Here is a 72,089-nt window from a genome sequence, read left to right on the forward strand (position 1 = left end):
TTTAAGCAATAATAAAGCCTTCGTTTTGTTATCTGATGTGTTAAACTGTTATGTGATCTTCTTGTATGGTGACTTGGGGACTGCGAGACAATACTTGGGACGAGTATGAGTAGGTGTGAAAGGTAGTAGATGCATATACTACCGGAAGCACATGACTCACGCTTGGATCAGGGAAAGTCACAAAGTTACCAAGAAGTTAGTAATTGATTCTGTTTTATTCAAGCATGTCGTTACCCTCGTTTCAGTAATGACTAAGAAGATTGTTGTTATTCTGACCCTAGTGGTCATATCAAATTGAGTCTGACTACGATAAGTATGTTACGTGGTTCAGAGAACCAAGTTAGATGTAGCATATGACTTAAGCCGGAAGACTGGAATAAGAGATAATCAAAGCGACCAGTAAAGGTATCGCGATAGTTGCTTGTAGCTAGAAATGTTACCTTTTAATATGTGATTATATCACATTAGAATATGAAGGAAGGTATAGTCTATTTTGGAATTTGACTCTAAGAGACCCGAGTCTAAGTGTTGCAACATACGATGAAATATCACCTAAAATGTATGAGTAAATATGACGATATCAAATACCCCACACTTATCTTTTGATTGTCCTCAAGCAAAACTAATTAATATTATGATTCTACTTCAAGACCACACATCAAAACCTTGCTCACAAACTTTACACTGAATAACCCAATTTAAATTCACAAATTATATCTCGCGTTAATGTATATGGCCATTAAATCTGAAAAGTTCGTTTCTTATAATTGACTTCCATTCTTTTTGAAAAGCCTCATCCCATAAATTCAACAATATTTATGAAGAAATCAATAGGTAAACAATAAGAAATCAGGAATCAAATCATCTTTAAATCTGAATCAGATAGAGTATGGATTCATTTGAATTGACATATACCTCGAAGGAACCTTATAAGGTCTCTTCCTTCTCCACCTCTTTCCCAGGTTAAGTTTTTATCTTTAAGTGTAGGATTTTCCAAAGATGAAGATAACGATTTCCTACTTTTGCTACTTTGAATACATCATATAGTTATTAAACCTGTGCTTTCTAACTTCTGGATGTCGTCAGTGGACATTCACCACCATCAAAGACGTTTCAGGGTCCTTTCTTCTTCTTCCATCTCTGATACAAATCTATTTTCTCTGTTTTTTTCTCTCTCTCCTTTTCCCTATTTTTCTCTATCTAACACTTAGAAATCAATGACGACTCCTCTTTGTTTCCTGTTTTAACCCTATTCTAGAAATAACTGACTTCTTATTTATTCATCTTTTATTTTTCATTTTATGATTTATGTTGTTGTGGATCTTGAAATAATTAATCAAAGTTTTAGTTCTGATTGTTATGTAGTAACATGGAGTATTGATTCAGACTCTTTCCTCAAGAAGTCATCATGGAAATTATGAGTTAATAAGAAGTAAGGATCGACGAAAAAGGTACTCAATTTCCTAGAGTCCTATAGAAGCTGATACCTTTTAATTTCATATATAGATTTTGGTGTTACAATCATTGTTTTTTGTAAGTTTTTTCTTCCCTACTGGTATTGTGAATGAAGAAAACTTTTATTTGATATGTTCACTAGAAGGCTACATAGTCAATAGATGGACCTGACAATCGAATTAGATCCCCTTGAGACTTTAACAGGTGATGTACTACTACTTTTCCTGCTCCATGGAGGGACGGAATCGTCATTTCCCATCAAAGGATGCAACGATTATCAATGTAATTCTCTCTGTTTATGCAAAAATCTTTATTAGAACCTAACAATATTTGTCAATCTCTCGGTGGTGGAAAAGAAAATCAACTATTTCTCATTTTTTTTTGTGACGGTCATAGTTTTATCATGACCAAATGACTTTGTTACCCTTTTGTACTATATGATTGATACAAAAAACAAGTACAAGAGCTTGATTACATTCTGATAAGAAGTGAAAAGGTAAAATTTTCCTTACCATCATTCCATTTTGCTTTTCATTGTAACATCCGATTCAAGGTACTTTTCATTTTTTGACCCTTGGTGTGTAAATATTTTGTAGATTTGGTCCCTAGGGGGCAGTTTTGCCATTTGTGGAAATTTAGGAGTACGCTGGGCATCTTCTTGTACGTTGGGTGTATGCACCTAGGGGACAAACCCTAAATTTTAGGGTTTGGACCCTATTTAAACAACATTATGACCCATAATCCTCTCATTTCTTATCCTCCATTGCCCTTTGATTCCCATTTCAAAACCCTTGCCCTCTTGGGGAGATTTGATCCTCTTGTGTGTGTTTTTAGTGTGTGTTGGTGAGATATGAGGAAACTTGGAAGAAAGAGCCTTGATCAAAGGTGAACTTGTAGATCTAGATTTCACACATCATATCCAGCTTCATTGAGGTATTAAGCTTGGAACTTGCTCCTTGTATGCTTAGATCTAGTCTTTATGAAGTTTTGGTCCCTTTTTGGTCCTATGATGCGACGTAGTGGGTTTCTTCCAGTCTAGAAGTTAGGAGTTGCTTCTCTTGATGTTTCTGAGGTCCCTAGTCCATAAAGTTAGCATCTTGATGGTTGTGGATTCACAATGAATGTGTTTATGTCCATTTGGTGAAAGTAGAATGCCAAATGTAGGGTTTGGGTTTCTTTGAGCCATGCAAAGGCTCCAAGTTCATGAATTAAAACATTTCACAAGGCGTAAATATGAAGTTTGGACATTTGGTTTCAAGAACTAAGCACTTAATGGAAAAAGTATTTAATGGGCGCGTACGCTGGGCATACGTAAGTGTACGTTGCACATATGCTGCCGAGTCCTGATCCAGCACACGACCTAGTACGTCGGGCGTATGTCTGGTACGCGTAGCGTACTAGGCCTCGTCTTTGGGCTTTGTGGTTTAGGCCATTTTTAGGCTATTGAGGGTTGTGGGCCTTGTTGGACCACTAGCCTTTCTGACTTTGGGCCATTGTTAGGCTTTGGGCCTTTCTGGATTTGGGCCCATAATGGGTTTTGGTCATCATTTAGGATTTTGGGCCATATTAGGATTTTGGAGCCATTAGATTGGGGCTCAGTTATTGGGCGCAAGTAAGGAAGGGGTAAAATGGTCTTTTACCCTAGGATCTGGAAAAATGAAATAAATTCCTAGTTATAGTATGGCCTAATTATTAATTGGGGTTTTATTTGATTAATTAGAACAGAGAATTTTTGGATCAGCAGGCCGAGCATTTATCTGATTTTCAGTAGTTGTGAGTCTCCTCATTATGCTTGGTGGTCGAAGGCACCAATGATGGCCCATGATTTATTATGATTAGGATGCTAGTTGTCTGTCTGACTCTTAGATGAATAATATGTGATATGTATACCAGGCAGGGTCAGATACCAGGAGGGGCTTGATGAGTGTATTGTATGCTATTTATCTTAGTGATTCTTGCATGTATTTTATGTATCTGTATGCATGTCGGGCGGGGCCTGATGATTGTGATGGGGCTGGGCCATCTCATGTTACTGACAAATTTATTCCGAGCAGGGCCCGGTGGTTGTTGGGCATGGCCCATTGTATGTTTGAGATGTATGGTATGAGGTATTTTAGGGAACTCACTAAGCATCGTGCTTACGATTTTCAGTTTATGCTTCAGGTACTTCCGGATTGAAGGGGGAAGAGCTCTGGATGATCACATCGCACACACCACGACTATCATTTATTTGACTCTAATGTATTGAGATGATTGATTGATATACTATGATTTTCTTTTATGGTTTAGGAAAACGTTTTGGATGATCGTTTTATTATTATCAAAATGAAATTTTAGGTCTTAAATTTTGGGACGTTACAAGTTGGTATCAGAGCCTTGGTTTGAGGGATCAGACACACTCTCGGGTGTGTCTGAACTCAAACTGAGGATTTTGTCAATTTTCATAAAAGGAGTGTTTTATAAGAAGAGTTTTCTAACAAAAGAAAGAGGTGTGGTACATGCAATCGACCAAACTCAAGTAAGTTTTCCCAAAATACCCTTACATGTTTTATGTGTTACATTGAATTGTGAATATGTGAATCACATGCTAGATTAGGGCTAAGGATCTACTCAGGATTGTACGATAGAATACTTGGAGGGATGTATTTGTATGCCTGCTTTATGAGCTTGTAGACTTGCATGCTAGTAGTAATCAGTTAGTGATAGGATGTCCTGATTAGGTAATGCTTGATTCCGATTACTTGATGCTCGAATGCTGCTTGCTTTATGCTTTTAGGAGTTCCCATTAACATCAACTAACTAGTGAGCGAATATGCTAAGTTACATATTATTGAGACTAGCTAATTTTAGAAGGTTAGGTTTTAACTCTATTACACAACTCTTGTTTGAGTCCAGCCGTTGTAGTGTGAGACCTTTCATTCGAAGAATCAAGGGGAGTTCTTTTTGCAGCTGATGGTGGAGAGTGGTGAGGTGGTTGCCCTAGGAAGACCTAGGAGGAGATTCAGTGATGAGAGTCTTGTCATATTGAGAATTTTTGGTTTTATAAGGAATTGACTTGGAGGACTCAGGGTGATCAATGAGGAAAGTACGAATATATGGGGAAGGTAGTATATGTCACACCCCTAAACCTAAATGGCGGAAACATTTGGGGGTGGGTGACTTCACGTAGTACCATAACAATTGAATATTGTAAAGAAAGTAACACAACCACCATAAATATAATAAAAACTTACATTGTTGCGTGTATTACAAGTTTCAAAAGAATATTACAAATATGATGATTCAAAATGTTTTAATAATAGACGCCTTAGCGTTCCTTCTCCAAAAGTTGATGGTTACATGTATTACTGATTCCCTGAGAAAATACAAGTAGTTTCGAAAAACTGTCAACAATTAAGTTGGTGAGTTCATAATGCGTTTTTGGTAATGAAATTTGTATTTCCTTTAGTAAAAGAATAACCGAACGTGTTTTCCAGAAAATCCAACATTTTCCACATATAGTTTAAAAAGTGTCAAAGGCTGACGTGTAATAGTATTTTTCGTGCTAAAATGGTGAAAGTGTAGCTATATCCAAATAACGTATTTACTGAATGCATTCAAGAGTCTCGTAAATCAAACTTATTTTAATACTTTCGTGTGAGTTTTATAACCATGCTATTGACCCAGACTGCCTGCAACAACGTTCTTCAGGCGTTGTAGTGTTATGACGTTTGTCACCCTAGACCTGCCGGTCTAACTGTAGCTAACAGTTTAGGTGCGGGATTGTCAATTCTGTATAGATCTATACACAAGTATCACGCTCTCCCTCCAAGAGATTATGGTTTATAATACAGGACTTGAAATGCGTACTTGTGAGTACGTTGAATTTGAATGTCTCACAACTCTTAGTATTAATAGATTTACGAAAAAGAAAGTCTTTATTTCATGTAGATGAAAATATTTCATTTTCACAATGTTACGTAAAGATGTAATGAATAATTGGCAAACTATACCTATTATAGTTTTCCCGAAGTGTGTTCCATTTGATGATAAAAACTCAACGTAATACTAACTTTGCATGTAAAGTATAATGTTGATTTCGAGTAACAATAATATAGAAGTTGTATTTAAATCTATGCAAAGCGATATGTTTTCTTGTATTGCACTTGTATTTCCCCCCTAAAACATGAAAAGACGTGAAAAGTAGGGGTATGAACTCACTTGTTTGGTTTGGAGAGAGTGAGACTAGAATCGAGCAGAACTTCAACTGCGGAAAGTTGCGTCTTCGAACTTCTCGGGGATCTCGGTAGCGTAGAACCTTCGTTGGGGCTTGGGTATGGAACCGAGGGTGTCGGGATGTCCTCTGGAGCTCACAAGTGAGTGAAAGTGAGAGAGAGTTTGAGAAAAGTGTGCCAAAACCCGGAGCCCATGCCCTCTATTTATAGGGTTGAAAGTGGGAGTACGTTAGGCGTAATATCGGAGTACGCTGGGCGTACGCGTTACGCTGGGCGTACTTCGGTTACGCTGGGCGTTCATATGCGTCATGGCTTACGACTTGAGTCTAGCTAAACGTAGAGTCTGCTAGTCGATGGGACTCAACACTGCACCTGAGTACGCTGGACATACTCTTAATTTACGTTGGGCGTAATTCGGGTTTCAAACTTCTAAATTCCATAACTTTCGCGTACGGGCTCCGTTTTTCGCGTTCTTTATATCCACGCGTAGGTGAGACTATACTATACGACTTTCATTTAGACTCTGTCGGCTAGCTTTGACTTTATTTTTAATATTATGTTTTTAGTAGGCCGGGACTGCTAAAGTTCATTAAAAATTCATAACTTCTTTATCTGACGTCTGTTTTTGTCTGTCTTTTTACCCTCTTACTCCTGTTGTGGAGACCTTAAATTCTCGTTTAGGTTGTGTTAGCTAAAAAACGATCGATCTTTAATTCGAGTTTTTAGCTCTCTACTGCTGTTACGAAACTTAGAAAATTCGTAACTTCTTCATACGAGGTCCAATTTGGCCGATCCTTTTATGCACGTTCACGGTTTAATGTAGTCTATGACTTTTTTTTAGATACCTAAGGCTAAAATGAATTTTATTGGAATTTTACTTTTTACGTTTAATAATGTTTTACTGGGTGTGTCGTGGATTTTCGATTGGTCATAACTCATTCTTTACAACTCGGATTTGAGTGTTCTTTATGTTTTTGGAAACCTTGGCACGATATCTAGCACTTTATGCATACTAATTAAGATTTTTGAACACTTCATTTTTGACGCTAATTTCGTTGATTTCAAATAGTTCGTTATATTTGACTTTGTGAACATTACATTGATTTGAAAAATATCGGATTGTCACAGTATAGGCCCATACTATCGGAAGCAGAGGATCCGTAATCGAGTCAAGGAAAGCGGCGATGATACCAAAAAGCTTGTAGAGTATGGGATATCTTGATGTGTGTGTGTGTGTATATATATATATATATATATATATATATATATATATATATATATATATATATATATATATATATATATATGTGTGTGTGTGTGTGTGTGTGTGTGTGTGTGTGTTCTGATGGTTTGAATGGTCTATTTTTGGTATGGTGGTCACTTGAGGAGGATTTGGTAGTGGTTTTGGTGTCAGTGAGGTTGAGGGTCCGGGCTCTGGGTTCGGGCATTTGGATGATTAGATACGAGAGTTCATTTCATCAGAGATTACCCACAACATTCTAGAGCAGACTCCTATGCTCTTTGGTACGATCAAGGAGGGTATCATGAAGATTCTAGATGATTGCATGGGTGCTTTTCGTTCTGAGATGGTGGCGATGATGGGAGATCACACTTTGACTTTTCGTGAGTTCCGGGCATATGGAGCCCCGAAGTTCTTTATGATGGGTTTTATACAAACAATCCTATGTGTGCATGCAACCCTAAAATTTGGATATATGTTTTCACTATTAGACATACAACAAATGAACACAAAAGAAAACCCTATCATGCATCTAAAATTTCGAAATACACAAACAAAAGATTAGAATACATACCTTTGTTACGTTTCTATATAGTAATAACAACTAGTTCCTTGAATTTCCTTTGCTCTTGAGAACAAGTACCACAAATGTAGTAGCTCTAATGGCTCACAAACACACTAGGTGAAAGGTTGAATATGAGAGAAAGGATAGAGATTGGCTTGCTCCAGAAACCGGAACTCTTAGGGTTTCTCCAAGGGTTGGCCGAAAATCCAATGCTTAGGGGATCTATTTATACTTGAGGCTAGTTAGGGTTTCAGGGTGGAAACCCTAATTCCTTAACTTAAGGCCTAAGCAAGTCCATGGACCTCCTACCCTTTAGCCTTGGAGGAAAATTGCTAGATCCTTATAGGGATTTTCGAACCTTGCTTAATAAGGTTGTCCATTGGCCCAAAGCCTCAACTATCAAATAAATACAAAACATCCCCTATACTTTTAATCAGTTTCTTTAATCCCAAAATTAATTCTAAATTAATTTCTGATTAAATAATAATTAATAATATGATTTCTAATTAACATATTATTCTTATAATATATTAATAAATCATATTTATGCCCCAATTTATTATTCTTAACTATAAATCAACCTCTCTCCTTAACAGTCGTCCTGTCTAGTCACCATTGTGAAGGTAACCAAAAAGGACCATGCTACTATCGGGTCAAGTACATCCCAATTATAGTTATGGGCTTAGACACCTAACCCAAAAATCTCCCACTTGGATAAGTCTAATAACTATAAATGCTAATTTAACTTCAAGATCCGATTAGCAATCGTATCTCTCAATAGCCGCTGTCGAACTCTAACCTAGTCAATGACACGTCCTATAGATAATAGATCATACAGTCCTCTGTTCTTCAAGATATCATGTGGACAAAGACATGGAATGGATTCATACTAATTGTCTAACTGTTTGATTCCCGATTTTTGATTAGTTTGACATAAAACTGAATTGAACACATCAATTTAGTCCTGACCGCCACCCCGACACATACGTCAACCCAAAATCATCGAGGGGCCCAAGATATTGTTTTTAATCCTCTTAGGATAAAAGGAACAGATAAACTTTGACTTATATGCTTGTACTATTTACTCATTAAATCATACACAACAACACATTTTATAACATCAAGTTATTAATGTGTTTACGCATTATCAATGCACAACCAACTCGTAAACAACAACTCCTATATCTCGGTTTGAAAACTATACAATATTATCGTCTCACAATAACTTATGATAAATTCCATGAAGTGGTTCATGTGAGTGTGGGTTTAATCCAATACTCAAATCTTATTTCAGGAGCACTCATGAACGTTGCATCACACTTTTTCTATGTCTAAACGCTTAGACAATCTACACGCCAATTCATGATAGTCTCGCCTCAATACCTACTTCCAAAGTATGATCGACTGTGGATAGTTTGAATAATATTATTATTCTGGAAGTCAAAACATGCAAAAGTGAAACAATAATAAACAATTGGCACAAGATAGTAAGATTACTAATAAATAAAACTCCTTTATTTAATCATCAAATGTCAATTACATTTTATATATTACAAATTTCTAAATAGCTATCTAATCACTAAAACTAATATCATCATTCAACCCAATACTTCTAGCATGCTGCAAGTGCTTAACCCTACTCAATCCCTTCGTAAGTGGATCTGCTGGGTTATCCTCTGACGATACCCTCTTCACTACGAGGAGTCCCTCTTCTACTCGATGTCTAATGGTTTGATATTTTCTGTCGGTATGCATGGATCTGCCATGATCCCTTGGTTCCTTGGTTAAGGTGATCGTACCCTCGTTATCACAGAAAATCTCCATAGGCTCCTTTATGGCAGGTACAACTCCAGGGTCTCCAATGAAGTGAAGGGTTTTGAGCATCCTAACAACCTTAAGGCGCACATACAACCCTGAATGCTTTGGATCTATGCTTTCTCTAATTATACATGCAAAATGATTTTCCAAAGCATTTCCCTAACTAGCGTACAAACATGGGTACTAGTATAACAAAATATAGTTAGAAAACATACCTTTTCTTGTAGCTTGATTTCTTGGACCTTTAAGAGCCTAGCACCCCAAATGTGATGCCTCAAATGCTTCACACAACACCACCAACAATGGAAGACTTGAGAGAGGATTACTTGCTTCAAAAATTCGGCTAGCACTCTTCTAAGCTCACTTAGGTGCCGATTTTGGTAGCATTAGGGTCTCTTATATAGTGTGGCAAAACTAGGGTTACACCATGTAAACCCTAATGTGCATGAACTTCCATATTCCTCATGCTTCATGGGTTTAAACCTCCATGGATCATTCATAGGTTGTCACATTGGTTTAGCCCAACATAAGGAATCATGGATCATTGGCCCACACCATAAGAATGAATTATTTACCAAATCAACCCCTTATATTTAATTAGTCTCTTTTGATCACAAAATTAATTCCAAACTAATTCTTGATCAATACTAATTAAATAATATGATTTCATATTAATATATTAGAACTTATAATATATTAATAAATCATGTATATCCTCTTCTCAAAAGTCCATCCTTACAAATTGTTCCGGTGCCATGCAACCCAAATAGACCATGCTACTCTCGGGTTAAGTATATACCAATTATAGTTATGGGCTTAGACACTAAATCCAACAGTCTCCCACTTGGATAAGTCTAATAACTATAGCTACAAATACGACTTAAAACACCGACAAGCAATCGTAGCTCTTAAAAGCCTATGTCGAATTGAGACGCTCCATTTTAGATAATTAATCATATAATCCTCTATTCTTAAGATATCAGCCAGAAAAATACATGGTACAACGTCATACTTATTGTCTAGCAGTTTGTTTCACGATCTCCGATTTGTTTAACATAGAACTTAATCGAACACTTCAATTTAGTTCTGACCAATCCCCAAAACATAAGTCAAAACAAAATCATCGAGGGGCCCAAGATGTCGCTTTCAATCCTCCAAGGACTAAAAGGAACAGATAAACTTCGACTCATATGTTTGTACTAACTACTCATCAAATTGTATACAATAGCACGTTTTATAGCATCAAGTTACTGAAGCAATTTCATACTATCAATGCACAACCAACTCATAGTCAAAAACTCATATCTATTGGTTTGAAGACTTATATGATATTATCTTCTCATGATCACTTGAGATAAATTCCATGAAGTGATACAAGTGAGCATGGGTTTAATCCAATACTCAGACCTTATGAGCACTCATGAATGTTGTAGCAAACTTTGCTATGTCTAATACAATTCAGACAAATCTACAAACCAAATTCATGACAGTCTTGATTCAATACCTACTTCCAATGTATGATCGACTATGGATAGTATGAATAATATAATTATTCTGGAAGTCAAAACATGCAAAGTGAAACAATAGTAAATGATTGACATAAGACAGTACCATACTAGTAAATAAAAATCACCTTTTATTTAAGCATCAAATGTCAATTACATTTCAACTATTACAAGTTTCGAAAGCTATCTAATCATTAAAACTAATATCGTCCTTCAGCCTGATGCGCCTCACATGCTGTAAGTGCTTAACCCTACTCGGTCCCTTCATGAGGGGATCAGTCGGGTTCTCGTCAGACAATACCCTCTTTGCCATGAGGAGTCCTTCTTCTATTTGATGTCTAATGAAGTGGTATTTTCTGTTGATGTGCCTGCATCTGCCATGATCCATTGGTTCCTTCGCTAAGGCAACTGCACTCTCGCGTTCACAGAAAATCTCCATAGGCTCCTTTATAGCTGGTACAACTCCAAGGTCTCCGATGAAGTTCTTCAGCCATATTGCCTCCTTTTCCGCCTCGCTTGCTGCTTTGTACTCTGATTCGCAAGTTGAATCAGCTATTGTCTCCTTCTTGGAACTTTTACAAGTTATTGCTCCTCCATTCAGGGTAAAGATCCAGCCTGACTGAGAGCGGAAATTATCCTTATCGGTCTAAAAGCTGGCGTCGCTATACCCCACCACTCTCAAGTCATCAGTCCTACCGAGGGTAAGGAGCTAGTCCTTAGTCCTTCGCAGGTACTTAAGAATGTTCTTTACCGCAATCCAGTGAGCCTTGCCCGGATTCCCTTGATATCTGCTAACCATGCTCAAGGCAAAGGCCACATCAGGGCGAGTACAAGTCATATCATACATGATCGAGCCAACAGCGGAAGCATATGGTATTCAACTCATCTCAGCTATCTCAACCTTTGTACTCGGACTCTGAGATTTACTTAGTTTGGCATTGCTTTGCATCGGTAAGTCACCTATCTTGGAATCCTGCATGCTGAATCTTTTCAACAACTTATCCAAGTAGGTACTTTGACGAAGTCCAATTAGTCTCTTACTCCTGTCTCTTAATATCCTTATCCCAATAATATAGGCAGCTTCTCCGAGGTCCTTCATAGTGAAACACTTCCCAAGCCAGGACTTAACCTCCAGCAAGTTTGGGATGTCATTTCCTATGAGTAGTATGTCATCCACATACAATATCAGAAAGATAACTATGCTCCCACTTGCTTTGACATATACACATGACTCATCCTCGCTTCTCGAAAAGCCAAACTCTTTGACTTTCTCATCGAAACAAAGATTCCATTAGCGAGATTCTTGTTTCAATCCATAAATGGATTTCTCAAGCTTACACACTCTATTAGGGTACTTTGCATCGACAAAACCCTCTAGCTGACTCATGTAAACATCCTCAACAAACTTTCCATTAAAGAAAGTAGTTTTGACATCCATTTGCCATATTTCATAATCATGAAATGCAAATATGGCTAGCATAACCCAAATAGACTTAATCATCGTTACTGGTGAGAAGGTCTCATCATAGTCAACTCACGGAGTTTGAGTAAAACCCTTCGTAACAAGTCACGCCTTATAAGTGTGTACTTTCCCATCCATGTCGGTCTTCTTCTTGAAGATCCATTTGCACCCGACTGTCTTACGATTCGGTACATTGTCAACCAAGTTCCAAACTTGATTGTATTACATGGACAGAATCTCACTGTCCATCGCCTCTTTCCATTTAGCAAACTCGGGGCCTGCCATGGCTTCCTTGTAGTTGTTAGGTTCATCTAGATTTACCAGTGTGCTATCACTGATAAATGCATCACCCTCTGCAATAATATGGAAACCATAAAACTCAGGTGGAACTCTAACTCTACTGGAACGCCTCAGAGGTACAAACTCGTCAATCGGCTCAACATGAGTTTCTTCCTCAGGTTGATCGCTTGTGTTTGAGGTTCTTTCACTGCTTGACTCTTGAAATTCTTCAAGGTCAATTTTCCTCCCACTGTCTCCTTGGCCTATGAGCTATCTCTCGTGAAAGACTCCTCTCCTCGCAACGAAGACAACATTGTCACGCAGTCTGTAGAAAAGATAACCAAAGGATTTCTGTGGGTAGCAAATGAAAATACATTGCTCACCACGAGGTTCGAGCTTGTCGTGAGTCTCGTGTCTCACGAATGCCTCGCAACCCCAAACCTTGATGTGGTCTAATGTGGGAACCTTCCCAATCTACATCTCGTGAGGTGTTTTGGTAACCTTCTTGGTAGGGACTAGATTAAGGATATGAGCGACAGTCTCTAAGGCATACCCATAAAATGAGATAGGTAATGAAGCTCGACTCATCATGGAACGAACCATGTCCAACAAGGTTCGATTGCGCCTCTTAGCCACACCATTAAGCTGTGGTGTCCTAGGTGGTGTCAACTGTGAAACAATTCCACATTACTTAAGATACTCAAGGAAATCGATACTAAGATACTCACTACCCCGATCGGATCGGGGCATCTTTATCTTCCTGCCCAGCTGATTCTCCACTTCCTGTTTAATCTCTTTGAATTTTTTATAGGTTTCTGACATATGCTTGGTTAAGTAGACATAGCCATATCTATTGTAATCATCAGTAAAAGTCACATAGAAGCGGTTAGCATCCCTTGTGACGGTTCTGAAGGGCCCACACACATCGGTGTGTATGAGATCCAACAAACCTTCAACCCTCTCATAAGTACCAGTGAAGGGTGATTTAGTTATCTTTTTGCAAGCAAACAAGATTCTCAAGTGTCATTCGACCTTAAGTTGAATGACTCCAAAACATAAGCCTTTTGGAGTTGGCCTATGCGCTCCATGCTGACATGTCCAAGACGACAATGCCACAAGCATGCATTATCCAATTCATTGGAAGAATCGATATGCAACACATTACTTCCTAAGTTGTCTACAACATTCACAGTTTCATATACACCATTACAAGGTAATGCTTTAAAATAAAATACACCATTGTAAAAAGCGTTAATAGCACCAATTTTATTATCAAATGAAAAACTATAGCCTTGTTTGTACAAACCATGGAAGGAAATAATATTTCTCGCCATTTCAGACGAGTAGAAACAACTATTCAAATCTATTTCTAACCCACTACTAAGCAATAAAGAGTAAACTCCAATATTGGTGACAGGTGAAACCTTCCTATCCCCCATGATCAATTTTATCTTCCCGTGCTCCACATCCTTACTTGTTTTTAGGCCCTGCACATCAGAACAAATGTGAAATCCACAACCTGTGTAAAGAACCCAAGAGTTAGAATGTGATCAGTTTTTAGATAAAATAGTATAAATACTTTCGTGGGTGGGTTTAACCTTCCCATCCTTGACATCCTGCAAGTATTTGGGGAAGCTTCGCTTCCAGTGCCCTTTCTCGTAACAGTAGAAACACTCAGCTTCCTTAGGAATGGAAGAGGGAGCACATGAACCAGCCTTGGTCCTACTTGAAGAGGATCCATCAAGAGACATTCCCTTGCGGCTCTTTGAGGGAGCCTTCCTCTTCTTCCCTATCCCTTGTCCAATTGCCAGAACAGGGGCAGTTGCGGTAGGATTAGAAACAACATTTTTACCTTTGAGACCACTTTCAACAGTCATCAAAATCCCTTGAAGTTTGCTAAGTCTGACCTCCTCCTTGTTCATATGATAGGTCATGCGGAACTGATCATAACATGGAGGTAAGGAGTGTATAATGATATCTATAGCCAGCTCCTCAGGGAAGTTCACATTCAACTTTAGCAACCGGTCCACAAACCTTTGCATTTTATGCAAGTGGCTCGTGATGGGTTTACCATCCTTCATCAGGGTTCTTATCATGGAAGAGATGATTTCATACCACTCTTGACGAGCACTCTTAATGGTATCTTTCCATCAGGTCCTGGTGCATCTTAAAAGGGTAGAAGTCCTCATAGGACTTTTGGAGTTCAACTGTCATGGTGGCCAACATGATACAAGACACCTTAGTGGCATCCTTCTCATGAGTCCTAAACTCAGCGATCTCCTCAGGAGTAGCACAAGACTCATCAATTTCCATAAGCTCCTTGTCTAGGACATATTCCTAGTCCTCATAGCGAGTGACCATCCTGATGTTCCTCATCCAGTCATTGAAGTTGGACCCATCAAAGATGACTCTCCCATAAAGGTTCATGAGAGAGAAGGAGCCAGTAGGGTTTGAGCCAAAAGCAGTGTTGGAAGACATCTGAAAAGAAAGAAAGAAAAAGTTTAGATTAGATGAAGAGTCCTTAATATAACACCCAAATGAAATATTAAGGCTAGGACCCAACACAATATCTTACAAATTGGAAGAGGGATGCCGTAATCCAACTTGCAAAATATTTGAAGGTAGGTAAATGACAATTTACCAATTTCCACCATGAAAAATGAAATTGATTATTAAGTTTTAATTGGATTGAAAATCCTAGATCCTTTGAGATTCATTGAACAATTCAATGACATGTTTAGATCTCGATTATGCCCTTCAGGTTTGTGACTGGGATACCGAGGATCACAAACAAGGTGTGAATAACTTTGCAAAATGTGCTTGGTACTCTCGATGTTATTTATCACCCAATCAATGTACCGGTTAACCACACACGCTCCATTGATCTTATGATAAACATCAAGCCACCCTTTGCCACCCTTCCTAGTCCAAGTTAATGTGTCGGTTAACCACACACACTCCATTAACAACTTGGCATGGTGCAAAGTGCAATTTTCATGGATTAGCATCAATTTCACATTTTCCTAAAGAAACTAAGATTAAGAATTTAATAAAACATTTAGATACTTTATTATTGTCATTATACTTTTAATGAGAATTATAGTCCTATCCTATCCGTTTAGCTAACGACCCTCCACCAGTCAAGTAAGCGGTGGGTGAGAGTGGACACCCATTAAACATCCATTTTATAGGCAGTAACCTTATACCCCCTTATATATCGTCTTCGTGAACAAGGCCTACTAACGATAAGACTGACTTGCTCTTATATATATATATATATATATATATATATATATATATATATATATATATATATATATATAATTAAACTTATAATACTATAAAGTATAAGGGTTGAATTTTAAACTTTAAAATTCTAGGGTTTGGAATTAATGTATCTTAAATGTGACTTTACAAATTCCAAAACTTGAGGACAAGTTTTGAAACTATTCAAAACTTTTCATTTTCTATAACTTATGAGTTTTAATGGCTTTTATGAAAATACTTTTGGAGTTCCATAACTTGAGAACAAGTTATGGATTCCATTAAAAGACATGCATTTAGATCAACAATTAAACTAACAAGAAATGTCAAATAATATCTATGATCTAGCAAAACTCATAAGCAAAGATAATTCACATCAACAATTTTCAAGAAATCATATAAACTAATATAAATTTTGAAACTTTAAAAATTATCTTCTAATTGGATAAGCATGATCATTACCCTATTGAAAAACAGGTTTCAATGGTTCAAAACCAGTTTGGGGCAATGGTCATAATCCAATTTCTGGCCAAAAGTTGAAAATCTGCCCCCAGGAGCACCAACTCGGCGACTACATGAACTGGACTCGTCGAGTTGGTCATTTAACAAAGGGACTTGGCGAGTCACCCAGTGGACTCGGCGAGTTCACTAGGCAGAAGGCAGAAATTCAATTTTTTACACTTTGAAAATCAATATAACATCAAGTATAATAGAAAACAAGTCTAGGCTCTGATACCACTGAAGGGTTTTGAGCATCCTAACAACCTTAAGGTGCACGTACAACCCTAAATGCTTTGGATCTATGTTTTCTCTAATTATACATGCAAAATGATTTTCCAAAGCATTTCCCTAACTAGCATACAAACATGGGTACTAGTATAACAAAATATAGTTTAAACACATTCCTTTTCTTGTACCTTGATTCCTTGGGCCTTTAAGAGCCTAGCACCCCAAATGTAACGCCTCAAATGCTTAACACAACACCACCAACAATGGTGGACTTGAGAGAGGATTACTCGCTTCAAAAATTTGGCTAGCACTCTTCTAAGCTCACTTAGGTGCCGATTTTGGTAGCCATAGAGTCTCTTATATAGTGTGGCAAAACTAGGGTTACACCATGTAAACCTTAATGTGCATGACCTTCCATATTCCTCATGCTCCATGGGTTTAAACCTCCATGGATCATCCATGGGTTGTCACATGGGTTTAACCTAACATAAGGAATCATGGATCATTGGCCCACACCATAAGAATGAATGATTTACCAAATCAACCCCTTATATTTAATTAGTCCCTTTTGTTCACAAAATTAATTCCAAATTAATTCTTGATCAATACTAATTAAATAATATGATTTCATATTAATATATTAGAACTTATAATATATTAATAAATTATGTATATCCACTTCTTAAAAGTCCAACCTTATAAATTGTTCCGGTGCCATGCAACCCACATGGACCATGCTACTCTCGGGTCAAGTATATACCAATTATAGTTATGGGCTTAGATACTAAATCCAACATGAAGTTCTTTAGCCATATTGCCTCATTTGATGCTTCGCTCGCTGCTATATACTCTGATTCGCATGTTCAATCAACTATGGTCTCCTTCTTGGAACTTTTCCAAGTCACTGCTCCTTCATTCAAGAAAACTACCCAGCCCGACTAAGAGCAGAAATTATCTCGGTTTGTCTGAAAACTGGCATCACTATACCCTATCACTCTCAAGTCATCGCTCCCACCGAGGGTAAGGACCCAGTCCTTAGTCCTTCGTAGGTACTTAAGAATGTTCTTTACTACTATCCAGTGAGCTCTACCAGGATTCCCTTGATATCGACTAACCATGCTCAAAGCAAAAGCCACATCAGGGCAAGTACATGTCATGGCATACATAATTGAGCCAATTGCGGAAGCATATGATACTTGACTCATTTATGCCATTTTGGCATTAGTACTCGGACTTTGAGTCTTACTCATTTTGGTATTGCTCTGGATAGGCAATTCTCATTTCCTGGAATTCTCAATATTGAAACGTTTCATCACTTTGTCCAAGTAGGTACTTTGACTAAGTCCTATTAGTCTTTTACTCCTATTTCTCAATATCCTTATCCCGAGAATATAAGCAGACTCTCCGAGTTCCTTCACAACGAAACACTTCCCAAGCCAGGACTTAACCTCCTGTAAAGTTGAGACATCATTTCCTATGAGTAGTATGTCATCCACATACAATACCAAGAAGCTAACTATACTCCCACTAGCTTTGACATATACGCAGGACTCATCCTCGCTTCTTGAAAAACCAAACTCTTTGACTTTCTCATCGAAACAAAGATTCCATCTACGAGACGCTTGCTTCAATCCATAAATGGATTTCTCAAGCTTACACACTCTATTATGGTACTTTGCATCTACAAAACCCTCTGTCCGACTCATGTAAACATCCTCAACCAACTTCCCATTTAGGAAATCGGTTTTGACATCCATCTGCCGTATTTCATAATCATGAAATGCAGCTATGGCTAGCATAACCCTTATAGACTTGATCTTCGCTACAGGTGAGAAGGTCTCGTCATAGTCAACTCCAGGAGTTTGAGTAAATCTCTTCGCAACCAATCGTGCCTTATAAGTGTGTACTTTCTCATCCATGTCGGTCTTCTTCTTGAAGATCCATTTGCACCGGACCATCTTACGACTTGGTACATTGTCAACCAGGTTCTAATCTTGATTGTCATACATGGACTGAATCTCGCTGTCCATCACCTCTTTCCAGTTTGTAGACTCTTGGCCTGCCATGGATTCCTTGTAGTTGTTAGGTTCATCCAAATTTATTAGTGTACTATCACTAATGAACGTATAACCTTTAGTAGTAATATGGAAACCGTAGAACTCAGGTGGAATGCTAACTCTACTGGAACGTCTTAGTGGTAAGGACTCGTCAATTGGTTCAACATGAGTTTCCTCCTCGGGTTGAGCGCTTGTGTTTGATGTTCCTTCATCACTTGATTTTTGAAGCTCTTCAAGATCAATTTGCCTCCCACTGTCCTCTTGGCATATGAGTTCTCTCTCTTGAAAAACCCCTCTCCTCGTAACGAATACAACATTGTCACTCGGTTTATAGAAGAGATATACAAATGACTTATGTGGGTAGCCGATGAAAATACAACTCTCACTACGAGGTTCGAGCTTGTCATGAGTCTCTCGTCTTACGCAAGCCTCGTAACCACAACCTTGATATGTGCTAACAAGGGAACCTTCCCTGTCCACATCTCGTGAGGTGTTTTGGCAACCTTCTTAGTGTTGGATTTGATGTCTAAGCCCATAACTATAACTGGTATGTACTTAACCCGATAGTAGCATGGTCCTTTTAGGTTGCCTTCACCAGTGCAATTTGATAGGATGGTTTTTTGAGAATAAGGTTATTTACAATTTATTAATATATTATAAGTACGATATATTAATATGGTTATTTAATTAGTATTGTCCAAGAATTAATTTGGAGTTAATTTTGTGGTCAAAAGAGACTAATTAAATATGGAGGGATTGATTATGTAAATCAATGATACTTATAGTTTGGGCTAAGTGATCCATGATTATGTAAGTGGGTTAAACCAATAATATAACCAATGGATAGTCCATGGAGGTTAAACTCATGGATCATAGGAATGTGGAAAGTCATGGTTCATTAGGGTTTGCAAAGTGTAACCCTAACACTTGTCACAACTATAAATAGCCCCCTCCATGCACCAAAATTGGCTGCATCTTTAAGAGAGACAAGTAAGTTATTCTCTTAGAACCTCCTTTGCATATTGGTGTTTGTGAACCATTAGAGGCATCACACTAGAGGTGCTTAAGTTTCCAAAGGTCAAGAACTCTACCTTACTCAAGAGGTATGCATCCTAACTATGTTTTAATTATGTATAGCTTCAATTGTATGCAAGATATGGTGAATTCTTTGGAAAAACAAAATGCATGTATAATTAGAGAAAACATAGATCCAAATCATTTAGGGTTGCATGTACACTTAGGAAGTGTTATAGTGCTCAAAACCCAAAACTTAGTTGGGACTAGATTAAGGATATGGGTGGAAGTCTCTAAGGCATACCCCCAAAATGAGATAGGTAATGATGCTCAACTCATCATGGAACGAACCCTGTCCAACAAGGTTCGATTATGCCTCTCAGCTACACCATTCGGATGCGGTGTCCTAGGCGGCGTCAATTGTGAAACAATTCCACATTCCTTAAGATAGTCATGGAACTCGATACTAAGATACTCACCACCTCGATCGAATCAGAGCATCTTTGTCTTCCTGCTCAATTGATTCTCCATTTCTTGCTTAAACTCTTTGAACTTTTCAAAAGTTTCCGACTTATACTTAATTAAGTAAATATACCCATATCTGCTATAATCATCGGTAAAAGTCACATAGAAGTGGTTTGCATCTCTTATGGTAGATCTAACGGGCCAACACATCAATGTGTATGAGATCCAATAATCCTTCACCCCTTTCACAAGTACCGATGAAGGGTGAGTTAGTCATCTTTCCAAGCAAACAAGACTCACACGTGTCATCAGCCCTAAGGTCAAATGACTCCAACACTCCATCCTTTTAGAGTTGGGCTATGTGTTTCTTGTTGATATGTCCAAGACGACAATGCCACAAGCATGCTTTGTCTAAACCACTGGATGAATCAATATGAAACACATTATATCCTAAGTTATCTACAACCATCACAGTTTGATATACTCCATTACAAGGCAATGATTGAAAATAAAAAGTACCATTATAGAAAGCATTTATAGAACCAATTTCATTCTTAAATAAAAATCTAAAACCTTATCTGTCAAACCATGAAAAGAAATAATGTTTTTTGCCATTTCCGACGAGTAGCAACAATCATTTAAATCTAACCCTAACCCACTACTAAGCAATAAAGAATGAAATCTAATCTTTGTGATAGGCGACACTTTCCAATTCCCCATGATCAAGCTCATATTCTCGTGCTCCACATCCCAACTTCTTCTTAGACCCTGCAAATCATAACAAATGTGAAAACCACATCCTGTATCAAGGACCCAAGAATTAACATGTGATGAGTTGTTAGATTGAATAGTGCAAATACTTGCGAAGGTGGGATTTATCTTCCCATCCTTGATGTCCTGTAAGTATTTAGGGCAGCTTCATTAACAATGCCCTTTATCGTGACAGTGGAACCACTTTGCATCGTTTGGATTTGAAGAAGGAGCAGCAGAACCACCTTTGGTCCTACTAGAAGAGGATCAATCATGGGACTTTCCCTTGTGGTTCTTAGAAGGAGCTTTCCTCTTCTTTCCTTTCCCTTGTCTAATTTCCAAGACAGGGGAAGCAGCGGTAGGAGTAAGTATAAATAGACTTGCCTTTTAAACTACTTTCAGCAGTTCTTAGTAGGCCTTAAAGCTTGCTTGGAGTGACTTCCTCCTTGTTCATATGATAAGTCATTTTGAACTGATCATAACAGGGAGGCAAAAAGTGTAGGATAATGTCAATAGCCAACTCTTCGTCGAAGTTAACATTTAACTTCAGCAAGCGGTCTACAAACCTTTGCATCTTTTGCAAGTGGGCCGTGATAGACTCTCCATCCTTCATCTTTGTTGTTATCATGGAGGAAATGATTTCGTACCTTTCCTGTCGAGCACTTTGATGGTACTTTTCCATCAAGTCTTAGTGTATTTCTAAAGGATAGTAGTCCTCATAGGACTTTTGGAGTTCAACAGTCATATTGACAAGCATGATACACGACACTTTTATCGCGTCCTTCTCATGCGCCCTATACTCGACGATTTCTTTAGGAGTAGCAGTTTCTTCATTAATCTCCTTTAGCTCTTTGTCGAGGACATACTTTGGTTTTCTATTATTTATCTAAACAAATTGATGTATAAAAATGTCATTTTATTAATTTTTAATTTTTACATGACATATAGTAAACAATATAAATTTTTGATATTAAATTTTTAATTTTTACACGACACCTTTGTCGTGTCCTTCTCATGTGTTATTTATGTATAGTAAATAATATAAATTTTTGATATTAAAATTTAAAAACTTGTTTAGTTTGATTAAATTTTGAATATATTCCTTAATAAAGACATAAACTTTTCAATGCAAAATTAAAAAAAAAAAACTTGTTAGCTAATATTTAACTACGCTGCCATACCTGCTATAATAATTAATTATATAAATAATAGGATAAATTACATCAATCGTTGCTTGTGCATATTCCAAAACGTATATTTAGTTCATATTTTCAAACATTAATTTGGAGTGTCCTTTGTTTAAAAGTTGTGTGTTCAGTTCATATTTTCAAACATTAATTTGGAGTGTCATTTGTTTAAAAGTTGTGTGTTCCATTCCTAATACTATTAGCCGTTTGTTTTCCTTTCCCTTGTTTAAAAGTTGTGTGTTACGTTCCTTATTAGTCGTTTGTTTTTCCGTCCCTTGTTTAAAAGTTATGTGTTTCGTTCCTAATACTATCAGCCGTTTCTTTTTCCGTAAAGGGACACATGTGCCTTGGATATTTTAGTTTTTAACTTAAAAAGAAACAAAACAAAAAAAACCTAAAACCTACCTCTATTTACTATGTTCCCCCTCTCATGTTGACCTCTCTCTCATCAAAAACGATGCCCTCGTTCTTCTTCCCGTTTTCTCACGTCAGCAACCCTCCGTAGATGTAATCTTTCTATCAAATAGTTACATAGCAAGAGGTGCACCGCAACGACCTTAATTCGTAGAGTCCCATCTGGTAATCTCGCTAAAAATTAGAAGGGAGGAAGTGGTGGGGGCAAGTCGAAGAACACTAGTAAGAATGTCGAAGAAGAGGCCCGGGGGGGGGGGGGACCAAAAAGTATCTCGGTTTTTAACTGATTGCCACCCATTTTTGGCCTACCGTTAATTGTCTCCTCTGCCCATTTCTCAACTACCACAACCTTGGCTATTTCCGATAAACGAAACTCTAATCCATATTCATTCTTAAATTGGGGTTCAATTTCTATTTTGAAAATGAAATTGGGGTCAAATTGTATTTGCTTTGATATGAAGTAGGGTGAGTGTTTGTGTGTATGTGTGTGTGTGAAAGTTATGTGTTTGTGTGTGTGTGTATGTGAAGGTTATGAAGTGGTGCTTCCATTGAAGTTGATGGTGCAACCTTGACACTCACACACATTCACATGTTAGGGATATGATGATTCTCTCAAAATCAAACCCCCAAATACTCTCAAAATCAAACCCCCTAATTCTCTATGTCTTATTACACATAAACAGCACCACTTTTACTCCTTGGTTTCAGTTTAAGCTTCAATGGTGGAATCTGGGTTTTTAGTTTTAGTTGGGTGGTTTTCGAAAATCAAAACCTACTCGTGTTTTTCTTTATGAACCTGTGTTTTCTTCCAACAATTTATGGCTATTGAACTTTATTAGGATTTTGATATCATTTGGTTTCTTGTAGGTATTAATCAAATCTAGAAAATTTCTTATTTTCTTATTAGACATCGAATAAAATTGATGGTTTGTTAGGAATGAAAATTGAGTAAAATCTGAATTTCGTCAAAAACCAAACATGAAGAAATAGAAATTAAACGAGCTGGGTTTGTAAGAAGATTTGTTGCTTTGGGCTGTGGGGTGAGGGTTAAGGTTTATATTAGTCAATATTTTAAAAACTGGTTTTTTAATTGAACCGGTATGGTGACCGGTTTCTGGTTCGACCGGTAGGTAAATCGGTTTCTATAATTTTCATTTTTTTCCTATTTTCCTACTCATATATACATACATATATAAATCATGAATTTGACGTTTACAAGTTAAAACATTAAAAATATACATAAAAATAAGTAATAGATCAATCGAAATACATTAAAATAACATATAACAATAAGTTTTAATATTTTATATCAATTCATATACATCAAAAAGAAAAATAAAATATAATATCGAAATAAAATATAGTTTTAGATGGATACAAACACATCAAAAAACTTTATAACATTTACCATATGTTTTTATTTTGAAAAAATTAAATAGTTTTGAAAAAAATCACCAAAGTTTATTATGCAAATAATTCTTGTCCATATGTTTTTATTTGGTTTAACCGGTTCAATCAGTTTTTTTTTTTTTTTTTTTTTTTTTTTTTTTTTTTTTTTTTTTTTTTCTGAAAACCAGTGATAAATGAAACGCTCCCTCCCCTGGTTTCCGGTACAACCGGTTCGACCGACCGGTTTTTTTAACATTGAAATTAGTTTGTATTTTTAAATAATTATAATTGTAAAAATAAGTGTAAACATGTCATGGTTTAAAAGCCAAAACTTAACACCATTAAGAGCAGTGACCAAATGTGCAACTTTTAAATATATGAGGGATGATTTGAGTTAATTTTTTAAAATAGAGACTGAACGTACATTTTGATATATACACATGAGACGATTGCATTTTGATATATACACATGAGACGATTGCCGTAATTTACCCTCAATAATATGACAATTACTCCATTTTATTCATTTTCTTCAAAGTTATATAAAAATATTTTATATGTTTAGAAGGTTTGTGATAGTGGCTAAGGGTTTCCGATTTAATTTGAATTTTTACAAACGACTTCTATTCCAGATGATTTCGAGTTCTTGCATCGGAAACATCAACAACGAACGTTTGATTTTGATTGTTTTGGTTCTTGTTACCTGTATCTAATCCTTTTATCTTTGAAATCAAGTTCAAGAAACAAACACAAAATTTGATTGTTCTCAGATGATACTTATATATAACCGAACGACATAGAATTCAAACCCAAAAAAATTTCATCATCTTTCATCTTTAATTTAGGCTTACATGTATGGCTCATCAACACCACATAAAGGGTATATAACCCATTGCATGGGATATATTAGGTCATAATGACCAATTTTCAAATTTCAATTTATGCCTGCTACAGTGACAATACATACTTTTTTTTTAATTACCTTGACATGCATGGACCAACATCAATACCATAAACAGTTTGTAGTGATAGCAAGAGAAACATATCTGTTTCTACCAAAAGTAACATTTGAGTTAGTATGGAAATAACACGGAAACAAAGGTGGTGGAATTTTCATGAATAGATATTGGACCATACATATCAACCTATATATGGCTCCTTCTAACTTTGGTTATTGAATGCACGGCAATTCTAATCTTTATTTTACAACCAAAAAAAAAAAAGATATAAAATTCACAATTTGCCAAGTTTGAAAAGAGAGATTACAATAATATATTAAAAACACTCGAAACTATAACTTAGGATGATCGATCATACCTATATATCTATTGACCATCTCTACATCACATATAAACATACACATTCACACCACAACACATACCAGTAAACACGTAACTTGTTCAAGCATCACGTTATTATAATATTAAACCATACATAGATTGCTTGACAGAAAGCTGCAGCCACTTTAATTATCCATGGCCGGCGGGGACACTTCCTCCACCACCACCATGCCCTCCTCCATGAGCTCCACCACCACTAGACCCATAGCCATAACCAGACCCTCCGGCATGAGCTCCACCACTACCAGACCCATAGCCATAACCAGAGCCTGAACCACTCCCACTCCCACTACCAGAACCATAACCAAACCCGTAACCCTTACCAAACCCATTAGCAGACCGGCCTGACCCTGACCCGTAACCCCAACCGCTCCCAGGGCTTGACCCATAGCCCCAGCTATAGTCCCAGTTCGGACCATGGGCTGAACCAGAAGCCCCGGTTGGGTTCGAATTGGACACTTGGTTCACAAGGGTCTTTCTTCCACCTTTAGGATCGTATGCTAAAGTAGCACTAGACATGCCGATGAAGAGAACAATGACAGCGATATGATATGTTTTCAAGTGCATCTTGATCATAATTTCTAAAGTTTTTTTTTAGTGATTTATAAAATGTGGACTTTGTTGGATTATATAATGATGATCGGTGATGATTATGGTGCATGAGGGGGGTATTTTGTAACTTGACATACGGTGTTCATGAGTACCCGTGAATGGCTCTAAGATCCTCACTGTACACTTGTTGGAATCTTGAAGGTGGATGTGAGATAGGGAAAGTCATCTGCCACTTGTATTTTGCACCACCGGCCAGGCATCCCCCAACTATGGTAATAAAGTAATTTCATACAAAAAATCATATCCAAACAAAATTTAGGTCGACAATTATATATAAATATTTCATAGATATGGTTTTTCAAAACACAATGATACAGAATAGCTATTAAATTGTTCATGTGTTGGTCTTTGTGGTTTTATTTTTTACGTGATTCATCTTTATGCATATAAAATGATTTATATATATATTTTTTATATATTATTTATTTTTTTCAATTAAAAAAATTAAAAATAAAAGAACATAATATGTCTCTCCCTCTCCCTCTCTCCCAAGCTTCACCACCTATCTCTGATAAACAAACACACACTAAAAACATCTATATGAAGACACGCACCACTCTCTGTTACCAGTGTTCGCCACCACCACATATGAATATCGGCACATACAATAGATCTGAAAATCCACACATACAACATGAAAATCAACACAGACACACACCAGTAAATCTCGAAATTTACAACGGTGGCAACTAGGGTTTGCATCAGTGACAGTTCATCGGAGAAGATAAGGTCGTAGGCTTTCAATGGTTTGATCTAGAAAGGAGTCGAGCTTCATGATGGTTCAATTTGAAGAGAACACAGTGGGTGAGCTTTAGTTATGGTTTGATGGAGAGAACACATGAATCAAGCTAGCGATTGGGGTTATAAGGTATAGATGGTGGTGGTTCTGGTAAATCCTTTGGGTCTCCGAAGAGGACAAGAGACAGAAGATTCTTATGGGGATAAGAGTATGGTTCCTACGGTAACAAGAGTGTGATTCTTCTGGGAATAAGAGTATGGTTCCCACTGGGACGAGAGTATGGTTCTTATGGGGACAATAATATAGTTCCTTCGAGGACAAAGAGTATGACTCCTTCACGAATAAGATTATGTTCGAACAGGGAAATATATGATGATCCATTTTGGGATGTAGATAGATGATTCCTATGGAAATCCAGATTGTTTATGTTTAGAGAAGATAAAGAAAGGTTCTTTGAGAGGAACAATATAAAAGAGTTCTTTTGAGAACTTAGATGTAATCTACAAGGGATTAAAAGTATGGAATCTACGAGGGATTCAAAAGTAAGAAGAAAGAATAAGGATCTATGAGGGATAATAAGAGAGAGAGAGAGAGAGAGAGAGAGAGACAAAGAGAAAGAGAAAGAGAAATAGAGGTAAGATCGGATGAGAGTATTAGAGTATGAGACGTGACCATTAGGTATAGATGAGAGCATAATGTTGAGACACTAGAGAAAGACTAGAGAATAGATAGAATAATGAACAGAGTAAGAGTTACAGCAGAGAAGAGACAAAGTTAAAGACGATAGAGATAGCGTATGAGCAGAGTATGAGAAGAGGCTAAGAGAAGAGTATGAGAAACAGAGTAGATGACAGAGAAAGAGATAGAAGAGATGAGTAGACAAGATAAATGAAAGAATAGAAAAGAATAATAATGTATGCTATTAGAAAAAGAGTTAGATGATGGAGTATGAAAAAGAGGAGGAAAGATAGACAAGAAAAGTTAGAAGAATAACTCACCATACACGTTGTATCTGATGATGCAGATGTTTATGTTTTACATGTTCAAGTAGTAGCAGTCGTGGTACTATAAGAGAAGACAAGAGCAAGAGGAATATATAGATAGTAAGATGTTATTTGTGTATTTCATTGTTGTTTCATTTATGTACTAGTTTTTTATTGTAAACTCATGATTTGTCATAGGAAGTGAAGTGTTTTAATTTGTTTAGAAATCTGCATTGTAAGAAAAAGTCTGATATTTTCCCAAATATTAGATGTATAGAAAATCTGGGTCGTTACAATTTGGTTACCTTTTTCTAGTTCCTTATCTATTGTTTCTAGTGCATTTGACATTATTCACTATGATTTATAGCAATCTCATATTCCAAGTACTAGTGTCATTCAGTATTGCAAAATTTTACATTTTCGTGTGTTTGTTCAAAATCAGTTTAAAACTAATATAAAAATATTTTAATGTGATCACATGGACGATTTGACAATCACCAATTCCACAACCCTTTGTTTTTTTATCAAAACAACATTATATATCATTTCTCTTGTCCCCAAACTTCCCAACAAAATGGGAAATCGTAATAAATTATTCGTACCATCAACAATATCATCCATACTCTTCTCTTTTAATCCCATCTTTTGGGTCAAAGTTTTACACATAGCCACTCGTCTCCTAAATCCCACACCTTCCATTTCCATTAAAAATAAAATGCGCTTCACAAAACTTTATAAAAAACAACCAACATTCACACATCCTTGAGTATTCGGTTTCCTATGTTACCCCCTTATTCCCACTCAACATAAATTTGCTCCTTATTCCACACCTTGTTTGTTCTTTGGTTACCCCTCAAACCACCGAGGCATTTGTTTCTTCGATCTTGCTACTGACAAAAACATCATCTCCCTCCACGTGCATTTTGATAAAACCATTTTTCCTATCCGCTAATGACACTAAACGAATCACCTTCTTATACCTTCCTTGACTCCTTCCCCAAAATGTCACCCATCTATTTAGATTTTTTACAATCTCCCATTCCCAACACCGCGGCCGATCAAATTCATACTCCATCCTCTCTTATCACTTAAGCCAAGGTTAATTAAGAGCACCCAACCCTTATCGGTTCTCCTCATATTCCTCCTCAAGCCCCTCTAAACACCTTCACATACCCAATGACAACACGTGCCAAACATTGCATCTCAAAACCCAACCAACGCCTCAATCTACACACCACCATTGAATCCCCATTACCCCGTTCTCATATTCAAGCCTTTCAAGACCCTAACTGGACTAACGCCATGAAAGATGAATATAATGCTCTTGATTTTAATAGAATTTGGGTCTATGTTGTTATTTAGAAGCAAGTATAAGGTGGTGGATCACTTGATCACTACAAGGCTTGTTTAGTAACAAATAGATAAAACCAAAGACCCAGAATTAACTATGACGAGACCTTTAGCCAAGTTGTCAAATCGGCCACCATATATATTGTCCTTAGCCTTGCGACATATCGCAACTTTACCATTCATTAGCTTGACATAAAGAACACATTCTTGCACGGTAAAATGAATGAAATAATCTACATACATTAGCCTCCCAGTTTTCATGATACTCAACATCCGAGTTATATTTGCCATCTGCATAAGTCTCTTTATGGCCTAAAACAGGACACCTAAGCATGCTTCCATCGTTTTGTGGTGTTCATAACCTTTGTTGGTTTTGTACATAATTGCTCTGATTCCTCACCTTTTATTTTTCATTAGAGTAGGATTTAGTGTGCTTACTCTTATTTGTTGATGACATCATCTTGACAGCTTTATCATCATAACTCCTTAGGTGCACCATTTCTCTACTGGATACCAAGTTTTTTGTGACTGAATTAGGTGACTTATCATATTTTTTGGGCATTGTCGTAACTCGGGATACTAATAGCCAATTAATCTCCCAACGAACATATGAGATAGAACTACTTAAGCATGCAATTATGACTATCTGAAATCCTTGTTTTACTCCTGCAGACACATGGTCTAAACTCGATATCTTAGGTGCTCCCATTGTCGATCCCATGTTATACAGAAGCCTTGTTGGTGGTCTTCAGTATCTCACCTTCATGGTACCAAATCTTTTACATTCCGTTGAAAAAAAATTTACTTATTTATGCATATGATCATCGTGACTCGCATATAAATGCCCTCAAATGATTTTTATGATATGTTAATGACACACAGGATCATAGGCTTCAGTTACACGACTTCTCAACTACGGACCTCATTGCTTATTCTGATGTAGATTAAGGAGGGTATCCATCTACATGTCCCTCCATTAGTGGTTACTGTGTATTTTTGGGTAACAACCTTCTTTCATGGTCATCAAAGCGACCACCCACAATAGCGAGATCAAATACCAATGTAGAATACAGAGGCATAGCTAATATGGTTGTAGAAACTTGGTGGATTCAGAATATTTTGCAGGGACTTCTCTCACCACTTGGCAAACTACTATAGTGTATTATGATAATGTCAGTGCGGTTTATTTGTCTACTAATCCAGTGCAACATCAACACACTAAGCATATTGAGATTGACATTCATTTTATTTGAGATAAAGTTGCAACTGAACATACCAGAGTTCTTCATGTTCCCTCCTCACTTCAATATGCATATATCTTCACAAAAGAGCTACTGACTTCTCTTGTCACCGATTTTTGTTCCGGTTTGAATGTGTGCTCTCAACCTCCCGCTCAAACTATGGGGGCGTATTAGTATATGTATTGTATACTATAATATTAGTTTGTTATATATTACCCATTGTATAGCTCGTCTAATGATGATAGCGCATTATAATTATAGATATTGTTGATTAATGAAATATTATGTTATGTATAAATTATCTCAAACAAATAGTAATATCTTAAAACTAAGAACAGAGGTGCGAAGATAACCAATCAAAACGAGGTGATTAGCAAAACATGAGTTGTGTATGTGATTTATTTGTTTTTGCCCAATAATATTCCATTTTATCAATATTGTGGACGCGATATTAAACTTTCTTTTTTTACATGGAGGATTATGGGGTCTAGTACTATTATCATGATATTGATTGTAAAGTCGTGTTTCCCCCAGTTGGTATCGACTATATCACTTTTATCTTTCCAAAGGTGTTCCCTACAAAGCGAGTTTTGAAAAGTTACTTAACATGCACATCCCAATGATAAGTGCTTGGATGTCGATTTGATGAGCCAACACTGAAGAGTTCAATAAACGAGGGACTTCTAATAGTTATAATCTATAGCGGTTATATTAACTTGTTAATGATTTATTTTTAGAACAACTCCCCTATATCTAAGGTGTATTCATCTTTCACTTTTTTTTTTTACTAAACTACACAAATGGTCACTGTGGTTTATTTCAAATTGCAACTTTGGTCAAAAAAATTTGGACTAGTCATTTTGTTGTGTTTTTAGTCCACTACATTAATATGATTTTTTTTTCTTATTCTCAAATTAAAAAAAAAATCTACAACTAATAACCCACCAAACCTCTCTTTCTCTCTCTCTCTCTCCCTCTCTCTCTCTCTCTCTCTCTCTCTCTATATATATATATATATATATATATATATATATATATATATATATATATATATATATATATATCTTTGGGTGTTTGGGATTGCTTTTCAGGTTAAAAAGTTCTTTTGACAAAAGTCCTTTTTGATTTTTTGGCTTTTTACAAAAAAATAGTTTTAAAATGTATTTGGTTTATCTTTTGATTTTTCAAAAGCTAAAAACCCAAAAGTTACAAAAAGTCACAACTTCATGACTTTTCAAACACCTTATTTTTGTTCTTGTCAAAAAATTATTCTAAAAGAACTTCTTAAAATGCTAAACATCTTTTTTGACCTTTAGCTTTTTGAAAAAACTAAAGTCCTAAAAGTCATGTTAAAAGGATTCGCAAACACCCTCTTTCTCTCTCTCTTCTCTCTCTCTCTCTCTCTCTCTCTCTCTCTCTCTCTCTCTCTCTCTCTCTCTCTCTCTCTCTTCTTTGGAAACCATCTCCATATCGGTGCCTCTTCTCCGATCTCTGATCTCCGCTTTAGACCTCTGATCCACAATACCGGCTACTGCTCCTTCTCTGATCTACTAAGTCCCATTTTCTTTATCGGGTTACACCTCCTGGATCAATACATGAATTTTAATTTATGGAATCGATGAATCACATGGTTTTCTTCTTCTGTTTTGAATCTAATGATCTATTCGTGTTTGATTTTTGGCTTGGTGTTAAACCTGTTTTCTTTTTCTGGTTTAGTAAGCTGATGATTTTTTAATGAAATATATGAAGCATATTTTGGAATCGAGGAAGCTGATCATTTTGAAAGCAGTTGGAAGGAGATGAAATTTGAGGCAAAATAAATAGATGTAAAGAACCTTTAAGCCACATTAAATATACTTTCAAAATGAATTCATTTTCTCCATTCCAGTGAAGAAAACTGTGACTCCGGAAAAATGAAGTCCAAAAAAGAGAGAGAGAAAAAAAGGGGGGGGGGGGAGAAAGACCATTTTTCAGGTGAGGTGATGAAGAAGAACATCGGGTAATGGAAGGTAGGTTTTCTTCTTTAGTATTGTTTATTGTGTATGTATGTGTGTGTGTGTGTGTGAGAGAGAGAGAGAGAGAGATAAGGAGGATACTTGTGGGGAAAATGGAACACAAGTTGAACCCATAAGTTCCATCTTTGTTATTCACCTTCTTCTATAAAAAGGAATCAAAGCTCATATGTTACTAGATTTCATTTGATCTCTTTGAAAATGTTGAGGTTTTGAAGGTATGTAGGTTTTTGTGAAGTGTTTATGTGCATGTGTTTTAATTTCTAGGAAAAAGTTTGAGTGAAAGAAGGAAGATGATTGGAATCGTGTGTGTGTCTTAGAGAAAAAGAGAGAGAGAGAGAGAGAGAGAGAGAGATTAGTTTTCAATTTGCTTTTTATTTATTTTAATAAAAAAACTAATAAAATTTAATAAAAAAATTGAAAAAGAAAAAAGTAAGGGCAAAATTGTCATTTTAAAAAAGTTCAAAGCAAATTTGACCAAACTCGCAACAAAATGAAAATTTTGGACCTGTGGTGCTAGTCCAAACCTTTTTGGACCAAAAGTTGCAATTTTCAACTAACCATAGGGACTATTTGTGCAATTTTGTCTTTTTTTTTTCTATGCCATCTCAATGTTATTTTATTACTCCATTGTTCTTCAAAATCCAAGAAATTATCACCTTTCATTTCTACATACTTTTTATTATTTAAATATATATTTTATATCAATATTATATTTTTATAGAAATAAAAAACTACATATTTTAATATACTTTTTTATAATTTTTTAGTATATATAATTTAATTGTTACAGCCCGGATTTCCAGGTATCTTTATTGATTTGATTATTTTGTGTTTTGAGAGGGGACTCGGCGAGTTGGAGCCCAGACTCGCCGAGTAGGGTCGCGATTTTTGGACGCGGGATTCGTCGGGACTCGGCGAGTCCAGGATATGGACTCGGCGAGTCTGCGCTGTTTAATGAAACCCTAATTTCCCGGTCCTAAGCCCTATTTAAAGGACCTTATGGCCCTCATTTGCGGCCACCTTGAACCCTAAGAGCCCCCATTCGTCTGTGAGCCCTTGTGAGTGTATTTGGAGGCCATTTGTTCACCATTTTGTGTGTTATTGCAAGAAAGGAGGGAGAGGATCAAACTTGAGGAGTTGGGGAGCGTGGATCTGTTGCTAATTCGTCAAGGGAGCCTTCTTGAGGTAACTTTCAGAGCCAAACTTCGTGTTTTGTGTTGATGTGTCAAATCTAGGGTTTCTTCTTGTATTTCTTGGCTTAAATTGGAAGTATGAAAGGTTCCATGGAGATATGGAACCTAGATCTGGGCTTTAGCAGGTCCAGGAGACCCCATATGACTAGCTTTATGTCCATCCTTTTGAGTTAGAAGCTAGGGTGGTCATATTAGAGGTTGTTTCCCCAAAATAAGCCTTGTACGCATTGCATGGCAACCAAGACTGAGACTTTACGTGACAAATAAGCTTGGGAAGGCCAGATCTATGAATGGATGGAACGGATCTGACCGCTAAGGCCAGTTTTAGCTGGTGCATGGCATGGACTCGCCGAGTCTGATGAACAGACTCGACGAGTCGCTTGAAGATTGTCCTTGAGGACACCCAGTGTGTAGTCCTGATCGAGTTGTGGGCGACTCAGTGAGTCGCAGAGAGTTGGAAAGGTTTTGGCAGGTGGTCGAGTCAAGCTGGGACTCGCCGAGTTGTTCTTGAAACTCGGCGAGTTGAGTCGGGGTGGCCCCGCGACTCTCCCAGGTGGAACTCGTCGAGTCCGGGGAAGCACTCGACGAGTAAGAAGGGAATCCTATGGAGTCGGCGAATACGTCCAGACTCGCCGAGTTGCCCTTGTGGACTCGCCGAGTCCGGTCAAGTTGACCGTTGACCGTTGACCAGAGTTGACCTATGTTTGACTTCTTAGGGATAGTCAAACTTAGAAGATAAAGTGTTAATAAGAGATGTACGATGTTATAGGGAGATTCTAGCTCGGCGGATCGAGCACGAGTGACTTCGGGATTTGCTAGCTTTTGATATTCGCGAGGTGAGTCTTCTCACTATACTTTACCTTGAGTAGGTAATCAGAGTTATGTGTTAGTGTATGTATGCTATGTGTATGCTACGTGTTATACTGCATTATTTCTATGAGAATTATGCTGTGCATGATTACAGAGTTGGAACCGGAAGGTTCCTAGAGTCAGAACCTGAGGGTTCACAGAGTTGGGTGCACGGACCCATAGAGTTATAGCCTCGAGTGGCTAATATGTGTTTTATGTGTGGTATTTTGGGGAACTCACTAAGCTTCATGCTTACAGTGTTATTGTTGTGGTTTCAGGTACTAGCGATGACCGTGGGAAGGCGCCGGCTTGATCTGTACACATGCAGGGGACTATTGCTATGTTTATGTGATCTTGGGATTTGTATGATACAGATTGGAATTTGAAACTTAATGTTTTTATGAAATTAAAGGGGAGATGTTCTTTTTATATTGCGAAAAATTATTTTGAAATTCACGGTGTTACATTAATTAAATATTATAAAAACTGAAAAAGAAAGAAATAACATTTTCTAGTGTGGCTAATGTGACATCCCCTAATTTCACGGCCAAAAAAGACCGATTTAATTTATGTTTTTTAAAATAAAATCAGAGAAATCTTTTTAAAAGATGTTGCGGAATTGGTCCCCAAACAACATATGATAAAAGTTTATCAAAACCCTTCATTGAGAAGGTATATGTTTTCCATATATATATCAAAACCTCGGGAATGTCATGTTCCGATACAGATCAAAAGCATAAACAAGACATTATAAGCCTTTCAACGGTTATTTACAACTACTGGCCTATAATCCAAAAATCTCTCGTCGTCCTCCGACTATGCTCGGGGTCCACTACCTGTAACATAAAAAGTTGAGTGGGTCAGGCTTGGGAGCCTGGTGAGTATATAGGGTTTTCAACCCACAATAATAATAAACTTACTAAGTTCATCAATCAACAATAACCCTGATTACCCGTTCCAGTTATCCTCACTTTACGTCCCTAAACACTTATCACAAGGGACCTAGCTTAAAGAATATCATCGGGATGGACACTACTGCCAAGGGGTTTCCTCAGCCATACATGTTTTAAAGGCAACCATGAGGGGGATGGAGTACATCGAATGAACACTCTCAATTCATTAACACCTACAGGTTGCGGACCTGCTAATGTTTCCCACTGGACTGTCTAGAAAGTCCGTGGTCGTCATCCAAACTCCGCTAGATGACTGGATCTCAAAACACATCGAGGCCTCTCATCAATTTTTATTTTATCACACATCACTATCTACCATGTTCTACCCAACATATTTGTAGACAAAAATACTTATACAGTTTAAAACTTGTATAAAACATCAACTCAATAGTCACCTCAAATAAACAATTAATATATTTACACATATCATGTATTATATGGTAAATACTTCATATCTATGTGTAAAATGAAAGTGACTATACACTCACTTGCTATGATGATAATCGGGCAACAATTCGTTTCTTAAAACGATCATTTCTAATAAATTCAGGAGTTTTATTGAGAAACCGGGCTTTGCAAAAGTCGGGCTTCGAAACCGAAAAGAAAAATTTTCTGGGCTTCTCGGGCACTTCGTGGAGTATTCCGGGCTTTTGAATAAGTACCGGGGCTTCGGGGGATGTGAAAATAGCCAAAATAGTGAAAAAGGGGTTAAAAGTGGCAATTTCTAAATTCTAGCTGGGAGGATTCGCACCCTTCTATTTATAGGGGGAAGCTTCTGATCGGACGGTTGAGAAGAAGCCACACCTCGCAAATCCGAGGGCTCGCAGGGAAGGCTCGCATGAGGGTAGCATGTGCGAAGGGGCTGCTGGCTTCTTGTGATTGCTCCGAAGCGTGTGTCCGAAGTCGGCTCCGGTGCGCAAGTGGTCAGCACATGCGAGGGCCTCAGTGGCACTCGCTGATTGGACCGCGGAGTCGTAACCCATGTGCGAGGCTCGGAGCTAGGGGTGTGAGGTTTGGTCCATATGTGAGCCTCGGATTGGACCTCCCTTCGGTCAAATCAGAATCTAACACGTGGCTTCGCATGACTCAGCAGCTTCGGTGACTCAGCAGGACACGTGGCACTCTTTCAGCGAAGGTGACGTGGCAAAATGTGACTACGCGAATTTTCTCGGTTTTTGCGCCAAAACTTCTAAAATCCATAACTTTCACATACGAGCTCCAGTTTTTACGTTCTTTATATGCACGCGTAGCTAAAATTACGCTCTACAACATCCGTTTAGACTTCGTCGGCTAATTTTGAATTTAAATTTTATATTGTTATTTTTAACAGACCGGGACAGGAAATCCGTTAAAAATTCATAACTTCTTCATCCGACGTCCTTTGTCAGACTTTTTACCATTGTGCTACTAATGACGAGACCTTCAATTCTCGTTTAGGTTGTGCCGGCTAAAAATTGCTCGATCTAAAATTCGAGTTTTTAGCTGTCTACTGCTAAGCTGAAACTTCGAAAAATCATAACTTCCTCATACGAAGTTAGATTTGGGCGTTCTTTTTATCGAACTTCTCGGTTTGATGAATACTACGACTTTTGCTTAGATTACTAAGGCTAAAAAGTAGTTTATCAAAAACTCACTTTTTACGACATTCAACACCGTGCCGGTTTTGTCGCGAAACTTCGACAGGTCATAACTTCTTCGTTATAACTCGGATTTTGGTATTCTTTATATCCCCGAAATCCTTGTTTCGACCACTAAAACTTTATGTAAAGATATCGGGCTTATCTCACACTTTAATTTTGACGCTTATTTTTATTCTTAATTAATTAAGCCCTAATAATTAAGCATAAAACACATAATTCACATAATATTCACATAATTCCTTTTTATTTCTTCAAAATGAGTTACAAAGGTTAACCTAGACTATCAACTCAATATAAATGCCTAGGCTAGAAACACGAGTGTTACAGCAAATGAGAGAGAGGAGGAGGGAGAGAGAGAGAGAGAGAGAGAGAGAGAGAGAGAGAGAGAGAGTTTAGGGAGGCTATCCTGAGGAAACTCATCACCTAAACTGCACCTAGGGTGTAGTATTCCCTTGTGGGTTTTAGTCCATCTCACCAAACTGATGTGTGATGTTCAAGCACACCGTCTATCAAGCTTTGAAAACGTAATTGCAAAACAATATTTAATCAAAGCAACTCTTTGATTAATTGGAAAATATTTCAAAACCAATATTGGATACAATCTGATTTCTATAATACTATACTCAATCTAGACATGTATATATATAAATTCTAATTATCGACTTGTACTAGAATATGATTAGGAAACTATGTCCAACCTGCCATAATTCCAAGTTTACTTGGTTTCCAAGTCCTACTTGACTTAGGATTCCAACAATCACCCACCAAATCTCTAAGTCCTTCTAGAGACATCTTCGATCCCAATCAAGCTCCGCATTTCGTTGAACTTGGTTAGAGCTAGCGGTTTTGTAAGAATATTCACCCTTTGCTCTTCAACGGGAATGTATACCACCCCCACTTGATTGTTTTCAACACAATTACGAATAAAGTGAAACCTCATGTGAATGTGTTTACTCCTTCCATGAAAAACGGGATTCTTCGTTAGTTCGATAGCCGACTTGTTATCAAATCTAAGAACCGCTTTCTTTTAAGCTTACTTCATGATTTCTTCAATCAAATCTTGAATCCATATTGCTTAACATGCGGTTGTTGTGGCTGCCATGAACTCCGACTCGCAAGATAACAAAGCAACGGTATCTTGTTTTTGTGAAAACCATGTAATTGGAGATGACCCATAGTAGAAAATGTGACCGGTTGTGCTTTTTCTGTCATCTGGGTCAACATTGTGACTACTATCACTATAACCAATGATTCGGTTTTGTCCCATCCTCTCGTACTTGATACCGTATCCCGTTGTTCCTCGTAAGTACCGTAGGATATGCTTTGATCGCAACACCATGTGAATCTCTTGGACTTTGTATGTATCGGCTAACAACTCCAACCGCATATGCCATATCGGTTCTTGTTTGCAAGAGATATCTAAGGCATCCAACCACCTTTCGATATTGTGTCGGTTCGATTTCAGTTTCATCTTTATCCTTTGATAATTTATTTACCGATTCCATTGGAATGTGGGTCGGATTGCAATCATGTAAACCGGATTCTTTTAAAATGTGTTGAGCATACGCTTCTTGGTTTATAGTAATCCCCGATTCCTCTTGCTTAAATTCAATTCCAAGGTAATAAGTTAATCTTCCAAGGTCTAACATCTCAAAGTTCTTGGACATCTCTAATTTGAACCTCTTGATCATGCTCAAATCTATACCTGTTACAACTAAATCATCAACATAAATTGCTATAATTAGTAAGTTTGATGATGGATTTTGAGCATAACAACAATCCTATGGTACACATGCAAACCCTAAAGCTTTGGATCTAGTTTTTCTAATTATACATGCAACAATCATCCAAAGCTTGTAAACCCTAATCTAGCATACACAAAATCGAAAATCATAACTAAAAACAAAGTTAGGATGCTACCTTTCAATTGTAGCTTGATCTTTAACCTTTGAGAGCTTTAGTATCACAAGTGTAATACCTATAATCGATCACAAACACCAAGAAACAATTTTGAGAATATGAGAGAGAGGGGGAGGCTCAAAATCGGCTCTAAGATCCTTCTAGGGTTTCATGTAGCCGAAAATATGATGCCCCAAGGATTCCTTATATAGCTGAATGTAACATCCGGAATTGCGGGTATGCTATTTTGATTATTTAATCATTTAATTTTTTTGGAGTTATTGGATGGACTCAACGAGTTGGTGCCTCAACTTGTTGAGTAGAGTCGTGAATTTTGACGTGTTTTAGCGATTGGACTCGCCGAGTCGGGTATCTGACTCGACGAGTCGGTGCTGACGAGGAAAACCCTAATTTATCGGGTTTGGGACCCATTTAAAGGTCCTTATGGCCTTCATTTGTGCCCACTTACTCCCCTGAGAAACCCTAGAGAGCTTAGTGAGCAAGGAAAAGGCTAATTCATCATCCTTTTGGTGTGATCTTGCAAGAAGGAGTGGGACAGTCCAGGCTAGATCGATTGCGGAGCTTGGATCTGTGTTGTTCCTACGGAGATTCGTGTTTCGAGGTACAAATCCTTTCTTATTTCGTGTATTTGATAGATTTCTTAAATCTAGGGTTTCTTTGCATCATTTTGAGTTGGATCTTGAAGCATGAGATGTCCCAAGGTGGTGTAAATGTTAGATCTGGACCATGAGAGGTCCAAAAGGTCCCACCTTCCAGTTTTTTGCTGTTTCATGAGAGTTTTGAGAGTAGGTTGCCATTTTAAAGGTTATTTATCCATTTATGGCCTTATATGCGTTGCATGAACGTAAAGTTTGAACCTTTACGTGACTTTTGGGTGCTAGAAGGTTAGATCTACTAGTTAGAGAAACAGAACTAACCTCAGAAGGTCTTTTGAGTGTTGCCATGGAAGGAACTCGCCGAGTCCATAAGGGGACTCGACGAGTCGAGTCGGGTTGCCCCACGATTCGCATCCATTGGTAACCTGTTGAGTGAAAGGTTAACTCAACGAGTCGAGTGAGGTTCATGAGGACAAAGAGGACACGAATTGGACTCACCGAGTCACACGGGTGTACCGGACGAGTCTGGTCAAAGTTTGACCGTTGACTTTCATTGACTTTTAGGGTTTGGTCAACACTTGGACTTTTGGACCATTTGAAAGGTAAAATGGTCTTTTAGCCTTCTAAGAGGACATTAAAGAGACTAGTCTAGCCTGGAGGGCCGTTATTGATTTAATATAATTGTTTATGTGTTTAGGCGTAGGCTAGATCAGTATATACGTGTGCGAGATTATCCAAGATATCTGAGGTGAGTCTTCTCACTATACATTACCTAGAGTGGTATCTATGTGTAGACCGGAGGGTCTTGTGTGCTATGTGTATGTATGAGATTGTGTGCATTTTGATATATGTATGATATGAGTTGTATTGACCGGACCGAAGGGTCCAACGATACAGATCAGACTGAAGGGTCCAACGAGCTATGACCGGACCAGAGGGTCCAATAAGCTACGGGGTTAGAGGGTCCCACTGAGACACATCGACCGGATGGTCGTACTATAGCCTCGAGTGGCGTATGTGTTGTATTTGGTATTTTGGGGAACTCACTAAGCATTTATGCTTACAGTTGTTGTGTTATGTGTTTCAAGTTCTAGCGAGGATCGTAGGAAGGCGCCGACATGATCCGTACACACTCATGGAGTTTATGTTTTGAGATTCTGGGATATGTTTTATCATGATAACATTGGATACATTATGTTTTGATATTATCTTATGAATAAATGTATGTTTTAAAAATGAAAAATTGTTTTGAAAATTCACGTTGTTACACTGAAAAATTAGGGTTTTAGTCAAATACCTAAACTGGTTGCTTAAGCCCTAAGCAGCCCATAGGATGCTTCTATAACACCATATGGACGAATTCTATGTGAGCTTCCACTAGAATTTCGTCCATCCCTTAACTTAGGGATCCACAGTCCATTTTGAATTCATCTTATAACTACAATATCATTCCCCTTAATTTAATTAATCTCTTTTGACCACAAAATTAATTCTAAATTAGTTCTTGACCAATATCAATTAAATAATATGATTTCTCTTTTAAAATATTATTCACATAATATATTAATAAATCATAATCTACCTCTTTCTCCATAATTCATCCAGTCAAGTTGCTTTGGTGAAGGAAACCCAAAAGGACCATGCTACTATTGGTTCAAGTACATACCAATTATAGTTATGGGCTTAGACACCTAATCCAACAGTCTCCCACTTGGATAATTCTAATAACTATAAGTGCTTGTATGTCTTTAAAATCCGAATAGCAATCGTAGCTCTCAAAATCCGATGTCGAACTCTGACACATCCTTTAGATAAAGGATCGTATAGTCCTCCGTTCTCAAGATATCGTGTGGAAATTACATGGAACATAGTCATACTTATTGTCCAACAGTTTGTTTCCTGATTTCCGATTTGTCTGACATAGAACTTAATTGAACATATCAACTTAGTCCTTACCGGGCCCAGCACATAAGTCAAACCATATCATCGAGGGGCCCAATATATCGCTTTTAACCTCTTAGGATAAAAGGAACAGATAAATTTAGACTTATATGCTTGTACTATTAACTCATCAAATCATACATAACAATGCGTTTTATAACATCAAGTTACTGATGCGTTTACGCATTATCAATGCACAACCAACTCGTAAACAACAACTCGTATATCTAGGTTTAAAGACTATATCATATTATCGTCTCACAATCACTCGTGATTAAATTCCATGAAGTGATTCATTTGAGTGTGGGTTTAATCCAATACTCAAATCTTATTTCAAGAGCACTCATGAACGTTGCAGCAAACCATTGCTATGTCTAAACGCTTTAATCAGTCCACAAGCTAATTCATGACAATCTTCTTTCATACTTACTTCCAACGTATGATCGACTGTGGATAATTTAAATAATATTATTATTTAGGAAGTCAAAACATGCAAGGTGAAACAATAGTAAATAATTAACACAAGACAATAACTTTTCTTATAAAGAATACTCATTTATTTAATCATCAAATGTTGATTACAATTTATCTATTAAAAGTTTCTAAAAGCTATCTAATCACTAAAACTAATATCCTCCTTCAGCCCAATGCTCCTAGCATGCAGCAAGTGCTTAACCCTACTCAGTCCCTTCGTAAGGGGATATGTTGGGTTATCGTCCGACGATACCCTCTTCACTATGAGGAGTCCCTCTTCTACACGATGTCTAATAAAGTGATATTTTTTGTCGATGTGCCTGGATCTACCATGATCCCTCGGTTCCTTGGCTAAGGCAACTGCACCCTCGTTGTCGTAGAAAATTTCCATAGGCTCCTTTATGGTCGGTACAACTCCAAGGTCTCTGATGAAGTTCTTTAGCCATATTGCCTCCTTTGATGCTTCGCTCGCTGCAATGTACTCTGATTTGTACGTTGAATCAGTTACGGTCTCTTGCTTGGAACCTTTTCAAGTCACTGTTCCTCCATACAAGGTAAAGACACAACCCAAATGAGAGCGGAAATTATCTCAGTCGGTCTGAAAACTGGCATCACTATATCCTTGTACTCTCAAGTCATCACTCCCACTGAGGATAAGGAACCATGTAACATTCCCAAAATTCGAGACCAAAAATTTTGTTTTGATTAATTAAAAACCGCTTAATAAATTTTGCTTTATCATTTACGAACATTCTTAATATCACAATTATCAGAGTTTTAAATCACAAAGATCATCTAGTGCGGAAAACATGGTGTGATGCGCTGCGATCGCCCCGAGCTCCTTCCTTGGAAAAACATTAGTACCTAAAACAAATAGCAGAAAATTGTAAGCATGAAGCTTAGTGAGTTCCCCAGATACCACATACCATACATATCAACCGATCTAAACATGCCATACATAATCATGAGCCATACATAACAAACATATCCATAATCAAGTAAGGTGCTATGTGCCATATATAGTCTTGTTGTTATGCCACGGGCCACACGTGGTCTTCCTTGCCAAGCCTGCGGCCACTCCCTGGGTCTTACAGACAAGTGACAAGGGCCACCCCCTGGTCTTCCATGCAAGCATCACAAAGACAACTATACATACTACTCTACTAGGCTTCTCAACATATAGTATGTCAGGAGCCACCTCCTGGTCTTTCATACATAATAGCATACAGTGCTCTAGGAGTCTCCTCCTAGTCTTTCATACATATTGCCTAGGTTTAACCCCTGGGTCTTCCTAACATACATAATAACATATTGTGTGCCAGGATTCATCTCCTGGTCTTTCATGCATAATGCCTAGGGCTAACCCCTGGGCCTTCCTATCATACATAAACAAAATGGGTCGGCATTGTGGCCATAGACCCATAAAAACAGTGAGGAGACTCACCTCACACTGCCGAAGATTCATTGAACACTTTTGAATGCTAACTGGCACTTCTGAACTATTGACCCTTCGGTTTCCCGAACTATCAATACCCAAAACAACATTTCGACCATAATAATCCAAAAGTCAACCCTGGTCAAACTAGGTCAAAGTCGACATCTAGTTGACCTGACTCGCTGAGTTGGTCTACCAACTCGTTGAGTTCATACTCCTCCAACCCCATACAACCCCGAATCCACTCTTCAAGTCTAGCAATAACTCAACGGGTTCTCCTTCAACCACACAATCGAGACCAACTTCATCCGACTCGCCGAGTTCATCCTTGAACTCGTCGAGTTCATCATCCACATATGAATGTGTCTAGTCTGTGACTCGTCGAGTTATATGAACAACTCGTCGAGTCCATCTTCATAAGTAAGGAGATCGCCTTAGACTCGCCGAGTTCTTCCTTGAACTCATCGAGTGCGATGAACTTCATGTCCATTATGGACTCGGGCCGACTGAGTCCCTTTCCAAGCTCATTCATACCCTTAACACAAGGGTTTTGGGGCAAGAACTGGCCTGACTCGCCGAGTCCCACAACTGAATCGCCGAGTCTCTCTATGTCCAACATTATTCAGTCGATTTCCAACTAGCGTAAGGCATCAAAGACCCAGATCTGGCCTCCTAGGGTCGTGATATCACACAAAGCCTCTACCTTTGCACCCATGCATGGCCCTTTTTGCTCAAAAGGCCAAAACAACTCCTTAAACTTTGCATGGAGAGGTATAATGGCATAAAGCTTCCACCTTTATGCCTCTACTACTCTGAACACCTCTAAATCTGGAAGGATCTAGCTTAGGGACATCCAAATCCCACAAGACATCCTTCTTGGACCATAAACTCCATAAAAAGGGACATAAAGAGATCTATCAAACTAGAAGTCAATGTGATAACTTGATTACCAAAAAATGAAGATGATGAAGCAAACTTCCTGGATCTACAACCTTTTCCTTGGACCTTCAACCTCCTTCTTCTTCTTCTAGACTTCAAGAATCACTCTAAATCCTTCATTAAGGCTCACACACTCAATGAGAACACTAGGGTTTCGTGGGACAGGTTCTGGACAATGGATGCTACAAATGAGGCTGATAGAAAGAGAATAAGATGCTTAAATAGGGCACCAACTCCCAATTTAGGGTTTTCCCAAAACCTGGCTAACTCGCCGAGTCAGTCCCTTATCTTGAGGTTTTCTTTCCTTTCTAGGTCTTCTAAATTCAGGATGTTACAACCCATTCCTTCGTCCTTCGTGGGTACTTAAGAATGTTCTTTACCGCGGTCTGATGTACTCTACCAGGGTTCCCTTGATATCTGTTGACCATGCTTAAAGTGAAAGTCACATCAGGGTAGGTACACGTCATAGCATACATGATCAAGCCAACAGCGGAAGTATAAGGTACTCGACTCATTTCTTCTATCTCAGCTTCGGTACTTAGGCTTTGAGTCTTACTCAACTTGGTATTGCTTTGGATTGGTAACTCCCTTTTCTAGGAATTTTCCATGATGAAACGTTTCAACACTTTATCCAAGTAAGTACTTTGACTAAGTCCTATTAGTCTCTTACTCCTATTTCTCAATATCCTTATCCCTAAAATATAAGCAGCTTCTCTGAGGTCCTTCATCACGAAGCACTTCCCAAGCCAGGACTTAACCTCCTGCACGGTTGGGATGTTGTTTCCTATGAGTAGTATGTCATCCACATACAATACGAGAAAGCTAATTATAATCCTACTGGCTTTGACATATACACACGACTTATCCTTTCTTCTCGAAAAACCGAACAATTTGACTTTCTCATCGAAAAAAATATTCTATCTGCGAGACGCTTGCTTCAATCCATAGATGGATTTCTCAAGCTTACACACTCTATTAGGGTACTTCGCATCGACAAAACCCTCTGGCTGACTCATGTAAACATCTTTAGCCAACTTCCCATTTAGGAAAGCGGTTTTGACATCCACTTGCCATATTTCATAATCATGAAACGCAACTATGGCTAGCATAACCCTTATTGTTACACCCCCAAACTGAAATGGCGGAAACGTTCGGGGGTAGAGGACCTCATGTATAGTATCACAACAATTGCATCATAGTAATCAAAGTAAACAAAACCATTACATTGAATATATATGGTATATATATATATATATATATATATATATATATATATATATTTGATACATAGTTTGTATACAACAAAATATAACAAAAGAGTAAAAGACGTGACTCTATGTGCCCCGTCTTCTCAAAAGCTCGCGGGAGTACATGTCTACTGATTTCCTGAGAATACGAGCGATTTTGAAAGTGCATCAACATTTAAATAGGTTAGTTCATAAGAATGTTTTTGTAATGAAAACCTGCCATTGAATCTGTGAAAATGTTTGTATGTTTCTCAAGAAAATCCAATATTTTCTTTAGTAATAAAAAGTAGTCTTAAACCCTAAGACCAAACTGTAATGTTTATTGTGCTCTGTAATAGTATATGAAAGTGATTGTTTGTATGCCTGGCTACCACCAGTTGTATTGTATAACGTTGTTTTGTATGAAAAACTCTTGTATGAAAACCCTGGTTGCCACCAGTAATGTATAGTAGTCTTATTACTTAAAATAAAACCATGTATTGTATCCCCTGGAATCCTCCTGTGTGGTGTATAGTAGTTTTATTAATTAAAATAAAACTAATAAAGAATGAAATCCCGTATACAAAGGTTATTATACTGTTGTGATTTTGGTATAACCATGCTTGATATGGCTAGTGACCTCTGCGACGTTTTTCAGGCGTCGGAATGGTATGATATTTGGCACCCTAGGCATGACTGCCTAACTGTAGCTAGCAGTTTAGGTGTGGGATTGTCAGTCTCGAATAGATCTATTCATAAATCTCACGCTCTCCCTCCAGGAGACTCTGGTCATACTATGGTAGGAATTAGCCCGTACCCGAAAGGGTACAATTGAAATAGTGTCTCACAACCCTGTATTAACTAGTTTACATGTAGTGTTGTATTGTTCTCTTGTACTTAAAACCGTATGTATACTTGTAGAGTATAAATAATTATACTTAAATAATTATTTAGTGTTGTACTCTTGTGTTCAGAAAGTAGTAATATATATACCATAAACTATATCTAGCATAGTTTATATGTTTGTTAATATATAAGCTCCGAATTGGTAAAACAGTGTATTGAAATCCCAAACTATACCTATTATAGTTTGCATGTATGTTATGTACTCGGTTCATGTGTTGTTCTGAAAAACTTTGCAATTATTGTTGTAAGTTGAAAACTTCCCTTATGTTCAGCACGTTACAAAAGGGATAAATATCTAAATATTTTATAAAATGTAGTGATCTCTTGGTTGTATTAATTGCATAAGTTTTAATTCTGTTGAAATCCTTTGTATAAGAACAAAAAAAATATTTGAATTTGTCTTGTATTTCCCCTAAAAACATTAAAAACAATAAAAGCGTAGGGGTATGAACTCACAATTGATTATGTGCACATGGTCGATAGCAAAATCGGAAAGATGACCCTCGAGTTGTAGTACGCGGTATTAACGGTTTCCTAATGATAAATAAACACATAATTGTATCTTAATTAGCGAAACCATTCATTATAGTGTTGGAAAACACTTGCTTTTGGTTTAGGAATGTTACCGAGACTTGTTTGAAATGGGAAAATTAGGTTTTCAGCCAAGGTTCACGGTTGAAAGCTGTATGTGGTTGGAATCTCGGGTTTACGGTCGTGAACGAGTTGGCAGCCACGGTTTGCGGCTGTGAACAGTTTGCAGCCCTTGAAGATTTGAAGGCTGTTCTTGGTGTTCTTGGTGAGAAACATGAAGATTTGAAGGTTTGATCTTGATGATATGAATGTTCTTGACAGGTCCTTGGGAGCAGTTGAGAGAGTTTTTGGGTGAAAAAGATGAAAAATGAGAAATCTTTCCGGGAAGAACCTTTATACCGGTTGGGTTTATGGTCGGAGCTTGGTTCTTGGCTATAAACAGGTTTACCGCCCAGGGTTTACGGCCGTAAATGCAAGGCTAATGGAATTTTTGTTGATTTTTGAAGGAAAACTCGGTTTTTTGCGTGTTTTTGGTTCCGACTCTTATATAAATTTTATTTATATAATTTAAATGATTTTCTGACCCACAAGAACCCACAAGAATTTAACGAAACTAATAAAATTCAAAATTTTATTTAACGGGATTTGACTTTCGTTGACTGAAAAAGGTTGGGGTTGTCACACTTAGAGATTTAATCTTCACTATGGTGAGTAGGTCTCATCATAATCAACTCCTGGAGTTTGAGTAAATCCCTTCGCAACCAATCGCGCCGTATATGTGTATACTTTCCCATCCATGTCGGTCTTCTTCTTGAAGATCCATTTGCACCCGACCGTCTTACGACCTGGTACATTGTCAACCAAGTTCCAAACTTGATTGTCATACATGGACTAAATCTCGTTGTCCATAGCCTCTTTCCATTTCGCAGACTCCAGGCCTACTATGGTTTCCTTGTAGGTGTTAGGTTCATCCAAATTTATTAGTATACTATCACTAATTAACATATCACCCTCAGCGGTTATATGGAAACCATATAATACTGGTGGAACACTAACTCTACTGGAACGTCTAAGAGGTAAGGACTCGTCAATCGGTTCAACAGGAATTTCCCCTTCGGGTTGAGTGCAAGTGTTAGAGGTTCCTTCATCGCTTGATTCTTGAATCTCTTCAAGATAAAATTGCCTCCCACTGTCCTATTGGTATATGAGTTCTCTCTCACGGAAAACCCCTCTCCTCGCAACGAAGACAACATTATCACTCGGTCTATACAAGAGATATCCAAAGGACTTCTGCGGGTAGCCGATGAGAGTTTCTTGTCTTATGAAAACCTCACAACCACAAATCTTGATATGTGCCAACGAGGGAACCTTCCCTGTACACATCTCGTGAGGTGTTTTGGAAACCTTCTTAGTTGTGACTAGATTAAGGATATGAGCGACAGTCTCTGAGGCATACCCCCAGAATGAGATAGGTAACAAAGCTCGACTCATCATGGAACGAACCATGTCCAACAAGGTTTGATTACGCCTCTCAGCCATAGCATTCAACTGCGGTGTCCTAGGTGGCATCAATTGCGAAATAATTCTGCATTCCTTGAGGAAGTGGTGAAATTCAGTACTAAGGTACTCACCACCTCGATCGGATCGGAGCATCTTACTTTTCCTGCCCAGCTGATTCTCTACTTCTTGTTTAAACTCTTTGAACTTTTCAAAAGTTTCTGACTTGTGCTTAATTAAGTAGATATAGCCAGATCTGCTATACGCGTCGGTAAAAGTCACATAGAAGCGGTTTGCATCCCTTGTCGTGGATCTAAAAGGTCCACATACATTTGTATGTATGAGATCTAGTAAACCCTCATCCCTTTCATGAGTACCAGTGAAAGGTAGCTTGGTCATCTTTCCAAGTAAACAAGACTCACACGCATCATCGTCCCTAAGGTCGAATGACTCCAACACTCCATCCTTTTGGATTTGGGCTATGCGCTTCTTGTTGACATGTCCAAGACGACAATGCCACAAGCATGCTTTTTCCAAACCATTGGACAAATCGATATGCAATACATTATTTCCTAAGTTGTCTACAACCATCACAGTTTCATATATACCATTACAAGGCAATGCTTCAAAATAGAAAGTACCATTCAAGAAAGCATTAATAGAACCAATTTCATTGTTAAACGAAAATCTAAAACCTTGTTTATATAAACCATGAAAAGAAATAATGTTTCATGTTATTTCTGACGAGTAGCAACAATTATTCAAATCTAAGCCTAACTCACTACTAAGAACTAAATAATAAACTCCAATCTTGGTGACAGGCAATGCTTTCCTATTCCCCATGATCTAGTTTATCTTCCCATGCTCCACATCCCTACTTCTTCTAAGGCCCTACATATCAAAACAAATGTGAAAACCACATCCTATATCGAGGACCCAAGACATAATATGTGATGAGTTATTAGATTGAATAGTTTAAATACCTACGAAGGTGGGATTTATCTTCCCATCCTTGATGTCTTGCATATACTTTGGGCAGATTCGTTTCCAATACCATTTGTCGTGGCAGTGGAAGCACTCTACATCCTTCAGGTTGGAAGAGGGAGCAGCAGGACCACCTTTGGTTCCACTAGAAGAGGATCCATTGTGGGACTTTCCCTTGTAGATCTTTGAAGGAGCCTTCCTCTTCTTTCCTTTTCCCTGCCCAATAGCCAAGAAAGGGGAAACAACAGTAGGAGTAGATGCAACAGATTTGCCTTTTAGATTCCTATCAGCAGTCCTTAGCAAGCCTTGAAGCTTGCTCAGAGTGACCTCATCCTTGTTCATATGATAGGTCATACGAAACCGGTCGTAACAAGGAGGCAACGAGTGTAGAATGATATCTATGGCCAGCTCCTCATCAAAGTTGACATTCAACTTCAGCAAGCGGTCCACAAATCTTTGCATTCTCTACAAGTAGGTCGTGATTGACTCTCTATCCTTCATTTTAGTAGTGATCATCGCAGCGATGATCTCGTACCTTTCCTGCCTAGCACTTTGATGTCATGTTTAAATCTCGATTATGCCCCTCAAGTTTGTGACTGGGATACCGAGGATCACAAACAAGGTGTGAATAACCATGCAAATGTGCTTGGTATTCTCGATGTCATTTATCATCTAATCAATGTGCTAGTTAACCACACATACTCCATTGATCTATGATAAACATCGAGCTACCCTTTTCCACTTTTGCTAGTCCTGAATTAGTGTGTCAGTTAACCACACACACTCCACTAACGACTTGGCAAGGTGCAAAGTGCATTTTTATGGAATAGCATACATTTTCACATTTTTCCTAAAGTAACTAAGATTGGCATCAAACCCCGCTACTTATTAATTAGGAATTAGTTTGTCCTATTTGCTGACCGAGCTCTGCCAATTATTATCCGCAGAATAGCTCGTAATGTTGAGCAAGGTCGAGCAGCCATCGACCGGGTCATGGAGATTGATGCCAACTCTGGTGTCAACACAGTCCGCATCCGCCGTCTTGAAGAAGACATGGAACGGACCCGAAGAATCAATGAAACCCTGTAGCAACAGCTAGCTTCCTCCCGAGCTGAAGTCTTGGAACTTCGAGCCCGTCAGAGAGCTCAGGAGCGACACCTTCAAGAGGTGTTTCGTCAAGTTTCAGACCTCAGGGCTCGCCCGAGGAATTCCCATCGCCGTTAGATGATGTCTAGTACATCTCTGTCTTTTGGTTAAGGAATAGCCTTTAACATCTGTGCTCTAAGTAGCACTTGTCTGTAAACATTCCTAACTTTCAGTACTCTATTTAGGAATCTAAGAACTGTCAAACTTTTCTGTATGGTATGATGTAAGACCTACTGTTAGGTCGATTTTCCCTGAACTTATTACATCGGTAATACCAGTATTATTGACGTCTATCTAATCTGTGGGAAAAATCTGTACACTTGTGTTTTCCTACTAATATTATTTGTTGTGATCTCAAACACCCATTCAAATTGTGGGGCAATGGTTAGTTAGTCCATGTGTCACTCTCACCTTACTTACAAATTGATTCTTACCACTTTGCTTATCTTTATAAACTTATAGCTGAAAGATGCCTCCTCGCAAATCTCCCCGGAATAACCCTGCACCTCCACCGCCTCCTCCGCCTCCGGTCATCGATACTGCTGCCCTGAATGCTGCCGTAGCTGCAGCAGTGGCAACTGCCATGGCTCAGTATCACTCTTCTGATGCCAGTAGAGGTGGAACCCATATTGAATCAATTCCGGTTGAAACCCCTGTGCGCTCGAGAGAGTGCTCCTACAAAGATTTCACCAACTGCAAGCCGAAGTCCTTTCATGGGACCGACGGAGTCATTGCCCTCTCGCAATGGTTCGAGAAGACTGAATCAGTCTTCGAAATCTGTTCATGCCCTGCTGCGAGCAAAGTCAAATATGTCGCATGCACCTTTGAGGGAAAGGCCCTGACGTGGTGGAACGGCCACGTTAAAAGACCTCATGATTGAGGAATACTGCCCGAGGGGCAAAATCCAGAAATTGGAGCAGGAACTTTGGAACTTGACTATGAAGGGCACCAACGTGGTCGCTTATACCGCCAGATTCAGCGAACTGGTGGCCCTCTGCCCCAATATGGTTCCCACTGAGGGGAAAAAGATCGAAAGGTACATATGGGGGCTAGTGCCTCCGTATCAGGGGAATGTCCTATCATCAAACCCCGCTACTTATTAATTAGGAATTAGTTTGTCCTATCCTATCCGTTCGGCTAACGACCCTCCACCAATCAAGGAAGCTGTAGGTGAGAGTGGAAACCCATTCAACCACTATTTTATAGGCAGTTTTCTTATACCCCCCTTATAGATCGGCTTCGTGAATGAGGCCTACTAATGGTAAGACTGACTCGTATTATATATATATATATATATATATATATATATATATATATAATCCTTTAATATTATAATAGTTTAAGGGTAGAATTTTAAACTTTTAAAACTATAGGATATAGACTTTAAATCTTTCAAAATTAAATCTTTTTAATTAAAATTTAAATTCCAATACTTGAGGACAAATTTTGAAACTTTTCAAAATATATATTAGATCAAATATGAAAAACAATTAAATAGTCATATAATTAATATTTATCACAAATTTTGACCTAATCTTTCTTTATGGCAAGATAATTCAAATAAAAAATAAAAATAATTAACTTTATCATATAAACTTGTGATTATCTTATGTATTAACAATTATCTTCTAATTTGATTACGATATCAATTACCATAAAGAATCGGATTTTTATTAGCAAAATAACATATGGTAACTGTCTAAATCAAATTAGGGCAAAAACCCCGAAAATGCATTCTGACCCGCTACCACGTCATGGCAAGATATGTCATGTTGTGGTCATCATGCAGATGCAAAATCGAAAAACTTATGCTTCAAATAATTAAGCATAGCATCAAATACAACATAAAAACAGTCTAGGCTCTGATACCACTGATGAGTTTTGAGCATAACAACAATCCTATGGTGCACATGTAAACCCTAAAGCTTTGGATCTAATTTTTCTAATTGTACATGAAATAATATTCCAAATCTTGTAAACCCTAATCTAGCGTACACAAAATCGAAAATCATAACTAAAAACAAAGTTAGGATGTTACCTTTCAATAGTAGCTTGAGCTTTCACCTTTGAGAGCTTTAGTATCACAAGTGTAATACCTCTAATCGATCACAAACACCAAGAAGCAAGTTGGAGAATATAAGAGAGAGGGGGAGGCTCAAAATCGGCTCTAAGATCCTTCTAGGGTTTCATGTAGCCAAAAATATGATGCCCCAAGGGTTCCTTATATAGCTGAAGAACTAGGGTTTCAATCAAATACATAATTTGGTTTCTTAAGCCCTAAGCAGCCTATAGGATCCTTGTAGAACACCCTCTGGACGAATTCTATATGGGATTCCACAAGAATTTTGTCCATCCTTTAACTTAGGGATCCACATCCCATTTTTCAATTATCTTATAATTACAATATCAGTCCACTTAATTTAATTAATCTCTTTTGACCATAAAATTAATTCTTGACCAATATCAATTAATTAATATGATTTCTCTTTTAATATATTATTCAAATAATATATTAATAAATCATAATCAAACTCTTTCTCCGCAATTCCAGTCAAGTTGCTTTGGTGAAGGCAACGCAAAAGGACCATGCTACTATCGGGTTAAGTACATACCAATTATAGTTATGGGCTTAGACATCTAATCCAACATTTGATCCTTGACATTTTCGGTACACTGATAGTTCTTTCATGCACTTTTGAAAATTTCATACTCTTCAAAATCCCATTAAGCTTCGTATTCCATGCTTGAGGTGCTTGTCTTAGACCATATATTGCTTTTGTAAGACAATATACTTTATGCTCGTTGCCTTTCTTTATATAACCTTCTGGTTGTGATACATAAACGATTTCTTTCAATTCTCCATGTTACAACGTTGTTTTAACATTTAAGTGGTGAAGCTCCCACCCATGAGTAGCAGCTAAGGCTATAAGAAATCAAATAGTTTCGATTCAAGCTACTGGAGAAAATAATTCTTGAAAATCAATACCTGTTGTTACACGTAACCTTTAGCAACCAACCTTGCCTTATATTTATTAATGGTGTCGTCTGCATTTTTCTTCAATTTGAACACCCACTTGAGTCCAATTGGCTTCACCCCCATAGGCTTGTTCTCGAGAGTCCAAGTATTATTCTCTTTTATCGAATTAATTTCCGCTTCCATGGATTTGACCCACTCTGGTTCTTTATTTGCTTCTTCAACGGCCTTTGGTTTGCAGCTCCTTGTTGAACATTATTATTGACCAGACTTGGTTGTTCATTATCTTGTACTTCCCTTCTGTCTCCAATCTCATGATTTGATTCAATCGGTTCCATTGGATCACTGTTTACATCATTTCCTTGATTGTTGTTCGCCTCGTCTTCTGGGTAGTCCCATGGTATTATGAATGAGCTCGGTTCTTCATTGTTGTGCCTTCTTCTTTAATCCAATCCCACCCTTTGGTTTCATTAAAAATAACGTCTCAACTCATGATTATTTTTTGTGTTACCGGGTTAAATAACCGATAAGCTTTCGTACCCGGTTCGGAACCAACATGCAATAGTTGTCTTGATCTTACATCCAACTTCTTTAGGTTCACCGGTTCAACTTTTGCATGTGCTAGACACCCAAATATATGACCATTTTCTAAATTCGGTTTTCTTTTATACAACTTTATGGAGTTGTATCACCAAGGACTCTTGTTTAAACACGATTGATTAGATTTGTATAGTACCGATTCTCCCCATAAGTAGTTTACAATATGCATTACCTTCATTATACTTCGTGTCATGTCCATAAGTGTTTGGTTTCTTCCTTCCACAATTTCGTTTTGTTGTGGAGAGTATGGAGTGGTAAGATGGCATTTAACTCCGTTTTGATCATAAAAAGAATTAAATTCGAAAGAAGAAACTCACCTCCTCGATCACTTCTAAGCACCTTCAAAGGCTTTCCAATTTCATTCTCCACCAAAGCTTTGAATTTTTTGAAGTGTGTAAACGCCTTACTCTTTTCTTTCATGAAATAAATCCACATAAATCGTGAAAAATCATCAATTAGTTTAAAAATATAACAATTTTGACCCTTGGTTGCCGGTGTGATCGGACGGCATAAATCACCGTGTACTAATTCCAATGGTTGTTTTGCTTTGTATGTTGTCATAGTCGGGAATGACATTCTTGTTTGCTTGCCCACCAAGAAAGATTCACACAACTGATTCTCATGATCAAATTGAGGTAACCCTTTGACTAGACCCTTCTTAGACATCTTTTTCATTGACTCGAAATTGATGTGCCCAAGTCTTGCATGCCATCGCCACGTGTCTTCACTTAATCTCGAATGAAGGAAAATAGGTACTCCAATTTATAATTTTATTTTATAAAGGCGGTTTGGAGTTCTTTGTACTTTCATTAATAAGTAATTATCGAAATCATGCATGGTCAAATAGTTGTCTTTCATTCGAATATCACACCCGAGTTCGATTTCTTGTCCAAGACTTGTAATATTGTTCTTGAGATCCGGTATGTACTAAATCTTCGTCATCAGTCTTTGTTGACCCCTCTTGCCTTGGAAAAGTATAACACATTTTCCCTTGATTTTTACACACAAATTATCTCCGAATTTAACCCTCCCGGTTATGCCTTTATCAAGTTCGGAGAAAAACGACCGGTTTCCTGTCATGTGATTGCTCACCCTGTTATCCAAATACCACACATCATTGTCTTGTGAGTCCTATTGAGACGATATCACCTTTTGTTCGTTTAAAAATATGGCCTCGTGAAAAAATACGACCTCGTCGGTATCGTCATATTCGGCAAAATTACTTTCTTGTAATTTTTGGAGTCGGTCTGGACATTAAGACACGAAGTGGCCTGGTTTATCGCACTGGTAACAAATAATTTTGGACCGGTCTTTTTTCGATTTACGGTTCTAATCAGAATTGGAATTGGGCTCCCCACCTTGGGCTTGTTTGGAATTATTGGATTTATTTCCTTATGAGTTGTGATTGGATTTGGGCCCATTTGAACCACTTGATCCAGTTGACCCAGATCCGGATCCATTATTCTGATTATACCCACCCGATCCACCAACTCCTTTCCATTTACCCTTCCTTCCTCTGTGAAACCTCGACACCACCAGTACTAGAACCATCACCATTGGACGACTTCTTAAACAACACCCTCAAACCTTCTTCGCCGTCGCCCACCTCCTTCACCCTTTCCTCGTAAGCTTTCAACCACCTGACGACATCCTCGAACCCCACTATCTTCAAATCGAGGACCTGGTTGAGCGACGCCACAATGCGAAAAAAAATTTCTCAGTATAGATTTTAATAGTTTCTTCACCATCTTCAATTCTTCACTGGTTTCTCCCATCGATGCCGATGTAGAGGTGATTCCTGACAGCTTCCCGGCAAAGGTATCGATTGATTCCTTCTCAGACATCGTCAATCTATCGAATTCGGAATTTAGGGTTTGTAATCTTGCCTCTTTCCCCCTATCAGCCCCTACATAAAGAGCCTTGATCGATTCCCACAAAGCCTTCGAAGTATCAACATCACCAATCTGCATAATTAGGGATTCGGGGATTGCCTGATATAAGAGCCCCATTACCAGGTACTTTTTCTCATCATTATCTTCTGTTCCTAGATCAGTCGTCGTCCATACCTTGTGAATTCTGAGAACTACTTTCATCCTTAGTGCCCAAATGGTGTAATTCGTGGGAGAAAGCATCGGACAAGCAACTGTGGTTGTCCCAACCTCCTTCACATTCATCGGAGCATCTCCTCCGTGCCCCCCTGTATTTGACATATTGACCTAGCTCGTCAACAGGTAAAAGCTTCGATCTCACAGCTTCTTGACTCAGGCTCTGATACCAAATCAAGCTTAGAAAATGTAATAGCAAAACAATATTTAATCAAAACAACTATTTGATTAATTGGAAATAACTCAAAACCAATACTGGATACAATCTATTTTCTATAATCCTATACTCGATCTATATATATATATATATATATATATATATATATATATATATATATATATATATATATATATATATATATATATATATATATATATATATATATATTCTAATTACCGACTAGTATTAGAATATGATTAGGAAACTATGTCCACCTTGCCATAATTCCAAGTTTACTTGGTTTCCAAGTCCTACTCGACTTAGGATTCTAATAGTTTGGCCTTACAAACGAAGATCAAATCATGAAATTATTATGATCAAGTTCTACATGACTAATTATGACTATCATCAATAAGGCTTGGTGTGGGTAATATTGTCATGTACGGACATCAAATCATGATACCCTTATGTTTTTTGCCATCAAACATGCATCAAGATTGAAGATGATCGTCTTAAAGAAACATTGTCACATGTGCCTCAAATCACGATGCTTATGGTTAATATGATACATGATATAAGATGAGTCCCATCAAAGTATCTTTAAAATGCTTATGGTTAGTAATATGATATATTATATAAGATGAGTCCCATCAGAGAATCTTTAAATGCTTAGTGTGGTTGAGGAAGGTTAATTGGAAAATGCCCTACTACTTTTTACAAGATGTCTGAAATATGGGAGAAAGCTAAGGTGCCCAAGAACTGTCACCCACATGGCCACGGCCATAGATATTGGGCATTATTCTCTTAGTCTTAGATTCCCAAACTTTAAACTCAAGACGTTAGTCCGAATATCCTTGTGCTCAATCTCCTAATTTTGATATAAATTTTATCTCAAACATTACAAATATGAGGATTTCTGTTATAATTCATCCTAGCAAAAAGTGTCGATATAAAGAAGAATAAATTATATCCTTTAAGATCTATTCACAGTTGTTTATTGTTATTAGTAGATAAGTAGATGGAAGTGACTTTTATAAATATATAAACTCTTATCAATCTACTAAGAATAATTATAGAAGGTATTGTATTAGTAATTGTAGTTTTCAAAGTGTTTAATGTCTGAATCGAAAGCCAATCCAAAATGTTAAGATGTAACATCTGAAATCTGAATGTAAAATCACTTGGAATATTAAAAAAGTAAATCGATTTAAATGTTTCAATGTAGTGTTTATCTAGTTGCTCTATCTGATAAATGTCTTGCTAGCTAGGAATTATGTACGCATATATGAGATTTGTTGCTCCTGAACAAAGTTGTTAGGGTAATATGGCAGTCTTTTTTTCTTTTTTCAAACATAAAGGGAGGCAAAATGGGGAATTCGAAATATCCAAGACCATAAAAGCCAAACAAAAAAGTAGACAATTTTTAGGTTATCCTTAAAGCAGTCGAACCATATCAAAATATCAAAGTTTAAGGATTTTCATTTTTTTATCTATGTCTACTTTGCAATACTTTACCAACCCACTAAATCACTAATAACTAACCCATATAACTCGATAATATTAGGCTATTAAAATGGTCTTATAGCGAGAAGATTCTTAAAGTGCACGTCGCTTTTGGATTTTTTACCCATATAACTCGATAATAAGCTAGTATATTATGATTTAATGTTTGCTAAGACCACAAAAAAAGTTTATCTTACCGTATAAAATAGACTATAAAGTAGTTTTTTGATATAATATTTTATTTATAAGTACAAACATAGTCTTAGTTTGTTTATTTCTTTCAAACTTCTTTATTTTGGGACTTTCAAAAATGATGGAAAACTAATTTTGAATTTTGGTAGTTTAAAAATATTTTTGTTTATCTAAAACTAGTTAACTGATTAACAAGATAATTAAGCCTAAAAACAATTAATCAATAATTATTAATTAGTTAATCCATTTTTTTCAATTGAAATCTGGATTTAAGAAAATAACAAAACTTTCAATTTTTGACGTTAGCTTTCCTACCTAAGCCAAGTTGGGTACTTGACTTGGACCGATAAACCATGTCATGGAGGAAACTATTTCTTGGATAACTAGATTTTCAACTATTTGGTCCTACCCATGAATGGTCCATATTGTTAGAATTTCAACTATTTGGTCTTACCCATTAATGGTCCATATGGTTTGAGTTAATTTATATGTTTGGTCTGTAATTTAATTTTTAACTCGGAAGGTCTTTACTGTTTATTTTTCTACGCGTTTGGTCACTACTGTTTGTTTTGTTATGCGTTTGGTCTATGTCTTACCTTAAAATACTATTATTTAAATAGAGAAAAATTATGAGGTAGGTAATGTAAGATGAAAGGTGATGGCGTTGTGGGTGTATTTATTTAAATAAATTAAAAAATCAATGGCAAAATAGTATTTTTAGGTAAGACAGAGACCAAACGTATAACAAAATACGAAAGTAGGAACCTTCCGAATTAAAAAAATAAGTTAGGATCAAACGTACAAGTTACCCTAAACCATAGAGACCATTCGTAACACGAATTTACTCCATGACTAATGGTCTAACTTGTCCCGTCTCCATATATAGTTTCATACATTTAGTTTAATAAATGGTTAAGGTTGTTTTGGAATATATATATATATATATATATATATATATATATATATATATATATATATATATATATATATATATATGGAGTGGTTCAAATGAGAACCACAAAATATTAAGAACCGTAAGAACCCCATTTTATAAGTAAATATGTATGCAATACTTATTAAACATTTGATGCTCTCTCAACATGTTTTGTTGATATTTTATTATAGCATCGGTATCGTTATGCCTTTTCTTGGATGCGGCTACGAATCTTGTAAGCATATCTTCCAAATCCGATTTCTTTTCTTGCACCGGCTCCTCCTTTTGATAAAAACCTCTTGATTTTTGCTTAAACCTTTCCTCATTCGCCTTCTTGTATTCATCGTAAGGTAGTCATTCTTTCTTGGGTTTTCGCCAATCATCATCATACCTATCATCACTTGAATAACAAACTTGGGCTTTCCGGTTCTCGTTCTCATCAATATCACAGTCTTTAGTAAGGTGAGGCCCTCTATAGTTATCACATCCAACTCTAATGGCATGGATAGATTGGTCCATTTTAGTCATTCTTCAATCCATGCTCTCCAATTTTGCCATCACTGCTGCCATGTCATCGGAAATAGAGTTCACCACCCCTCGAGTTGAGTCATTCATTGGGTTATGATATTCTCTAGAGTGCTTAGAGAATTCTTCAATGAGTTCACTAACTTTTGCCGGATTTTTCTTTGTTAATGGGCCTTGAGATTCAAGGAGTTGTCTAATGGTAACATTTACTCCATCATAGAGAATGGAGACTTCTTGTTGAACGTTCAAGTCATTGTGGGGGCAATTCCTCAACAAACTTTTGTATCTCCCACGCCTCATATAGTGACTCGCCCGGTTGTTGCTCAAAATTGGCAATGGCTTTCTTCAATTTTTCTATTTTCGAAAGAGGGAAAAATTGGTCAATGAACTCTTCACGCATTTTTGCCCAAGTGGTGATGGATCCTGGGGGAAGTGATTTCAACCAATCTTTCGCAGCCCCCTTAAATGTGACAGGTAGCATACTAAGCAAAACAGTCTCACAAGGAACTTTTGGGATTGAAATAGTCGGCTATGTCATTGACCTCGTCGATGTGCTTCTTCGGTTGCTTACTAAGCAAAACAGACTCGCGAGGAACTCTTCACGCCTTCTAGGCCACTTTCTTATTCAGTTTCTGTTTCGGTTTTGTATTCGGTTTCTTTTGGATTGGGGTTAAATCCAAAGCCTTCTATCTTGCTTTATTCACTCGTTTGGCTGCTAGACTCACCCACTTTCTTGCTTTTCTTCTTTCCAAAGACCGATTTAAGGTCCTTGAAAGGTGATTTCTTTGGCGGGTTAGTCTCTTCAACGGTCTTCTCCTTATCCTTCCTCAAAGCTGATCCCAGATTTTCAAGAGGTGGTACCAAAGATGAGTTCGATCCTCGGGTCATAAAATACTTGAAAGAAACAAAAAAAACATGCGTAAAAACAACAAAACTAAACTAAAAACGAAACCGGAATATTGCGATGGACTCGTCGAGTAGTTGCGACTGGACTCGACGAGTTCAAAGTTAAAACAGAAAAAATTAGAGCTAAAATCCTAAAACAGAAAAAAAAAAAAAAAAAAAAAAAAAAAAAAAAAAAAAAAAAATCAAACCTAATAACTAATTTACTAAAACATTAACTTTGTGAAAGATAGATCTCACACAAAGGATTGATAACACTAGCAATTAAAATTTATATTTTAGAACCGTTCCTCGGCAACGGCGCCAAAAACTTGGTGTGTGATTATTGCACTAATTTTAGTCCTACTTTTTAAATATAATTTAAACACACAAAAGGCAGTGTACCTGTCAATTGGCGGTATAGTTAAGCCACCAAGGTATCGAACACAGGGAATGGTAAGTAAACTAACTACTAGAATTATCTGAAAAAACAAATAGAAGAGGTTTTCTCAAGTTTGGCAAGACTAGAAACTTAAGCACTTAACTAACACTCAAACAAAACAATTAACAACTAAGCAAATAAAAATCAACTAAATTCAATAATAAAGGAGACTTCTGTTCAAGTTTGACTTACTTATTCCTATGGTTGATTTTATGGCACGTGCAATGGACTAATTTGTCATTGGCTACTGATTAATGTGATTAGCTTCATGTTCACTATTACTAAGCCTTAGAAAATAAATCAATTCAAACAGTGGCCAATTGGTCAAACTAATAAATTTCCTACTTTATTGATTCGGGTTTAGTAAAACTTGTAGTTAGCTAATTAAATTACTAATCCAATTAACTTCTTGTATGGTGGTTCGTCACACAAGCTCACACATTGACTTACCTATTTTGTAATTAACCCCTAGTTTCATGTTCACTATTCCTAGACATATAACATTGTTTTCACATAAATTATATGATACAAGCAATTAAGAGATGTTCATACAACTTAATAGACTTGATAATTAACAGAAAATAGTTATTGTCAACACATAAGGATCTTCAACAAGCTTAACAAAACAAAATTCGCCAAATTAAATAATCCAAGCCATAAAATTCAAACCATAATTATAAGTTTGTCTACCCTAAACAGAAGAAACGAGGTTTTAGCTCATAATCATAGCAGAAAATATCTCACAAACTAAACCTAATGATTTAAACATGATGTAAACAATAGATAAAGAAAATAGAATAAGGTTGTGCCTTTCGATCTCCTCGAAATTGATTGCTAAGGTTGATCCTCAATTTCCAAAGCTCCAGCAGCACTCTCAATCGCAATTCAGTTTTCAAGGGTTCCAGAGAAAAGTCCTTGTCTCATGAGTTTATGCCCTTTATATAGTTTTTGAAAGCAGGGGCGACTCGTCGAGTCCATAGACCGACTCGCCGAGTCCCTCACTTAAAATCTATACGTGGTAAGGTACTTGATGGTTCGTGAATGTTTGTGTCTACTCGTCGAGTAGGTGTCCAACTCGCCGATTTCTTCAAGTTTTTCACTCTTTTTCTTCTTTCTTCAATTCCCGAGCTTCCGATTGCTATTCTCGCTTCCTTTTGCTTCCGAGCTCATCTTTTAGGCTGAAAATACAATTTAAACATAATTAAGTACCTTTTGTTCGATAATTGCAATAAAATAGCCAAAAAGTATTAAGATTCTACACAAAATATATAACTAAATATGCACATATCATATACTCTAAATAATATTCTACCAAAAAGTCATTTTTAACGCTTATTATCTCAAAATTGACTAGCTCGAATCTCCGGACGTTACATCAATTATATTGTCTGAGTTCTTCCCTTCCCACTTAGTCACTCTTGAATTATCGATTATTCATTAGTTCAACATACTCTTTTCTAATTTCTAAATTATAATATCCCAGTTATACTCACATTCGGTACCTTATACATGTCAATGATTGGGTCGATCCTGTCTGTTTGTTGATCGAAAGAAATTATGCAGAGTACCCGATTGTTCATCAGTCCAACATAAGGTTAGCTACTTATTATTTTTGGTTTTTTATGGCTTTTTTTCTCAGTTATCTCAGTTTCTGATTTGATTTCGTATTCACATTCTAGTCTTCCTGATATCCGATCAAATGCTCAAAGCTTTTTTTATGATTTTGTTTATGTATCAGATTTCTAAAGACTTTATTGAGTTAAATTTTCTAGCCTCTACGTATCATATTATTTATTTAACAGTTAACAAGGTAATATCCTTGTATATTTCTGATTCACATGTTTTAATCTTGTTCTAATTTTCTAATATTTTTTTATAATTTTTTTTCCAGTTGTTGCTTGCTTTGATTTGAATCTTATATTAGGATTCTACAAGTTTAAGACAGACATTAGAAATCGGGTGTAATCGTTTCCTTTAAGTAGGCAGTAATGTTTAGTTATTGATAATCTATAATGTTTCCTAAAAAGCATTTATATCATCTTATTAACCCTTCTTTTTGCTTTTGCATCTATGGTAGATGAAATTGATCTTTAAATTAGTTGTTTTTGTAATGTTGTATGCCATATTTGTCTTATTTAGTATTATTAATTCATTTTATAACGACATGTCTATTTTCAAATTAATCCTTATTATATTATGATTTTGGAGGGTCCATTTATTCTTTTCGCCTTGGGGTCATTATGTATATGGACCAGCTTTGGTAGGAGTAATGGCGAGTTTGTGGGTGAACAATAAAGAGGCGGAATGGAAATCAGAGCAGATTACCATAAATTGCCTACCTTTTATTACCTCTCTCTATTAAAAATGGTTTCTATCACTATTTTCTTCAAATTAAAATAGTTTTAGTGTTTGATTAAGAATCAGATCCCACACACATGATTGTGGGTAAGCAATGAAGAGACCGAAGGGAAATCAGAGAAAATCATAAAGGAGAGGGTGAGGTAGCGATATTGGTTGTTGGAGGAGGTAGAAAGCACTAGAATTTTCCAATGTCTTCTGAATCAATGATGAATAACTTCCAATCATTTTCAAATTTGTCTTCTACCCAGAAGGTTTATTCCTTTTGCTTGAATTTTACTTATGGGGCATAATCAGATAGAAAAGGATGACTCAAATACATACCAAAAAGGATTTGTTAGGCATGTTTGTGCATAAAGGATTGAAGATGAAGAAGTTGGGATTTAATAGTTATTTATATTATTGGTTAAAATAATTTGATGCATAGTTGAAGAACGTAAAGACACTGATGATTTTTAGGTGATTTTCTTGCATCAACATTTGTTTGTTTATGTTATCCATGAAATATATGATAAAATTTCATATTGTTAACCATTTGTGTTATGGTGAATTGGTAAGGCGTTTGGAAGATATGATAGATAACATATTGACTCATGTTCAAATCATGGCACTACTCATCCTTTGGTGCTATAGAGGTTCATTTGTATTGACTCGAGGGCATTGATCATAGTCTCATGTTTGCAACGATGGATTAGTCGATGCGCGAAAGCTAGTCTGGAACCCTCGTTAGGGAAGTTCCCTTTCAAAAAAGAAAAAATTACATATTGTATGTATAAACTATGCAATTATTCTTGTTTCTAAGTTATCGTTATAGCTTTTGGTTTTTATTTTTTCGGAAAAATGGTGGTGTGACATGAGAAGAGTAAGAGAGTGGTCGGAGAAGGCGAAAGAGGCAACCTGATAGTTACAATAGGAAGTAGGTGGTGCCTTATGAAGGATGGGGTGTAAATGGGTCTCACTATATAATATAAATACATATAAATAAAATTGACTAAACTTATAAAATAAATGGAAAAATGATGATTTCACCAAACTAAACAAACCTCGAAGAAGCTAGATTTATGGACCAAAACTATAGTTAAACCACAAAAAATGAACCATTTGTGTGATTAAACTATTTTTTTAGACATTAACCAAGGAAATTTGCAAACATCAAGAACCATTTATGCAAGTCTTACCATTATTATATAACTATAATTAGGAGGAACATCATTTCAATAATAGATGACAGTTAATTATTTAAATGATGTTTAAAATTTCCTAAATACATATATTTCTAAATGTCATGTAGGAAACCACTAGTTTAAATAAAGGGAAATGACACAAAGCCCACAAAGTTTCAAAAGTTGGTTCACTCGGTCCCTAAAGTTATTTTGTTGCTTTTGGGGGGCATAAAGTAAAAATCAACTAGTCTTTATGGTCATTCAAACTTATTTTAACTAGTTTCAGTGCCAAATCTGTAAGATTTTCACATGAGTCATGACATGTCATCGATTAACTATTATGAAATGATGGAATAATGTCTCTAAGCATGGCCAAGTTTTGGACTTTTGGATACCAATCTCCATACATAAGTACACGTCAGTTCCCTAAAATGGTAAAAACCTCAAACATTGTTACCCAATTTTGGCTAGAACCTCATACCCTAATCACTTCAAACATGTAGTCTGTTTCGTCTCCCGCAAAGAGTTGGTCATTCAAAAATCGTCGCCTCCTAGAAGAAAATGATTCCAACACAATCGGATTCCAATCACAGAACATGTTGTGTACCTTAATCCAAACTCAGTTGGAAGTGTTGTTGATCCGGGATCCTAACATCACACAAACTAGAACATAATTTTAACTTATAATTTTAAAAAGATAAACTGTAAACCAAGGTTGTTAAGATTGAGATCCTATGTAGGATCAATTTTGGGTTTGTACGATCGGGATTCTAAGATCGCACAAACTAGAACAAAATTATTTACAACTCATAACATAAAATGATAAACGGTAAACCAAGGTTGTTAAGATCGGGATCCTATGTAGGATCGTTTTTAGGTTTGTAAGATCGGGATCCTACATAAGATCCCAATCTTAACAACCTTGGTTTTCGGGTAAAGCATTAGTCATAAATCATAACACAAAATGATAAATGGTAAACCAAGTTTGTTAAGATCGAGATCCTATGGAGGATGTTGTTTTCAACATGCTTCCGCTACAGGAGAGGTTGCGTAGAAAAATGGATGCATTAAACCATGAAGTCAATAATATTACAGTTGGAAACCAAGGTTGTCATAATCGTGATCTTGATCGTTGGATCGTTGTAGAAACAATAAATAGATCGACAGATTCTATAAACAATAATGTGAATCAAATAACAAGAACAAAGATCGAAATAGTGTCGAATGCTTAGATTATCAAAACTCTAGAAGAGTTCAACGAAAACTTCTCTGTGAGAGCTAGGTAGGGCAATACAAAAATAGTTAACCCTACGCATGCAATATATAGGCTAGACGGATAAGCACAAAACACGAGAATGGGCAAGCCCATCTTGATATAGACAAACATATACAATACACATTTGACACAACACTTATAAGCCTAACAATCTCCCCCTTTGTGTCAAATAAGGAAGGAGTAGCTTCATGGTTGTCTCTTCTCAACTTTAAACAATGTGTCATCAGATTCAGAAGGGTATTCCTGACCATAATATACCACTTGATCATATCAGTAAAGCATTTTAGATCAGCAGCATTGATTGCTTTGCAAGCTTCAGTTAGACCCATAATGTTGTTCAGAGCAGTGGTTGAGTATAAGTGCTTGTCGAGTAATAAAAACATCCTATTCTAAACATTTTAACCTTCCTTTTGCTAGTACACCACACTCCAATTTTCTTTTCTGATTTTACCCAGCTTTAGCTTTCGGATATCCTTCGGTTGTTCTTCAAATTTCACAAGTGCCTTTTTCTTCAAAACAGATGCTATTTCTATATCCATTTTTGCAACTTCATGAATATAGCAAATAAGCATTCTCTTCAAATGTTCAACAATCGGTTCATACTTCTATTCATCCTTAGACAAAATAAGAAATAAAGAAATATAGTCGTTCGGATTCATGCATGGCAGATCAGCAAGAGAAAAGTCAACTTCGGTATGATTGGCTCCTCGAAAGCCTCTAACTTGACATTGATGAAGTTTTCAACCAGAACCGGTGCATAAACCTTTACAGCAACCATCTTCTATAAGTTCCAGGTTTGGAATTGCGGCTTTCCATACTTGAGATAGAATGAGAAGAGCATATGATTAACGCCATAGTCTGAAATTGGAGCTCTCTCAATTTTCTCAAAGTATCGGAATAGAAATGCCCTGGGAGTGACTGGAAAATCAAATTGAGAGTCAGCGGTATTATCTAGTTCAAAGGATACCAATGGATCCAACTAGTGAATGCTTGGATCATCGAAAACCTCACTCTAAATTATTTCCATGGTCCACGGTGGAAAAATCGATTTGTAAGTTTTTAGAGTGACCTTAGCGACTTTAGCTTCAGCCTCCTTTTCTTCTAACTCTTTCTGAAGAAATAAAAGATGATCAAGTTCCTTGTCTCGCTTCTTTGTCACAAGTTTTTCACCTTCAAAGAGTTCTTCATCATCATCATCATCAATATTTTCTTTTCCTTTTGACCCGAAAGCTTCATTACCCTTCTGGTCAACCTTCGGTTTTTGTTCATGATGCTCATCGGTATTTTTCTTAGGTTGTGGATCTTCTTTGTGGGTTTCTTCTTTATCTGCATTATCTCCCTCTTGCTTCGGGATAGCATCACTACCCGAAACACCTCTAGTTGATTGAGCTTTGAAAAGACAGGCTTGAGTTTTTCCAAGAGATGTTGTCGAACCAAGAACGTAAGCATGGATAGAATCATGAGTTTCCAACAGCCTTTGCAAATACTGATTAATTTATGAAATGCAGCTCTTGAACACCTTTTTCTCAGACTCCAAGTCATCTAGACGTTTTTTGGTATAGTGTAACTTGAATGACAGAACCTTGGCTTTTTCATTCTTCTCAGCCAATTTATACATGATAATGTTCTCTGCAGCAAGATCTTTCTGAAGCTGCTTTATCTTCGAAACAATAGAGGTGTTGAGCTCGGAGTTGTCAACTTTGATTTCACCATGAACACGAGAAAGTGCTTCTCTCTCGGTTTGTAGAGTGGTACCGAAACTCGTTATGACTTTATTGGCTGCTTCGGTATTCCGATCAGAAGAACTTCAGAATTCAGCCATAAATTTGGTAACCTCATCATGTAGTTTTTCAACTTTTGCAGCCGTTTCCCGAACAGTTTTCTCAGAAGCTTCAACTGCCTTTATGGATTCAGCAAGTGCTTTGTCATTCTCCTTGGTTAACGTCTCGACTATTGCTTGATGAGACTTTTGTTGGCTAAGGTGTCTAAGTCCATAAGTATTTCTGGTATGTACTTGATCCGACCCGGGATAGTCCATTTGGGTTGCATGGCACCATGCAATTGGATAGACTAAATGAGAGAAATAACACTTGTGGTTTATTAATATATTATAAGTTCTAATATATTAATAGGATTATTTAATTATTTTGATCAAGAATTCATTTATAATTAATTAAGTGATCAAAAGATAACTAATTAAATATATGGGTTGATTATGTAAATCATCCATAACTTGTATAGTGGGCTAAGAGGCTCTATGGATTATCAAGTTTGGTTAAACCCATAGGATACTCCATGGGAGTTACAAACCCATGGGTCATGGAAATGAAGAGCCATGACACATTAGGGTTTACATGGTGTAACCCTAGATGTGTCAACACTATATAAGGAACTCATTCTCCACCAAAATTGGCTACACTAAGAAACAAGAGGGCTAGGCCAATTTTTAGAGTGTTTGTATTCTCTCAAAAGTCATTCCAAAAGCATTTGTTGTTGTGTGAAGCATTTGAGGCATCACACTTTGGGTGCTAGGCTCACAAGGTTTCAAGGATCATAATCAACAACAAGGTAAGTTATTTTATCTTTCATTCAAGTTAAAAATGTTCCCCATGTATGCTAGATAGGAATATAACAGTGGAATTCAACTTTGCATGATAATTAGACAAACATAGATCCAAGCTATTAGGGTTGCATGTACAATTAGGAAGTGTTTGAATGCTCAAAACCCATCAGTGGTATCAGAGCTTAGGCTTGTTTGTTTGTTATTTGTGTAAAATTGTGTTAAAAAATCGAAACTGCTTGTTGTCTGATCAGTGAACTCGCCGAGTCCATGGGGGACTCGACGAGTTCAAGTGAATATTCATCCTACTCGTTGAGTAGGTTCATGCACTCGACGAGTAGGAGGCCCTGACAGCAGTTTTTGACTTTTGTTGCTGGAAATGGACTAGAAACATTACCCTAAACTGTTTTGCTACTTGAAAACTAGTTTTACATGGTGTAATGTTTATGCTAATCCATTTACAATGGCAATTATCAAAATTACAAGTTTTTAAGTGTAATTTTTTCATTCTTGAAATGTTCATATTCATGTTCTTGAACTTATGAAGATTAGATGATCATAAGAATTGCTTGTAACCTTCATGGTAGTTTAATTCATTATCATAATGTGTTTTAATAGAGTCCATAACTTGTCCTCAAGTTATGGAAAACCAAAAGTCACACTTTTATTAAAGCCATTAAAAGAACACAAGAGTTATAAAAAAATGAAGAGTCTTATTAATTCATAAGTTATAAGAAATGAAAAGTTTTGAATGTTTACGAAACTTGCCCTCAAGTTTTGGAACAAGTAAAGTCTTGATTAAAGCTTTAGTTCCAACCCTTAGAATTTTAAAAGTTAAAATACAACCCTTATATTTTATAATATTATAAGTTTATATATATATATATATATATATATATATATATATATATATATATATATATATATATATATATATATATATATATGTATATATATAAGATCAAGTCGTCTTACCGCTATTACGCCTCATTCACGAAGTCGGTCTATAAGGGGGGTATAAGGTTGTTGCCTATAAAATGGCAGCTTAATGGGTGTCCACTCTCACCCACCGCTTCCTTGATCGGTGGAGGGTCGTTAGCCAAACGGGTAAGACAAGGACTTATAAATTCTCATTAAAAGTATGATGAATATTATAAAGTAACTAAATGCTTTTATTAAATTCTCAATCTTAGTTACTTTAGGAAAAATGTGAATAAGGTGCTAATCCATGAAATTACACTTTACACTTTGTTTAAGTCGTTGGTGGAGCGTGTGTGGTTAACCGGCACACTAACTTGGACTTAACAAGGTAGGTAAAGGGTGACTTAAGGTTTATCATAGTATTGGTGGAGCGTGTGTGGTTTACCAGCACATTGATTAAGTGATAAACTTTAAGGGTACCAAATAATTTGCATGGTTACTTCACACCTCGTTTTGTGATCCTCGGTATCCTAGTCACAAAACTTGGAGGACACACTCGAGATTGAAACATGCCTTTGAAAAGTTCATTGAATCTCAAAAGAATCTAGGAATTTCTAAGAACCAATTAAAAACCTAATAATTATATTTCGTTTTTCATGGTGGAAATTAGTGAATCGTCATTTGCCTACCTTTCAAATATGTTATAGCTTGGATTACGGCATACTTCTTCTAAGTTATAATATATTGCGATTGGATCCTAGCCTTAATATTACATTTGGGTGTTTTATTAAGGACTCTCTTAATATCTAATCTAATCTTGTTCTCTTCATTCAGATGTCTTCAAACAACGCTACTTCTGGCTCTAATCCTAATGGCTCCTTTACCCTTATGAACTTGTGTGGGAAAGTCACTTTTGATGGATCCAACTTCAATGAATGGATCAGAAACATCAGGATGATTACCCGCTACGAGGACAAAGAATATGTCCTCGACAAGGAGCTTAAGGAGATTGATGATACCACTACAACTCCCCAGGAGATCGCTGACTTCCAGGCACATGAAAGGGATGCTACAAAAGTGGCATGCATCATGTTGGCCACCATGACAGCGGAACTCCAAAAGTCCTGTGAGGACTTCTACCCTTTTGAAATGCACCATGATCTGATGGAAAGATACCATCAAAGTGCACGACAAGAGAGGTATGAAATCATTTGCTCCATGATAACAACCATGATGAAGGATGGGGAATCCATCACGAGCCACATGCAGAAAATGCAAAGGTATGTGAATCGGTTGTTGAAGCTTAATGTGAACTTCCTTGAGGAGATTACAATAGATATTATTTTGCACTCCTTACCATCGTGCTATGATCAATTCCGCATGACATATCACATGAATAAGGAAGAGGTCACACTCAGCAAACTTCAGGGACTCCTCAAGACCGCAGAAACAGGTCTTAATGGTAAGTCGGTTGTTAACACTCCTACTCCAAACTCCGCCCCTGTCTTGGCAATCGGGAAAGGTAGAGGGAAGAAGAGTAAGAGCTATTCAAAGGGTACCAAGGCTAGGACCCTTGATGGCTCTTCTTCAAGTGGAACCAAGAAAGGTTTCGTCACTCATTCTTCTGACCCAAAAGAGGCTGAATGCTTCTATTGCCATGAAAAATGACATTGGAAGCGGAACTGCCCAAAATACCAGCAAGATGTGAAGGATGGGAAAGTTAAACCCAACCATGCAGGTATTTACACTATCTTGTCTAATAACTCACCCCATTCTAACTCTTGGGTCCTTGATACCGGTTGTGGTATTCATATCTGTTCTGATTTGCATGGACTAAGAATAAGTGAGAATGTGGAGCATGGAAGAATAATCTTAATCATGGGGAATAGGAAAGCTTTACCTATCACCAAGATTGGAGTTTATACTTTATCGCTAAGTAGTGGGTTTAATTTAGATTTGAATAAATGTTGTTATTCACCAGAAATGGCAAGAAACATTATTTCCTTTTATGCATTGTATAAACAAGGTTTTACCTTTTCATTTGATAATGATGTTGGTTCGATTAATGCTTTCTTTAATAATGTTCTTTATTTTAAAGCATTACCTTGTGATGGTGTGTATGAAACTGTATCTGTGGTTGATAACTTAGGAAATAATGTATTGTGTATTGATTCTGTTAATGATAATAACTTGGATAAAGCGTCATTATGGCATTGTCGTCTTGGACATATAAGCAAGAAACGCATAGGCCAACTCCAAAAGGATGGAGTCTTGGAGTCATTTGACCTAAGGTCGGATGATAGTTGCGAATCATGCTTACTTGGAAAAAATGACAAAGTCACCCTTCACAAGTTCTAGTGAGAAGGGTGAATGTTTGTTGGATCTCGTACACACGGATGTGTATGGACCCTTCAAACATGCCACAAGGGATGTTAATCGTTATTATTTTACTTTTACTGATGATTACAGTAGATATGGATATGTCTACTTAATCAAGCATAAGTCAGAGACTTTTGAAAGGTTTAAAGAGTTTAAACAGGAAGTCGAGAATCAATTGGGCAGGAACATTAAGATGCTTCGATCCGATCGAGGTGGTGAGTATCTTAGTTCAGAGTTCCTCGACTATCTTAAGGAATGTGGGATTATCTCACAATTGACACCTCCCAGGACACCGCAGTTGAATGGTGTGGCTGAGAGGCGTAATTGAACCTTGTTGGACATGGTTCGTTCCATGATGAGTCGAGCTTCGCTACCAATCTCGTTTTGGGGGTATGCCTTAGAGACTGCCGCCCATATCCTTAATCTGGTCCCTACAAAGAAAGTTGCCAAGACTCCTCATGAGATGTGGACTGGTAAAGTACCCAAACTAGACCACATCAAGATTTGGGGTTGCGAGGCTTTCGTGAGACACGAGACTCATGATAAGCTTGAACCTTGAAGCGAGAGGTGTATTTTCATCGGCTACCCGCAGCAATCCTTTGGTTACCTCTTGTACAGACCTAGTGAAAATGTGGTCTTTGTAGCTAGGAGGGCTATCTTTCAAGAGAGAGAGAGAGAGAGAGAGAGAGAGAGAGTTGATAAGCCAAGGAAACAGTGCGAGGCAAGTTGACCATGAAGAAATTCAAGAGTCAAGTGGAGAAGGAACTTCAAACCCTAGCACTCAACTTGAGGAGGAAA

The 72,089-nt window shown here is 37.1% G+C and overlaps 1 protein-coding gene across 1 annotated transcript; it reads right to left on the reverse strand.

Annotated features, from left to right (window-relative positions):
* Window positions 1–25,032: 25,032 nt before the first annotated feature.
* LOC111902131 (glycine-rich cell wall structural protein 2) lies at window positions 25,033–25,760 on the reverse strand. Its single transcript, XM_023897999.2, has one exon. It carries the CDS (start codon window positions 25,721–25,723, stop codon window positions 25,277–25,279), a length of 447 nt encoding a protein of 148 aa, XP_023753767.1. The 5' UTR covers window positions 25,724–25,760; the 3' UTR covers window positions 25,033–25,276.
* Between the last annotated feature and the right edge of the window lie 46,329 nt (window positions 25,761–72,089).

Source organism: Lactuca sativa, chromosome 9 (assembly GCF_002870075.4).
Source record: "Lactuca sativa cultivar Salinas chromosome 9, Lsat_Salinas_v11, whole genome shotgun sequence".
Lineage (NCBI taxonomy): Eukaryota > Viridiplantae > Streptophyta > Magnoliopsida > Asterales > Asteraceae > Lactuca > Lactuca sativa.

Bases quoted from the DNA above. Each gene is read 5' to 3' on its own strand.
- LOC111902131 (XM_023897999.2), bottom strand. From the start codon at position 25,723: ATGATCAAGATGCACTTGAAAACATATCATATCGCTGTCATTGTTCTC.